The sequence below is a fragment of the Bombus pascuorum genome, chromosome 10, assembly GCF_905332965.1.
Source record: "Bombus pascuorum chromosome 10, iyBomPasc1.1, whole genome shotgun sequence".
Taxonomy (NCBI): Eukaryota; Metazoa; Arthropoda; class Insecta; order Hymenoptera; family Apidae; genus Bombus; species Bombus pascuorum.
The window spans coordinates 214,094-286,182 of record NC_083497.1 but is presented as its reverse complement, the minus strand read 5'-3'; the positions used below and the strand labels follow the sequence as shown (position 1 = coordinate 286,182).

Below are 72,089 nucleotides of genomic sequence, written 5' to 3'. Positions count from 1 at the left end.
TCCGGTGTTAAAGTCTCTCGGCGATTATATAAGCTGACACTTCACGCATAGAAAGGTCGATTTCTTTCTTGCCACACGTATTCGCGCCATAAATTAAGAATTCCGAGGGATCTCGACTGGTGTCAAGTACCAGGGGCAATTATCGAGACTCGGAGGAATCATTTCACAGTAACCGGAGAGGCCGCCACGTTCGACCACTCCTCGAATCACTTCGCTCGCGTTCCAGAAAGGAGGGATTCCTGATTCATCCTCGTTTTTTAGGCGAGCAAGCCAATTAGTGATATCGAGCACTCCCGGTCTTCCTCACGGTCTTTTTTTTTTCTTTTTCTATTTTTTTTCTTTTTTTTTTTAATAGTTTATTTTGCTTTTTACAATTTGTCCGGAAGGACATTTGGTAAAGTGTTATATCTCATTGGTAATAAAAAAATAAAATAAAAATAAATAAGTTATATCTTTTATGAGGTCTATTGGGTGTTTCCTTTTTAGTCTTCTTGCGATGTTCGTTGTGTTGCACGTTTCAGCTGCCACCTGAAATCTCCTCCTTGACCGTTGGTATTTCCAAGGTCTTTCCGTATGTTCTCGTTTCTAACGTACCACGGGGCGTTTACTATTGTTCTAAGGATTTTGGCTTGAATTGTTTCGATTTTGTTTAGATTTTGTCCAGATTGGTTTTATGATTATTTTGTATATTTTTAGTTTGCTTTCTGTGCTCAATTTGGATTTTCGGCTTGTTAACATTTGCCCATTTGTCTTCTTGCTGCCTGCATTTCGTCTACTATTGATTTGATATGCTGACTTGTCTTGTTCGCGTTATTTGCGTGCCGTTCGGGAAGCTGTTATCTATTTTCTCAGCGTGATATGAATGTGACGTGATTGCGTTCGTTAGGGTTAGCTTTAATTCGTTTGTCTTGTATCTAATTTTCTGTTTTTGTAGCAATTTGGCTGCTGTTACAGGGTTAATATGCCTGATTAGTACGGCTGTGTCGTCCGCGAATTTCAATATTTTGCTATTGGTAGTTGTTGGTATGTTGGCCGTGTATGTAGCGTGTACGATCCCTAGGACGCTTCATTGCGGAACCCCTGCTTTGATGTCTGACATCGGAATGTGCGTTCTTTACTTCTATTGTAAAGGTTCTGTAAGCTTATGTATGATTTTATTATTTGGTATACTTGTTCCGGGAATTATTCTTTGAGTGTTTGTAATTGGCTTTCGTGGTTTATTTTGTCGAATGCTTTCTCTATGTCCAGGAATACGGCTGTACAGTATTGTTTATTTTCCATCGTGTGTATTATTTCGTTGACGTGATCTCGGGTGAGAGCAGAAGAACAGTTTTAGCTTTTTCGAGTTAAGGTCGGAAGTCAATCATTAGTTTCTTCTTTTTATTATTTAATTTGTATTTTACAATTTGTCGAGCTGGACATTTGGTAAATTTTCTTAATTTAACTGCTAAATAACATGTGGGTGGCTACCTCCAGCGGAATACCATATTCGAGTTTGATTATTTTATTTCTTCAGCGAGGTCAGTTCTTTTTAGTCTTCTTTCTGTGAGAATTTTGCTCGCTTCAGCAGCTCGCTGGTTTCGAGGTGTTGTCGTTCATCTTTTGTATTTTTCTGCATACCTGCCAAAATGTTCTCCTTCACCGTTGGTATTTTTAATTCTGCGTATATCCTCGTTTCTGACATACCATGGGGCGTTGACTATTGTTCTCAGTATCTGGGATTGTAGAAATTCTGGTTTATCCATGTGGCTTATTGCTGCTGTCCCCCATAGTGGTATTCAGTACGTCCAAATTGATTTTACCATTGTATTGTAGACTTTTAATTTATTTTCTGTGGTGGGCGTAACGTCGAGTGGGATTTTGCCTCGCCACGCGTCATGCGCCCGGGCCAAGCGGGCATCCACGTGTCTGCACCTTCAATAATCTCTACGACCCACATTTATGGTTACTGCAGAAACGGTCATTTTGCCACGTAGGATGTTTTTGCGCCGCGAATTCATTACGAATCATATTTTTAACCATCGCCCGGGGTCTCCCGTATTACATTCCCGGCGGGTATACAATGAACATACAATGTATCGACGAGCGTCTGGTTGCCACTTGGCCGCGACTTCCAGAAAGATCGATTGCGATTTGTTCGTTTTTATAAAGAAATCGGCCTACGTGATCATTGGCGCGTGCGGTGTCGTAATCCTAGGGTGGTGGGGATTGTCTTCCCGAAAAACAAAGAATCGGTCTAAGATAGTCAGTCTAAAGCGAACTGTCATTCTGAAAAGTAACATTTTACAAGGTCTCACTCGAACATTCTATCGGTAACTTCCGATACGATTAAAACCAATACTTTCTGTATAAGCTGTAAGTATTAATCTGATATAAAAATATATATATATATATATATATATATATATATATATATATATATATATATATATATTTATATGAGATTAACACTTATATATATACATATATACTTATATATACTTATACTTATATATACTTATAAGTTATATATATATATATATATATATATATATGTATATATGAATGCAACTGTATTCTACAGTTGAGAGTAGAATATGTGTAGAAGCATGTGAATGTAGAACACAGCTGCATTCATTGAGCCACCCCGGTTCTACCGGAACCGCACGGGGAGCGACCATTTCGCAGCATCGATTAGTAGAATCGTAGTTACCCCTCTCGCTGACGCGTTCCCCCACGACCGGCTCTCGCCGGGAAAGGTCGTAACAATGTGTTTGATGCCTTGATGTTTTTTTAATTCAGAATATACATCTTTTATCTTTACTGTAAAGTTGCTTAGGTATGATTTGAGTGAGCGGTGGATTTGTTCCAGGAAGTGTTTCTTGATTGTTTGTAAGAGCCTTTCATGGAAATCACTAGTGAGATTAGAAGTTAAAGCGCATCACCGAGTTTGCTCAGTTGAGTAAACTTCGCCACGTAGTAAAGTTTAGTCAGTTCAATTTTGACTATATTTTATGTTCAATCAATTTCGTTCGGGAGATTCGATTAGAACGACGTTGCCAACAAGTCGAAATTGGCTGGTTGGCTTCCAGACCACCAAATGAATTTTATGAATAAAAACCTTATAAAGATAACAGTCTGCATTGATTAAATCATCAATACATCGCCATTATAGTTAATTATAAAACTAAGTATAAAATTTAATAAATCTTACTTACCTCAAACATATCATCAATCTCTCTTCGGAACCGATGCTTGTTCTCATAGTTGTGTTCTCTTCTGTTAAATCTTTTTCCACTCTTTTTAACAGATTATCAAAATATTGACATCCGGAAATAATTAAAAACTCTTATTTCATCTCTTCTTGGTTGAGACATGAGAATTCGATACAAACTCAGTTGATCTTTTACGATAAGAAATAACCAATTTCCTCTGTTGATTGTCTTTCTACGACGCCGATAATAATATTTAAATTCATTTTTCCTAACTACAAATATCGGAACGAACGAACAAATAAAGGAAGTAATCATACGCGTGACAGTTGAATTTTCAGAAGATACGGCACTGTGCGAAAGCTATTTTCGGTTATTATTAATTCGGCAAAGATTCTGAACCGATCGAAAAACCATATCTGATGTGAACTGACAACCCGATCTGAACTGTCTGTTATACGTACAAAAATTCATCGAATTTCCATTCCTTGCCTGAAGTTAAATAAGATATCGAAGGGTATTCATTTGAAGCCCGACGATGGGGAGAAGACAGCTGTGAAATCTTTCATCAAAAATAGGCCAGCAGAATTCCGCTGACGGAATAAAAAAAATTTGTTACGCGTCAAAAACGTATCAATGTTAACGACGATTATATTGAAAGTTTGTAGTCAATAAATTATGCTTTTATTCGTCTTCATGATACAGTGTTATTGCATTATTTATTATATTATACTTTATCTTTTGTTTTCATTTCATTTGAATAATTGTTTTCGTACTCGAGATACAAGCGATCGTGCATTAATTAACTCGCATAATATGTATTTTCATTAGTCGTTACAGGTATATTTAACGAACAGTCAATGAAATTTGAATAAAACGTATTAAAGGGTGTTAAATGAAAGGTATCAAACGGATCTTCACGCTGAAGTTATTATAGCAAGGATTCGCTAATGTTGTTAAGAAAAATTACATTTCTATTATTTAAAAGTATATGCCTGTATAAATTATAATAAAACAGTTATTGTATTATATTTTCATAATTATCTGGTAAAAAAAGAGTCTATTTTACGCTACTTTGTAAAATACCAAGGACATGAACTGTTTGAGAAAGCGAGGAAAATGTACGTCGTTATATGATTTAATGAATCGTGTAATTTAAATTGTAAGAATAAAGGTCGAGAGTACGATAGAACAAAGGAGATCACCTTCAATTATGCTCTTCGTTTTATTTTAAAAATCTGTATTGCAAGGTACAATTTGCACTTTCTATTATACTTCATTTTGTTATAGTTAAATAACAGAGAATAGCTTTGACATTATTTGAATATATTATACTACAAAGTTGCTTACACACACCTACATGCTTATCTACTTACGTAAATATATTCATTTACATTTCGAATTCTATTTCGTATTGTTCGAAACCATCGTAGCGTCTTTGTTGTGAACTTCCATTAAATAACGAAATGCTCGAACAAATGTTATTTCGAACTGAATACGAAAGAGAATCGAGGAGAAATATCCAAAATTCGCTAATAAAACTGGTTTCTTTCTTTTAGTGACAGACGATGTTAAAGAAATTCTTACTTCTTAGCTGTCCATCGTTGCTGTTTAGCTGTTTCATTCGTTGAATATAGTATAATCTCATTATTATTTATCGTATCATTTACGTAGCAAGCTTAGTCAAAAAACGACGGTGAGAAACGAGATACTTTAGAAGTCTATAAAAATTATTATTTATTCCCGAAAAAGGCGAACAATTTTTCAAGGAAGACTCATGAAATTATAAATATTAAAAGTCATCTATAATATATTACTCAATCGGTGCATATATTATTCGTTTAACTTCTTTTTTTACTTTTTTAACTTTCGCTGTAAATTTTCTGAACAACCCATAATTATAATTTTCATAACATTTTTGATCGGACGTAATGTCCATATATTTTGACTTTAAACAATTTATTCGCAGAATTTTAAGATCAAAGTAATCGATTTATCCGTTAGATTTACAGCAAAAGAAAAGAGCTAAAAATAAAATTCCACGGAGATATTAATAGAGAAGTTTCACTTTTAAGCACATTTGGATTAAATCCGGGGATTTAACCGTGTGATTAATAGCATAGATACACCGACAGCGGGACAAATTCCTTTCGTCTCTCGTGTTTGTAAATGAAATTACGGAAGCCAATTTCTTTTAGCCCTGAAATAACAGGAAGTACGAGATCATTTATCTAAATATCGCTAATGTGCCACTTGCTTTACTTAATAATACAATGCAAATTTAACGGATCGGAATTTAAATAAACCCTTGGGACATTTGTATATACTAAAAGATCAGAATGATCTCATAAACTCACAACGAGTATTCTGTTGCATCAAATATTGTTTTATTACCTTTTTAAATATTAGCCTGTTAACAAGAGTTGGTTGCGTTTTCGTGATAGAAAAATAATTGTCTTATTATGAATTTTTGTGAAATTACGAAATACTAAACTCAACGTTTCAAGGAAACAATTGTTCACCCTTTTAAAAGATAATATTAGATCTTATACATACACGAAAGGCAAGTATTGCATTTCAGTTGAAATACATCGAAGTGATTACACAATTTTTGTTATTCCAATTTTTGTATCGTGAAATTAAATTGATTTTAAAAATGAGTTTGATATTGAAAATTAAAATGGTACTTCACTTAATACATCATCAAATATATCAGAATATATGCATATAAATTACGGCCCAGAATTACGTACTGTTTGAAGTTATGATTTAATTAAACATCCGGTTTTACACATGGCATAATTCAAGCACAATTTCATAAAAGCAATTCTGTGAATGATCCTACGAAATGTTTATTGATTAGGGCTGCACAAAATTTTACGAGATCATACAAGCTACACAAGTGTATTATTTCAATGAGTTATCGAATATTTCGAAAAATTCAAAGAAATTTTATTATTATATATTAAGGTCTTTTTTTTTATCGTTATACTATTTTTATTCAAAAAAGCATCTACATCTGGTTTATTATTTAATTAATTGCGTTAAAATCGTAGTTTCTCTTTGATGGAACATCATATTTAAATTGGAATACTGTCAAAGGTTTGTGAAAAGGAAGTAAACAATTTCTATCATCAGTTACGTGATATTGCATAACGTTGCGTATATCAGTTGCGTAATTTTAATAGAAAGAAATCATAAAAATAACTGTCTATATTCATTTTTATGCCATTTAAGAGGAGTTCAGCCTTTTTATAAATACGTACCATCAAAAAGAAGTATAAAATATAATGTATACAATCTTCAACCTTACCACATTGCTCCTAGCATAATCGCTCAAAATTAAACTTATCACATACGTTAACATTCAAAATAAATTTTTCGATAATACAATTTTTATTCATAAATGACTTGTATAGTGTATCGCACAAATTATTCACCCCACTGTCTTTCATATATCAGAAATTTAGAACTGCTGATATATGTACGTATTATTTCTTCAATTATCATAAAGTTCCTTACGAAAATTTTCTTAAAGTGCATCCTTGCATGCTGCAACGAGGCTTAATGTCTTAATAATTGCTTGCGAAAGAAACTATACGTGTTAACCGCAGACTTCCAGCGCAAGAACTACCTAAAATTCGCGATCGATAACACGTCACGCAAGAAACGAATGCTGTCACCGGCAGTGACGAGTGAATGGCTCGTACAGTCGGCCGGCGAACATCTTGATTGAAATTTAAAAAGATCAGCCGACAGAATTCGCGCAATGGAAGTCCGTATCAGGGTGGAGGAACGATCATTAACTTCCCTCAATACAAATTCATGACACTTTTCTCGTTTGTCTTCATCAGGTGTGTATAGTGAAAGTATTTGAATGTTCATAGACACCTTTAATGTATGTATTAGGTACGTGTGTCATATGAAACATTTTGAAATTTCATGTACGCTGTAACGAGATAGGATCATTAGTAAAATTGGTGAGCAATAGCAGCTATTGTTAAATGGCAAATTGACAATATATCTGGCTTTGAGACCAGGGAGTAATTTCATAGGAATCGTCTTTTGTTTAGTTTGCAGTTCCTTCTTGCTTTCGGATGCAATTTATCAGTGGCCAACGCCCAAACCGCGATAAGTGCACTCTCGTTCCTGTCCGATCACGAAAGTTTTAAGCAACGCTGGGCAGCACGGATGGATAGTACTAAGATGCGTGACCGCTTGGGAACTCCGTGTGTGATGTTTGGTTTTTTTTTACATCAGCCCAGTATTTGAACTAGCTAAGAGGATGACGCGAGTAGCAACTGCCCGAAGAAGAAGATACAATGGGGCATGAAAGGAAGGACGACCCTGATGAATGCCGACAGGTATTACCGGGGTTTGTCCGCCCTTGAAGCAGTGGAAGTAGGAGGGAGGGAGAGGTTTTTAGTGGGGGTATGGCAACACATCCGCCCGAGTCCCCCACATAACCCAGCGGCGCGGGTCACACTGGGCATGCGTAACACAGCATGTTCCCCTCCTCACGCAAAAAGACGTAATATATCAGTATCTTGGCTTAGTCTTCTCCACTGAACCCAATTTCACTGATACAGATAAAGTCTGTTTAACTTCTTTATGAAAGACCTCGCGTAATTTGCTTCCAATTATTTAAGAAAATATTTCAACCTAACAGCGGCGAAGCCTACATTCATTTGAACCTAATTTGGCCTGTTACTTTGATGTATACTTGATATCGTGTCCTGTTATCGGATGACTGCTTCGTCCGGAAGGGCGGTCGTTCGATTAACAGTTCAAAGATTGTCTGGATATCGAAACTGAACTTGATTGAGTTTTATAATTGCTTTTTAGTGGAGTTGGCTACTGTGCCCATTACTTTAGCTCCCTCGATTCTTCCAATAAAAAATTTCTTCATTCAGTCTGATCATGCATAATCTTTGTAACGAGTTTCCCTGCATCGTGTAATTTTTCCATGAAGAGTGAACCTTATCGATACCGTCTGGTTCTTCGATCAATAATGCTGTCATAGGCGAACCAGCAGCTGCTAACGCTGCATTTGCTAATTGTTGGTCACGCGGCTATCTCTCGATTTTCCATCCTTTGACGATTTTAAACGAGTTGAAAATATTGACTGCTACGCAAAAAACACGCTTCATTTGCACCGTATTACGAAAGAATATGAAAAAGAATGAACGGAACGAATCGAGAAGCGAAAATATTCTTCCTGTTTGTATTCTGCTTTTCCTTTACTTTAGACGTAGTGACATGTAAAGGATATCAAAGGCAATACTACACGTGCAATCGAACGTAGGAAGCGAATGGAATACAGCCAAATTAAAAAATATTTGTACAGTAATTGATTTGAAAAGAAAATGTAGAATATCGCTTATTAAGGAAATTTTAATAACTAAAAAAATATGTATATAGTTTTAGGAGTCTGCACAATAATTTCCAGAAAACAGAACATAAGATATCTATGTTCCTTGTGAAAATATTAAAAAATATCTAAAAACTGGCATTGAATCTATCAAATTGACGAATAAATACGCGAAATATTTTTCCGTTCTTCGAAAAGAGCTCTCTCTCTAAATCATTTCTTTGTAAAATATGGGTTCCTGGAAATATAGGTATTTTTTCTTTCAAGCGGTCTCGTATATTTCCAATAATGTCTTTTGTTTAACTATTGCGTAGGTGGTTTTAAATGTTTCCTAACAAGTTGAACGCTTACGTATCAATAGTATTATTGCTTTGGTTTGTTATCTTGCATCCGATTCAGGTCAAGAAATAATTCAAAGAGCTTACATGAGAAGAACGAAAAGATATTTCAGATTATTATTATAAGTCCTTTTTAATTTGATAAATTCAATACTACGGCGGTTTTAAACCGTAACAAAATCGAAGGACAAACCGACTAAATAATAAAATAATTTTACCGGAATAAAGTTACAATCAATTAATTTTAGCGGAATAAAGCTAGCATTTAAAATTAATTAATTTTGGCTTTATTCCGGTAAAATTATTTTATTATTTGGTGGGTTTCTCTTTCGATTTTGTTATGGTTTAAAGCCGCCGTAGTAAAAAATTAATTAATTTTAGCGGAACGAAGCTAAAATTAATAAATTTCGTTTGCTCAAATACAAGGTAATATTTATTACGTACATGTTTGTAGAATTTTTTAAATATTTGTTAACATTTTCACAGAATACATAGATACATCGCTCTTTCTGTTATGATAATTATTTTAAAGGCTTGTAAGAATATGTTCAATATCGAATCCGTTATATTTCTTATTAATAAACGATGTTCTACGATAGTTTTGCTGAAATTAATTACTATACAAATACGTCTTGCGCTGATGTTTGTTATAAAATATTACAATACTATAACGAAACATTGAAACATAAATGATTACAGTCATGATACCATTGTTGGTAAAATTTGAAACATACCTACATAGAAGCTACAAGACAATTGCAAACGTGCACTTCGCAAATGGTACATTGATATGTTCGTGCGGTCAATTATTCATATTGTTAACAAGCTTCGCTGTTTGGCGCGGCGACACGTAAATATTACGTTTAAACAACTGCTCGTGCTGTGCTCAATTTTTTAACCTAAATATGTGTGTTAAAAATAAATTTCTTGTAACTCACATACCTATATATTTTTCATTTACAATTGTAGTATTATATTGCAACATTAATTTTCAAAACTTTTGTACAACAATATTTGTAGATACAACGTAGTCGAAATCGTCTGTGATAAATATTTCAGTACTTTCATAAATCACTGTACGAGTACATAGACTTTCATCTCACTGCACCTTAAATAGATAGATTGTTAAGAAGAAACGTAGAGACCGTGACGTGCCTATCAATTATCCTCGATCGATCTATTCTTCGAGGCAGAATTGGTTGAATTATCCTAGCTTGTCTCTCGTATCTTTATAATTCTGTATTTATTTTTCTGCATTTTTCTGTATTTTTTTTTTTTTTTTTTTTTTTTTTTTTTTTTCGTTAAATTGTAATAGAATTTTCTATTTAATTGCTTAATTATACCGAATATAGGTAGCTCTTTGATATCAAACATTCTTCTATCGAAAGGATCGATGGGTAAGATATAAGCAGGAAGTAATTGCTCGGACATGATGAATAGTATGTGATGCATGAACTTTGCAGAATGCAGGGACTATTAAGACGTACAGACGTGCATTTATATGATGCATCGACTTTTATTACTCTGTTAAGTGAAATATAGAACGCTTTTTATTACTCTATTTAGTATATTTCAATGTAAAATTATGAAGCTGAAATGTTGAAAATGTTACGTTTAACGTATAATGAGATATTGAAATATCTCGAATAACGAAGTACGAGTTATACTTTGAACAGGATCAAAAATGAGAATGTATTTCGATGTTGAGCAACTCGGCATTGAAAGTCATAATTTTATTAAAATAGTAATAAATATATATTAAATATTACTTATAATTAAATAATTTAATTTATAATTCAGGAAAGTCTATCACGTTATTACTGAAAAAAAGTATATTTATATTATCATAAAGGTTGCGCTGGTTTCTACGTTAATTTAAAAATGTTCATATGTATAAATAAGTAAAATACGAATACGATCAACGCAATTAGTTGCACGTAAAGCTCCACGACTTTATTTACATCATACTATATCTCGAGATAACATGGAAGAAGAAATGTGAGATTTTAAAGCTTTGAGATATTTTCAGTTCGTAGGAAAGAGTATAAATATAATTTATGAAAGTCTGAAATGAAAGTATGAAATGAAAGTATGAAATGAAGGAAATATCCTCTTCTCTTAAAATCGGATAATTTAGAAAAGATTTATCTTCTTTCAGGGCTGACTAAATTTCAAAAAATTTCGTATAACACGTAATGTATTCATAAATCCATTTTTGTAAGCCACTGTATGTTCCATAAACTTTATAACCTGGCAAACACGGAGATGGCACCCCGCTAAGGGTAGCTACCCACACGCTATATTTCCTTTTTTTTTCCCTAATCATTAAAACATCATAAATAATACTTTACCAAATATGCTTCGGGACAAATTGAAAAAACCAAAATAAAATAAAATAAAATAGAAAAAAAAAGAAGAAGACTATGTTCGAAAGCTTAGTTCCATGCTACGCCTTTAGTCTCTCGAGAGCATTCGTCTACAATTTACAATTACGTTACGTATTTTATCACACTCGGTACGAAAATAATTGCAAGCTGAACGACACGATGAGTGCATGCTAAATTAAAATCAAATAAAGTCTGGCGACTGACAGAATTTCAAAGTAATGATTTCCTTTCTCGCGGGGGCACATTTTCAAAAGGAGGATCAAACGATCCAAACCGATTACAGCTTAATCTTTCACGTTCGATACTGCGTTTCGATTTTATAATCAAAAATTCAAATAATAAAATATTCAAATAATCAAATTCAAATTATAGTATCGGATAAGGTTACCCTGGCTTCCCCTTTCCTGGCTTTCCCTTTCCTGGCTTTACTGGATGTTGCGTTTCATAACACATTATCGTGATTCGCAGAGAAGAAAGGGAGGGAAACATCGCAGAAACTTGATTTTCCCGTCGACGGTGTTTTTTTTCTTTCGGCTCGCGCGTTTCAAACAGAATGAAATAACAGAATAATTCACCAGGCAGGTAATCGTACGAGTGGACTTTAAAGTTCTGCTTTGTAAATTGCATACAATTAGCGCGTTCGTTCATTTCGAAACCGTATCGGAAATGTCGATTAAGAGAATTTAATAAAACCTGTAAAAGTACTGTAAGAGGATATACTTCCATATCATCACGTAATTGCATGAATTATTTATTTCATCAAATTATATATAGTTCAAGATATATAAAATGATACAGACCAAATGAAATCATACATTTTTTGCGATTTGTAGTGTTTGGTTAGAAATAACGTGCCATGGGTTTGTTTCGAATCAGGACAGTTCTATTTGATCAAATTCATAGCATCATAATCTGCAACGTAAATTGTATGGCAAACAAGAAACATGTTTTTTTTTTTCTATTTTATCTTATTTTATTTTGGTTTTTTCAATTTGTCCAGAAGGATATTTGGTAAAATATTACATCTTGTTGGTAAAAAAAAAAAAAAAAGGATAAAAATAAAATATAGCTTGAGGGTAACTACCCTCGCAGGGTGCCAACGTCGTGTTTGCTAGATTATATTTTTTATGAGGCCTATTGGGCGTTCCCTTTTTAGTGAAGAAACATGTACGGGAAATTCTTTCTATAAACGAATATTTTAAAAGATAGGTAGACGTTGGATATATCTTAATAGATGTAAACGTCGTCAATTGATAACTGCAAATCTGAACAAAATATTCTAGATAATATTCGATAACATAAACATATATCAAATATCTTTCCGACGTACTTTGCATATTTCATTTGCATAAATATCATACCTATATCTATATTTCTTGTTTATTAGGATATAAAATTAAATTTATACATTATTTTTTATTTATCTTATGAATTTAAAGAGTGGTTATGATAGCATCGAATGTCTAACTGAATTCTTTTAGATTTCAATACTCGGGAATAGCTGTTAACTGAACTTGTTTTTCCGTACACAGCTAAGGGATCACGCAAGATCCTGTACGTTTCCTGCACGATCACTTCGTGTAACATGGATTACATTCTTTGGCTTTTCCCGCGACGTTCACCATTGCTGTTCGCCTTTAAATTTTATTCGAAGGAAAAAATGCCAGGTACGCGCGTCGAGGCAATTACGGGACTACGGGATAGCAAATTAGATACCAACGACGGAGGAAATACTTCGTATTTTAATGTATATTCGACTCCTTCTTATTGAACTATTCTATGAAATCTTTAGATAAATTTTTAAAGATTTTATTTATTACGAATATTTTTCTGCAAATAGCTTTTACCTTTGCAAAATCGTGTACTAAGAATGCACTAGTGTGCGTGTGTATACATGTATTCTACGAAATCCGTGGATGAATTTTTAATAATTTTATTTATTACGAATATCTTTCTGCAAATAGCTTTTACCTTTGAAAAATCGTGTACTAAGAATGCACTAGTGCGCGTGTGTATACATGTGTTCTATGAAATCTTTAGATAAATTTTTGAAGATTTTATTTATTACGAATATTTTTCTGCAAATAGCTTTTACCTTTGCAAAACCGTGTACTAAGAATGCACTAGTGCGCGTGTGTATACATGTGTTCTATGAAATCCGTAGATGAATTTTTGAAGAATTTATTTATTACAAATATTTTTCTGCAAATAGCTTTTACCTTTGCAAAATCGTGTACTAAGAATGCACCAGTGTGCGTGTGTATACATGTATTCTACGAAATCCGTAGATGAATTTTTGATAATTTTATTTTCTACGAATATCGTTTTGTAAATAGCGTTTTGCCTTTGCAGAACCGTGTACTAAGAATGCAATGATGGGCGTGTGTATACATGTATTCCATGAAATCTCTAGGTAAATTTTCGAAGATTTTATTTATTACGAGTATTTTTTTGTAAATAGCTTTTTCATTCGCAAAATGGTATATTAAAAATGTAATAATGTGTACATATACGTGTGTGTGTGTGTGTGTGTGTGTGTGTGTGTGTGTGTGTGTGTGTGTGTGTGTGTGTACTAGTATTACTATAATTACTAATAATATATTTGTTTAATAATAATAACTAGTGTTTTTAATGTTACTGTATTTATCAATATCTACATTTTAAGAACTATTTCCAACAGAATAATAATGTCAGTATAATATCGTGTTATCAATAAATTCGGTGTTAAACTAAACTAAACTAAACTAAACTAAACTAAACTAAACTAAACTAAACTAAAGTAAAGTAAAATAAAGTAAAGTAAAGTAAAGTAAACTAAACTAAAACTAAACTAAAACTAAACTAGAACTAAACTAAATCGCAATCTGAACTTTAAAATAAGCAGTGAGAGCTTTATCAAAATCCGCTTTTCACGAGAAAGAAAGCTAACAGCTTGAGACGTAGACAAGCTTTTCCAATACAGATTGCAATGTCGATTCGCGGAAGCATCCAAAGAGGAAGTGGACGATTTCGATTCTAAGAAAGTCGAAATGCAGCGATTCGATTCGAGGCAGAACGAAAGTAAGAGCAAACCGAGGCCAATTTATTTTTAACGCGTACCAGTATAGGATCATTGCACTTGCCAGCGGATATTATCTGCTTATAATGGAGGATTGATTACATTCCATTCGATCAGTTTCCATATCCCGCGATTTACCTTCCATTTTTAAGCTGTTTCAGCGAATGCAAATGTAGAATGCGTTCGTTCATTTGCATTGAAAATAATACGCGCTGATATTGGAATCTTTATTATTGTTATTTTATCATTGTCAAACCCATACATGTATATAAAACCTTATGTTTAAAATTTTAAATCCACAATTCTTTGATTTACCAAACAAATTACGGGACGAAAATTGCTAGGCAATGGAACTCGGCGTACGATATTGCGCATGCTGATGTAACCTCGTGCAAAATTCTGCCCGACAACGTGATGTACGAATACGATCTCTTGCTTTACAATAAAACGAATAGAAACTGTAAATGTATTACTTCGTGAAACTTACCTACTAATTACCAACACAGCGCTCAAAAACACAGGGGACCTATTAAGTACAATACGTATCAAGCAGTTAGCTAACTGTTGCAACCTCCTTGAAAACTTTGAAAAGTATGTACGTAAAATGTAAATACGGAAGTATGTGTGGCTGTTATAATATGGTACTAAATTGCAATAAAATTTATTTATTATGTTTTATTTTGTAATTTTATTACCGATAAGGCTCGTTATAACATAAAATATTGGTATTACCTCATGACGAATACACTCACACAAGCAACTAACCGATCAATAAATTAGTTCCGAAGATAAATTCGATGCAACTTTTATGGTTCTTGCTGTACGGTTTTTTACAAGGTTTCCCTGCGGGCGTATTTGGTCGTGATGTTTTCATTGGTATTAATATCGATTCTGTACGTTCGCCCTTTGTTTGAATAAGATTTATTAATTAATTAAATAGGATCAAAAAGCATAAAGAGTCAGTTATCCACTGTATTAAAACCTGTCGAAACCTCCGATATTTCCTATATTTTTAACAAAGTTAAAACGCACGAGAGAATTTTAATAATAAACGTTTTTAACTTCTCTGATGTCATACACAATTTTGTTAATAATTTATTTTTCCACCATTCGCTCTTTACAGCTCATATTCTTTTTATCATATTCCATATATGGTGCTTTGCGTCGGCGTTTTAATCAATATTCTGAATGTTTGCCCTCAGAGAGCGTAATGTAATAATGAAAAATCAGTACGCAGGCGATTCGGTAGAATGTAAAGATATTTTTCGATAAAATATAGTAATAAAATAAATAATATATATATGAATATATATGTATATATATATAATGTATATATGATTATAGAGAGTATTTTCGCGGTATTGTATTTGTTATAGCATTTACATTTAATATACTTGTATTTTTATGCAAATTCACTTTCTTATGAACGAAACTAAAAATACTTTCAGCCACTAAATATTATAAAGAGCATTATACTTCGGATATTCTGTACATTTTTTACATTATATATACTACATGAATGTTTGGATTTTTATGATTTAGGAGACAGTTGTACAATACATTTCGTCTTACGATTTTCTCTTTCTATTCCTATATCGCTTTCTTATCTCGCTCGCGTACACTCCATCTTCATATCTCTATGTACGTTACACAGAATTGTTATATTTGTTTGTTTATTCAAATAAAAGTGCTAATATTTGATGAAACAGCCAGAACTAATTTTAGTTCGTTGTCTGTAACAGTCGATACTGCGCGACTCTCCTCTGCACGATATATTGTAATTAGAGAAATGAAACTTCTGTATGCGATCTTAATTCGATAGCCAGAAACTACAGTATGATATTAATGTTTCGCACGTTAGAATATTCTCTCATAATGTTGCTAATTAGAAAATAAACAGAAATATTCTCACGAAGTTTGTCCAAAGTCGGTCCAATTCGCGAACTAAGGACAGTGATGAAACACACTGCCAACGTCACGGAGATCCTCCTTTGTCTCGAGTAAAGTAATTACTTCATCGCCTCCCCCATTTCGTATGCCAGCCGTTATGTAAATTAGAATTTTGCAAGCGTGCACATTTGTCGGGTTGCGGCTTACATTACGCGCTTTACGGTTTATACGACTTTCCACTGAAGAAAAAATGAGAAATTTTTGCCGATTCTTCCTTTTTATCGCTTTCGTATTGAATTGCATTGACCCGCGCTTCTTCTTGCACAGGCGCATGGCACCGGACCGAACGTATCCGCTTGCATCGATTTCCATAGATGCCTTTTTTTTTTAAATGGTGGTTACTTCACGGTCGGCCAGGATTGATTAAATTAAATGAAACTCTCATTCACGCGAAATTTGCTAGCATTTCATGAGAATAAAAATTTGTTTCACCTACAAAGTATCATAATAAGTACTCTGCTTTCGATATTATATATATTTTTTCATATTATCTGCATTCTGTAGAATCTTAAAATTGAATAAAAAAAATGTCTGAACATATACAATATATACTGTAGATGAATCGTTTCTTAAAATTTACTTCTTATATTTATGTTTATAAAAATATGAATTTGTAAATGATGAACCTAATTAGTTTTCCTAATACAATTACGAATGCTATGATACGAATATTACGAGTGGCTGGCTCTGACGCGATTTCACAATCGGCCGGCAAAAAAGTAAAATTTTTATGTTAACTGATGGGATAATTGGACGAAGGGCCTACAGCAAAAGACGGAGAATGTAAATTTTAACGAGTTTTGAATTTAACATTTTTTCATGTGCTGCCGTCTGTGCTCTTTATCTTTGGCTACGTTGTATTAATTTAAATAGAAATTTCTTCAGTCATATTCACTAGTCGTATGTCTAAGAAAGAAATGTCTAAGAAAGACAGATATCTCGCTCCTACATGTCTGCTTCAACTGTAGAGCAATAAGACAATGTCTGTGCGCTGAAAGGATGAGATACGGAAGTATCTGTTCAGTCCACTTTAGCGTCCGGATTTTTATCCAGTCTAGCTTACGTCCATATCTCCACCAATTCTTGGAAATAAAGTCTTTTCTTGAGCTTCAAGCGTGTCGTATTAAGTTACATCGTCTTACTGTAGTCCACATGCTACTATGTCGAGTATCGTTATTTCGTTCATACACGTTCTTTTCCCTGAAACGTGCAATACAACGAACATTGCAAGAAGACTAAAAAAGAAACACCCAATAGACCTCATAAAAGATATAACTTAGAAAACACGAAACTGGCACATGCTATATTTTTTTTATTTTATTTTATTTTTTTTTATTTACCAACGAGATATAATATTTTATCAAATGTCCTTCAGAACAAATTGTAAAAACCAAAATAAAATAAAATAAAATAGAAAAAAAAAAGAAAAAAAAGAAAAAAAATCGAATTCTTCGAAAATCGAAAAGTCGAATTCTCAGACTTTACCAATACAGATAATCGTTCTGATTAGCCCTGGATCGTGAACGATCTGTAGATACGTAGATGGACGTTTCTTTTTTTTTTTTTTTTTATATTTTCGAGGAAATCCGCACGGTCACCCGCCGCTTCTAGGGGGGAGGGCGGCGTGGTAGTGTCGGATTCCAACTGACTAAAATCTCCACGAAGACTGTTTCTACTGTGTCGAGGGGAGCCCGGGAACCGTTGCGGCGACACGAGTCCGAATCCCCAACCGAGCTGTTTGGTGCCTCCCGGGCGCTGGAAAGTTCAGAGCCTAGCTTCACCTTCACCTTCCGCGTCCTCGTCGACCAATTCTCGATGGCTGGAAGGCTCGCTCTCTCTCCCGCTCCGCCGCCTCCTTCCGCAGCATTGCTAGCTCGCAGAGGGAGGTTACGGCCATCCTGCCCCTCTCGCTCGTCAACAGCGCTTCAAAGGTCAACCCCTATTTCCCCGATGAGAGAATGTGGCAGCGCTGCCCACGCCGGGCAATGTTAGCCGGATCAAACACGCGGTCGCCTTCTTTCCGATTCGGCGCATATACTCGCCGAAACATCCATGCCCCGGGAGAACTTGCGTCACTCTATTGATCAGGGGAGCGCGCCCGAGGGCTCTCAACCCCTTTCAACCCCTCTCAACCCCTCTCAACCCCTGGCGCGCCAGCTCTGCCCGGGAGAACCCGGCAGCTCGAACAGGGGAAGATCAACGAGCAAGGTCACTGTCGCAGCTGCCGCCGCTGAAACGGTGCAAGCACCACCCACCTATGCAGCCTCCCGATCCCCGGCCAGATCGGAGCTCCGTAGAGGAGCTTTGCTCGCACCACGCCGGTGTACAGCCTACGCACTTCGACACCGGACCGGCCCAGCCGAGATAGCAGACGTCCCAGGGCGTTCGCCGTCGCCTCGATATAAGACGGTATAAGACGCTCGAAGTGGGCGCCGAACGTCCAGTGACTGTCGAGAGTCAGGCCCAAGTATCTCATACTGGTCCCGACCCGGATCTCTGCCCCCGCCAACCTCAGGCGATAGTCCGCCGGAGGCGTCCCGTAATCGGCCCTCCGGCAAAACCACATCTCCTCGAACTTCTCGGGGGATACATCCAGCCCCAGCCCTTTGATCGCGGCCACCGCGCCGGCCACCGCCAGTTCCGCCAGACGGACGATCCTGCCCCATATCGATTCCCATACTAGCACCAACGTGTTGTCGGCGTAGCACGTCAGCGCCGAGTTCGGGGACATCGGCGCCCGAAGTACCGTGTCGTACGCGATGTTCCACAGCAACGGGCCCAGTACCTGCGGGACGCCACGGTGCACCGCCCTCCCAATCATCCTTCCGCGGTCTGCTTGCCCAATAGTTCTCCTATTTGCACGCCTACCAGGCGCGCTCTTGATCGTCGAAGAGGAGGTGCACGACGCCATACCGTCGTCGGACCTCTCTCCTCGGTCGCCGCTTGCCGGGCCCCGGGACCTCACTGGTCGCCGCTTGCCAGGCCCCGGGACCTCACTGGTCGCTGCTTCCTCGGCCCCGGGACCTCACTGGTCGCTTGACTTCTTCACCAGACGCTTGAGCGCGTCCGGGGGCCTGGTGGTCCACCCCCGGATTGCCACGGTTGCTCAATGACCACGCAATGGGGCCCGCTTTACAACCCGTGGCTGCGCCGGTACTGGGGTATCCCTCCGCTGCACCGTAAACGTTATAAGTTTTATCAGTCATTTCCATAGTTTCTATTCTGTAGTCGCCGTGCGAAGGTTAATCTTCAAATTAAGTATCTAGAAAACCGAAAAGTCAAATTGAAAAAAGCCAATGAGAATAAAAAGTATTTAATTCTTTTATTTGATTTTTGAGACAAGATTGATATCGAACGTGTCCCTCAGAACTCTACAGCTTTTCTTTAAAACATTGTTTTCGTTAAAATTCAGTTTTCGAGATATTTCGCTGTCAAAGTTAAATCGGGGCACTCTGTATATTGAAAAATAAATTTCTATTTCCTGAGAAATCCTAAAACTTGACATTTCCCCATTTTTCCTGTGAGCTCTTCGCACGTATATGCATATAAAATGCACATCGTTATGTTTGTAATAGAAAAGATAATCTGCTCTTTTATATGCATAGTCGCTGTAGTGTTCTATTGCGATTTCTATACGTTAAACGTCCTCGTGATTTTCCACGAACGGCGTTTTTTAACTTTCATCGGTATTCAGCTAAGATGAATTTTCAAGAAATGGACGCGACAGAAAAGGAAAAAAGTCAGACGCGTAGAATTTTCGCCCATGCCCTCGTAATCTGTGCATAAATCATCCTTTAATGAATAACTTATGCCGACATAGATTCAGAATCTGAAGTATAATTTTAAACTTTCCTGGTAGTGCTCGTTAAGGAAAGAGGTATCGATTTAATATCGGTCGGATAATAGGACGCAACGTCGTAAACGATATTGTGAAAATGACGTCTGAGGGAATTCGTTAAATTTATCTTTGGAGATATTATTTAATTGAAATATTATGAAATAATATTAAATGAAAAATACAATATATTATGTATACAGCGAATTACGAAAGTATTTCGATACTTGCCATAGAGGAGTAGACACACCATATATGAGAATATAAAAAATATTTATATAACATTATATAAATATGAAAGGAGAATATCAATTATAATAATACGTATTTAGTATTTATACGAAGCAAATTTCTACTCAAGTTTCATTTCCTCAATTTTGTTCCTAATGAATTTTTATACTTGTGAAACTTTCGCGAATATAATTTTATCTTTTGATACAATCGGCTGCAGAAGGTGGAAAAAGCCGCGTCAAAAGTGAATCTCCGAAGATGCAGCAGACAAACAGACAGGAATAATGAATTAGATTGCTTGGTGATTTGAACGACTACTTTCTTTGACCTTCGTCAAATAAAGGATTAAACAGAGACACGACATGGAACTTTCGCCAGTGTAGCATCTTTCAATTTCTTCCTCGGTAAACAGAATGTCGAGCAACTTGCGAACCGCGAATAAAAGGACAATTCCTTGTAAAGAGCAAGAAAAAGCTGCAATTAATTTTTCTTGCTCTTAATTTCTCTTCTCCCAAATTAATTGTGGAGGTGCGAAATAATTAAAACGTTTAAACTGTTAGATGTACATTTTAGTCTTGTTTATTCTACTTCGGGGTAAAGTATTTAAGTGAATTATATAGCGAAGAAAAGTATTTATTATTGAAAATTAAGTATACCAATTGAATTAGGTATACTGATCATTGTCCGAAGTATTTGAGATTTGTTTAAAAAATTTGACATTCTTCGGGTCCTGATGTGTGACGTGTCTATATAACGGTTGTCTATAATATAAGATAATATTATTTGATTTTCACCTTTCTATTAAATATTTAAAACTTCGCCTAATTCTGATCGTTATACGTATATGTTATTTTGCTCACGTATAAAACGTTGCTCAAAACATGCCTTCTCTACGTTCATTTATTTTAGAAGCGTACTCCTAGAATGATAACCATATAAGTAGAAGACAATAAAATTCAAACGAAGCGATGAAACATTATATTATGTTTTTAATTTGAATATTTTTTTAAATTACTCTGGCTGCGTAAAATATTCATATTTATTTCGAATTTCTCCGAAAGAAGTTTTAATTACGTTAATTTTATGTTTCCACTTTCCTCTTGCATTTCAGAGAGTTTAACTGTCATAATTAGCGATGACGTCCTTTTATCATGTTTTACAAATTCATCGCTCGTTTCTGCAGCTTTATTTTTGTCATTTATTGCGTGGAAATTTCCATACGTACGATACATTTATATGAAAATGTTCCCTCTGAATTGGTGACACGAGAGAAAAATCGCTAAACTGCTTAACAAAATAACCGAATTGTTGGATTCTAGTGAAAATCTGCCGAGTCTTCTTTAATTTCTGAGATCTACAAAATTGTGTCTGAAATTATGCGACTGTCAATTGTCCTGCGTTGCTAACGATCAGCATTATCAAAGTAATGTTAAATATATATATAAAAAAAAAAGTAATATCAAAATCATGCATTATTATGTATTAATAAATTATGCTCGTCTACAAAAGACTTTAAGAAAGATGTTTCTTTTTCTTCTCTCGATCTTTATCTTCACTAACTTACTATAATTTAATGATTGGTATTACTTTATTCTACGTTTTTATACCATTTTTTTTTCATGCAAATTTATTGTGTTTTATATTATATTTTCTTAAATGTTATAAATTTCCTATATTATATTTAATAACTAATATTTTAGTAATATTCATATAGCAGTATTTTACTTTGATAAATAGTATTTCAATAACGCTGTAAGACCTGCACAATTTCATTTTATTTCAATTTTATTTTAAAAAAGCACAAAAGCTTCGCGAGTCTCTTTGGAAATACGCAATAAATTGCGCCGCACGTGCCGACCTCGCTCTCGATTCTTCGCTACGTTTTATTTGTTCATCAAAGCGACGCAGCGCGCGCATGTACGTCACAGAATATTATGCATTGTAACAGAAATATCGTATGACATTATATTTTATATCGAGATCTTTCTTTTACGTCATGCATTATGAAACATGTATGACTGAATTGGAGATGGAAAAGCAAACAAATTTCGAAACTTTATTCTCATTCGTCGTAGTCACATTTTGTTTTTCATTACGTATCATATGTATTAAATATCAACGAAGATTATCACAGTTCTCCAAAAATGAATAGGGTCTGTTGTTACAAATCGCCACTGCAATTTAATCTATTCATGCATAATTGAAACGGTGTCGATAAAACAAAAAAATTCAAAAAATACTTATCTCGTACGTATATTTGAATATTTATCTTTCGCAAAACTTCACCAACTTATAAATTATTTTTCAGATTTACTTCTCTGGCAAGTTTGTTCGTATTGAAATCCTTTTTATTTAATCACGAACATCCTATTCTATCATAAAATCGGAAACATCAACAAACGTGTATTTGTCATGTTTTTCTCCTGTAATCTCCTCTGGAAAGAGTTTGTTACGGCGCGCTAGACGGTCAGTGCGACGTACCTTTCTGTCTGACCGCCGACGCCTATCTCTCATCAAACTGACCTGCAGTAACCTAAGGAACCACCATAAACCGAATCTTTTCAACTTACTTTCGATTCATACAAATATTATTCGGTTTATGGATGGTCATTTGAACAGTCATTAGGTTTATTGCACTCTCTTGTTAATTACGGGGAAAGCAGATGTGTCCCGTTAAATGGCGGGTTTTTTCCCAAGAACAAGGACACCCATGAGCCAAATATGCAGGAGACTTTCTCCTCGCATTATGTGTATTAATATTGGCCAAAAACCAATGGGCATCGCGGATCGTTACCCTCACTATTCTACCTAAAGGTGTGAACAACGAATCCGCGTCCTTAGTTCAGCAAGGGTACACCCACACCGAGCTTTCCTCCTAAACAAGACGAGATGGGTCAATCACTGTTCTACTGCTCTACAATCAGTCAAGTCGACTGTTCAACTGTTCTTCAATCAGTCAAGTCCACTGTTTAAACTGTTCAGCAGTCAGTCAAGTCACTGTTCTACTGTTCCTCAGACAGTCAAGTAAACTGTTCTACTGCTCCTCAAACAGTCAAGTAAACTGTTCTACTGTTCATCAGACAGTCAAGTCTCTGCTCTTCTACTAAGCAGACAGTCAAGTCTCTGCTCTTCTACTAAGCAGACAGTCAAGTCTCTGCTCATCATTCGGCAAGCCATTCAAATACAATTCTAGCCACCGAGGCACTAACTTCAATTGACGCCAACGAGACAGTCAATTCTTGGCGTCAACATACTTCGGACGGTTCTTGCACTCATTCGGCAAGCTAGTCTAATAGTTTCACACGATATCGGGATTCATCGCGTTAACCGGTATCCATTACAACATATTTCTATATACGTTCCAAGTGTTGTGAAAAGTGGCGAAATAAATAAAAATATATAACTGAAGAATACAGTTATTTCAATATAACCACCCCTATTATCGTAACTGAAATCAGGGGATCGCCCTGCTCGCGGTGTCGATCCGTAGATCGTAACGGGAATTTACGACTCCCGTTGACGCGCCTAACGGAGACGCGTCTCCCCGCGACTGGACGAACAAACAGAGTTCATATTAAAAGCTCACGTATTATAGATCAACTAACAATGGTTTAAAACGTCGAGGGAAGAAATCGTGAAAATATTAAAAGATCTTGGTCGGATTAAAAGGAGGATTCCGGCTTCTCGTCGGTGGTGCATTTCTCTCGAGGTCGCTTGAGGAAGGTCGGAGGGAAAAACGTCTGGAAGGCCGTGTACGAACACTCGTTCGTTGAAGATTTTCCAGAGCTACCGGTGCACGTCGATTTCGTTCGCGTAATTTTTCAGTATTTCACCTCGAATATTTTCTGGCGAATATTTCCAGCCGAATGTTCGCGATATTAACTCGTTAAGGACTAAAGTTACGTTAACGCGTCATTTAAAGAATTAGGACATTGGCACTTTGAATTAGAAATGTAATAGGTTCTACAATTGCAAGAGTAAATCGTCCAGACTTTGGACTTCAGAGTTAATTTGGAGTTATTGGACTTTCCAGACCTTTCTACGATTCCTATATTTTCGGACTTTCAATCGAAACTTTCGCGCAAAATTTTCCAACTATTTGTTCAACGTATTTGCTGAACGTATTTGCTGAATATTCGACTGTAGAAACTGCACGGATCTAATATTGATTTAATAACAACATATAACTCGTAATTTCTTTTTAGTCGATTAATATTATTCCATTTTATTAAATTTACAGCGCGTTTATGAAATTGAATTCCAATTTTTTCAATATCTTTTTCGTTACGTACAATAAGTTTATTAGAATCCGTAAAATTATATCCGTAATTATTTCTTAATTTGACCATAACAAGAAACTTTCCAAAAGAGAAATGTCTTTAAAAGAAATAAGATGCAATGAAAAAAGTAAACATGGCGAACGATGCTAACGAATTTTCTTTTTGAGTTTGTAATATTAAATAACTTTAAATTTGACGCGTCTTGTTCGTTGACGGTGTTTGAAAATCTTCGGCGGAGACGGCTTCTTGATCGGATGATCAGCTGCCAATCAAAATCCTAACCAGCACATCTCCGATATTAATTATCGTTGATGATAAAATATATAATACTATCGCTTCATTTTACTAGAAAATGTTCCAATTTTACAACAATTTTACAAAAGTAAAAATAATGGACATGGATCTAAGTAATCTCTGGTGCTGGCCATAAAATAAATACGTAGAAATTTGCAAAACGGACATTGGCCACTGGCAAATTATATCGATAGATTTGTATCAATCACGTAGAAAATTCCATTGAAATACAGAACGTTTTATTTCCTATCAGTCAGTTAGCGAAAGAAGCGGTTGAAGCCGTAGAGTAAGCGTTTTTGATCGCGCTGGCAAAATTATTGCACGAACTTTTCCACAGAAACATGTGACCTGGACGTCATTGACGGATAATTTTTTACATCAGATCCACTTTTGATTGGCGTGATACAGATACCGACGAAAGAAAGTAAACCGTTTTTAAAAGAAATCATAGAAATACCTGTGCCATCAGAAACTCATTACGATGGAACCGTAAGCCACGATGAAGATAAGAAATCATCTGATTCAGAACAGTTTTCGCATTCTATTTCGGATTCTGGTTTCTAAACGTTAAAAACCTTCTAAAGTACTTTTTTTGTTAAATTCAACGATTTATTGAGTTTTGTTTAGATAAGCATTAAAAGGTATTAACAAAATATTATGAAACATTAAGGAAATATTTTTCTTAAAAGAAACTGTCTTGAATGTCAATTAGAAAAATATCGTAAATAAGTTTGGCCAGCCAGCGTCAGGATTGTCGAACTTTTCGTGCGAAACGCGACGTTATCTGTGATTCGTCTCATCTCATTTCCTACTGGCACTCCGAGTGAATCGAATAATTTTTGATAAGACCGCAAATGACGATCGAATAACTAATTACGTGATTTTACGTGTTCCCAAATCAATTATTCTTATGTATTATGTATCGTATTATTACACAGAATGTTAAAACTGTTTCAAACATTTTTGCCAAAAATGTTGCAGGCCAAATAAGTTCAGAGTTTTAAAAGTTCTATCGAACGATCGTATCCGTTTGATTTTGAGTGCAGGAATCACAACGTTATGTCAGTACGTATATTTTTTTACTTTTCATGCTGTATTAAAGCTGTCGGCGAGATTTTTCTGAAATATTGATTGATCGTCTATATGTATTCTATCTATATGAATTTCGGTGGTAGGAAATAATTATTAAAAAGATCCTAACAGATCGATTTTGTTTTTACGATTCGTATTTCGCTTATCAAGTGTTGTAATTATGCAGTGTTTAGAAGTAAATTAAATTAAAGTCTTGTAGTAAAATATCGTATACAACGAGGTTTTACTTAAATACCGCATTTATACACCCGGAAGTTAGATTTCTTAATTACGAGTGATATGCGCTTGTGATTTTCCCAGGCCGCGGAAACATCTTGCTGTTTTATACCGTTTCATTGAAGATACATACACATACCTACACACGTATGTATATCGTTCAACTAGATTCTTCCTGTAAGAGCGAACACTTAATTACCATTTTTCATTGCAACGGACCTCACTGTTATTTCAGCCGATATTAATCAATCGATGATTAATCCTGTGGAATGTTCCGTAATCCAACCCTCGAACCCTGAATAAGGGGAAAGAAACAAACAATCGCATCAACGTAATTTAATTAAAGTTCATCAGACTGTAATCTGATCGTAATTTTATATCCGTTTTAAAGTGTTTTCGTCTGTTTTCCAGCTCAACGTTTACATTTCATTGGATTTCACTTATTATGAAAATGTTAGCAAATGTGTTCTTGTACCATAAACGCAGCATTTTCCAATAGGAGAATACTCGTTTTTTAATATAACTGGCATAATGTAAAAATATCAAAAATCTCTGAAATTTTATTCGTTAGACTACCGATATCTATGCAAATTCATATTTTTATATCTATAAATTAAAAAATATGAAATACCTAATATATATAGCAGCACATGAGTCAGAGGACAATTCAAGTCATATTGTTTTGCCTCGAAGTATTAATATCGTTAGGAAACACGCAGCATAATAATAAATAAACTCCGGGCAAAACAACGTCGCCGTTACGTGCAATCGTCTTTCCCCCGACTGATGCGATTACGAGCGAGTTAATTATCTAGAGCTATCGAGCAGTATCTATCGAGCATTTATCGAGTATTTATCAGCGATCTTATTTTGCGACTTATACGCTGTACGAGCGTCTCGACGACACCATTTATATTTATTTATTTAATTATTTTAAATATATTTGACGGGTTGCAACAGCAAGCTCTCGCTATTCTATCGATCGCTTCCAATCCTACACTGGTAACCCAGTGGTGAGTTGAACAGGACCAACGATTCTCCACAATTAGTGACACCGTCGTGATTTGAACACACATCTACATATATTTTAAAACGTTATTTGCTTCAAATTTCTTATAATGATGCATAAAAATCTGTAGTTTGGTGGTGGCCTAAAAGTTTATAAATTTATAACGATGAAAGAATAAAACTATCACTATGTAAAAGAATAAATCGAAGAAATTAACAATTAAATTCACCAAAGGAATAGAAATTTCCAATTCTTTCAGTTTTGAGGAAACTTTGCTAATAAATATCGATTATTTAGAAAGACGCGATAAGAGAAGCATTATAACTGTTACCCCAGGAATGCAACATCGTTTCTTCGAAAGCATAATTTTGTTTATTTATTTTGTTTATTTTCGTAAATTTATTTCGATTCCTGGAGGATTCCTGGAGCACTATTGACACAGCTCAACGTCTTCTCAAATGATTCGTATATTCTTGTAAACTAAGTGATTCTTGTAAATATACTAAAAGGACTTGGATAATAAATTGTAATCGGATACCAAGTAATAAAAATGTATGTAAAATATTCACTGATCGTAAAGACGCCGTTTTTTTTGCTGATGAGATTGCAAGAGAGAGATCGTGTTCCGTCGCGGTGATATTGCAAAGGAAAATTATAATGGGGTGTGTTTAAGAGCGCGAGATTATCAGATTCGTCGAGGAAAACCTTCGCTCGGAAAGTCAGGGAAATGGACGTTCCTATATTAATTGGTTAATTTCTAGTTGGTGGTTAGAGAAAGATGCTAGTCACCCTCGAGAGAAAATTACTGGCGGGAAGCTTCATTAATAAGACAAGCAGATTTCCCGTACCTTCTTGTAGTGGGTGGTGGATTTAAGGACTGTTAGAATAAAGACTGTTTGCCCGTTTAAAGGACCTTAGTTAACTAAGTCCCTAAGATTTATAGCGAGTCCTCCGCGGCTACATTGGACGACTAGTTGTCGCCTCGAGCCCCCAACCTCATTAGCACAGATCTCAGATAATTATAATCGGGTTAACTTATAGAGATTAAAGTATTGAGGATTTTCTAAAGAGTTCCAAAGGAGAAGCCCGGGTGCTCTTTCATTTCCGACATGATATATTCCATGATATTACGGAAATGAGATTGAAACGCATATAGATGTGGTGCCTCTTAAAATGTTAGTACATAACTATAGAAGTATATTCTTTTCTATGTAGAAGAAAAATGAAATTTATAAACAGTAAATGAATTAATTCATTTTATTTTATTTTAAATCCCCAATTACAATTAATTTAATTTTAACGGAACATAATATTTAACATTCCTCCGTTAATTAATTTCTAACGATGCTTGTATTCAATACTTATATTTATATTATATTATTATATTATATTTAAATACCATTATGTGAACGTTCATATTTTTAATATAAACATCAACATACAATATTCACTATAAACCGGTATTGCCAGTATTTCTCCAATATTAATTCATATAAACTTCTATCGCCATCGTTAATTTTTAAAACAGAAATAAAATTTCGTTTGAACTGCTACGATAATGTTCTCAGTTTGCCCAATATTTTCCCCACTTACAGTTCCCAGAATCAAACAAAACAATATCATATTATCGTATTATCATTCATTGATATCATCATCGTAAACACCTACACCGTGGATATTTATACAAAATTTATAGGCATTCGCTAAATGTATCAGTATCCAGTAACTCAACAAAGGGGAAGTCTGTCAAACAATATAAGCTGCCTATTGAATTCAAAGGAAAGCTTAATAAATCCCCCACGCAATTCCTACGCATATTAAAGCTGTACCGAAGATTGCGAATTATCTGATATCTTTTTTTTTTTTTTTTTTTTTTTTAGTTTATTTTGGTTTTTACAATTTGTCCCGAAGGACATTTGGTAATTTGGTGTTATATCTCATTGGTGATAAACAATATAAAATAAAACTAAATATAAAAAAAATGTCTTCGACGATCGCGTAAAACACGAAAAATTAGATTTATTGCAAATCGTTCGGGCATGTTTCTCGAGCAAAATTGATTTTTGATTGGCCCATCGCGTTTACGAAGCGATTTTGGCCAATGTTCACGCCCTCGAGATTGTCTCGGAAGAAGGTTTCGCAAGAGAACGGCTAACTCCAAGCAATGTATACACATAGAATGAATTATACATTCGTGCGTAAACTGCCTACGGATCACTTTGATACATAAACATGAAGGGAGGCATAAGCGAGCCGAGTTTAATACCATAAGATGAGCGTGCAACACGTAACGTAACGATCTCCTGTCAGGAGGAAGGGCTTTATTGAGAATGAGCGATCTCGATTGTCTGATTCCAAAAATGTTTCGTGCGCGTAAAATATTGAAGTGAAATTTTTTGTTGCTAGACGTATCGTAAGCGAGAACTGCGTAGCATTGTTCTATTCCGCGAATAAAACAATAACGTTGGTTGGTTTTTATACGTTTATGAAAAAGCTAAACATACAAAAATGTAAAGAATACACCTTTAGCAACGTATGCAAAAATAGTATAAAAGATACGAGGTATAATATTTTTTTTTTTTTTTTTTTTTTTTTTGTATTTGGTTCTTTTATCGTGTTAATTGAAATACAGATTTACTTAAATATATGAAATGAAACAGGAACAGCTGATTGAATGCTGTTTTGAAGATATTAGCAAGTATACTACAGCTTTTATAGATATTATTCCACGATGTATGTTATTTTAATTTAATTAAATAACACAGAGTTGAGCTGCACAAAGAACTTTCCTTTGATTTCATGATGAAATTATTTCGCACATTACTTTGAACGCTCTTCGTTACAATTACGGATACATTGTTCTCTCAACTTGTAAAGTTATTGTTTTTCAAACATAAATAGATGAAATTACAAATCGCTACTGTAGAAATTTGAAATGACACAACAGGTACATTAGGTATAATACGATATTAAGGAAAGTTTACGTTATGAGGTCTGCATATATTATAGATCAGATTGATGTTTTAAAAAGCAGTAGAGAAATATATTTCATATTGATATTATAATCCTAGTATTTGTATTACCTTTTTCAGTTTTTTATTACGTAGTCAGAGTTTTTTGCTGTTCAGTAAAATAGTAAAATATAAGAGCAGAGAGAGTAAAGTTGCAAAATAAATTTACGAAGACCGGTAAGGTGAAAGGTTAACAATAATCTGACCTGTTAGAATTATGAGGTTTTAGTTTCACCCAGTGTGGCAGATTGACGTTCGTAAAACAGATCCATCAATTGTAAGAGTTCGCTCAGGCAAATGCGGAAGATGCGCATGATATCGTGATACACACGAGAGATAGCGTGTTCCACGCAAAAAGAGCGCACATTCTAGAGGAAGAGGGAATGTTTGGAATTTAGGAATAATCCTTATTGAAACGCTCCTAATGGATCGTGCGAATGAAGGACGCATGACGCAAGTTAAACGACATTTCTAAGAAAATATATTTTCTTAGAAAGCGTAAATGATAATGAACCGATAACAGAAAAATATTTGCTGTAGCGATCGAGATATAAACGTGTAGACTTCTTGAAGTCTTTAAACTTTTTTCAAAATTAAGGAATATGTATAATGCGTGGCTGGTAAATTATAATACGACTCCTCACTAATAACGCGATCATGAAGATAAGCACGTGTATTTGCCTGAAATATCACATGCGCACGAAGGGCAAGCCCTAGAAATCAATACGTGCTTATGGATGGATACTGCTTTAGGGCAATCAGAACAAAATTACAACGATGGCCAGCTCGTCGATTCACGGAATGTATAATCTTCGACAGAAGAGGATCGGCTCTGTTATGGTCGGTAAAGCGAAAGAATGTCGTCTCTAGTCCTTAAGGTATTGCATAAACGTTCTTTCGCAACTATTCTAAACATCAGTAGCTTGGACGTTTCTTTTGAAGCGTGCCTCCTCGACCGTGTTTGCGGCGGACGATCGATAACTTCCCCCTTCCGTCATCCATACCGCGTTTGCGCATCCTCCAGCTTCTATCCGCGCGTAGGAAGCAACACAGTGAGGGTTGAATTACGATAGAATTTTACAAGTGAGTGTTGAATTACGGAAGAATTTTACAGGAATTATCAGAGGGTTCGGTACTTCCTGAAAAAATTTCTTTTTTTCTTTTTTTCTTCTTTTTTCTTTTCTTTTGCGTTCACTTATTCGCGTGGTTCGAAATTTCTGTAGTACATTTATCGATAATTATAAAAATATAAGTAAATATTACTAGCATTGATATCGCGAAGTCTTTGTAACAGTTGAGAGCAATATATATATAGTGTATATATTATCTATATATCTATATATAACTTGTTCCTATTTATTATAGTATTTTCATCTTTTTTTCTACACATCTACTTACGCATCTGGTCGTCATATTGTAAGAATCATATGACATTGCTGAAAAACTGCAACAGTCAGTTTTTATATACTACTTTCGAATCCGGTCAATCATTGACTACAGATACGAAAAATCTGCAATTTGTGCACTAAGATTTGAAATTGGAAAGAATAAACAGGCAAAATGTACGTATATGTCTAACTTATAACCAATGGATCTGTCTATTGTAATACGATAATAGGGAGACTATAACGAAAATAATGTACACATAGAAATGTATTCAGATCCATAAGAATGATGACTCTAAAATTAACAATTTCCATAATAGGATATAATAGGAAATAATGTCATAATCAATAATGTTCAATTTTAAAGACGTAAAAATTGAAGAGACGATATACAAATATTTGAAACATTCAAAGTGTAGTATTTTTTATAGTATTTAGCAGGTGTATACGTATAAAAGGGATAACGTAAAAATATTTATTAATATAATATAATATAATATAGAAAAATAATACGCAAATATTAGATACGTATAAATATTATAATACTATGCACATATGGAAATTAGACTTGTGAAAATTTATGAAAATTTATGAAAAATCTTATGAAATTTAGCGGAAAGATAAAAACTAAATTAAAAGTAGCGAGGAGCAAAAATAAATTACATTGGCGGTTTAATATCTGAGGGGATTACGTGTATTGGTTTTGCAGCGGTATTAATTTTCTCTGGTTTTACGTTGGACTAAATTTTCTGATGTATATGCTCCCATATTTGATCGAAAAACACATTCCTCTCTTTCTGCAAATAATATATAATAAATAATAATATTTGCTGTAGCGATCGAGATATAAACGTGTAGACTTCTTGAAGTCTTTAAACTTTTTTCAAAATTAAGGAATATGTATAATGCGTGGCTGGTAAATTATAATACGACTGCTCACTAATAACGCGATCATGAAGATAAGCACGTGTATTTGCCTGAAATATCACATGCGCACGAAGGGCAAGCCCTAGAAATCAATACGTGCTTATGGATGGATACTGCTTTAGGGCAATCAGAACAAAATTACAAATTGTGTGCTAAACAATGGGAATTTGATAACTACACTGTAGACGCTTATATTCATTTATATAAGAAATTTAAAGATACAAAAATTTTCTTTATAAGAAAATTAATACTATTAACAACTTTAATCTGAATTGGAAAGCACAGGTCGTATCTATTATCAGTTATGCTTTAAAAACTTTCTCATTCAACCACAAAAGAAAGGTAAAAACAATTGCATTGGTCAAAGAAGTCTTGTGAAAGAATTAGGTATCGTAAATAATTAGACGATTAGATAGGAGTTTAAATAATTGGATAGAAACAGTTTAAAAAGATAGAAAACGGTCTGAATAAAACAGTTTTAGAAAACTGATTCTCAATTGAAAAGATTTCATATATCGCAGTTTAAAAACGCACATTTAAAGTTTAAAAAATATATTCTACCAAACATGAAACATGCAGGTATGCAAACATGAAACCGGAATTTTTATATAGAAAATACACGTTTATTGTATGAAAATGATTAAAAATATTTTATTCGAAGTATTGTGTTGCCTTTTTTCATATTCTGCTCGTTTTTCGCGCAAAGCTTGATTCAAATCGATCGTTTGTTGCCGGCAGCGCTCGGTATTAACGGTTTCGTCAGGTTTTAACAGCTAGTAATATATCACACCCTTCTTATCCCACCAAACGAATTTGGTCTTGTAGTCGATGTTGATGGTTCTGGTGTTCTGCAGCTGCTCGTCATCTTTCACGCTTAGGATTCTCAAAATATATCGACTTTTCATCGCCAGTCACAATTCGGTGGAGAAATGATTTTCTTCTGTATCCAGCGAGTAGCATTTCGCAAGTGGTTCTTCCGTTTTCCTGCTGGCTTTCAAACGTATGCTTCTCGTGTCACGTTCAATCGATCAGCGAGTCGTTGTCGCGTTTGAGCGTTATCCTCGTCCGACGATGCTTGAAATTCGCTGCTTTAAAACTTTTTCCGTGATTTTCCACGTCATTCGTTCCTAGCGTCAAAATTGTCACTTTTGAATTTTTTGAAGCACTCACAGCAATGTGATTTACCAAGATAATTTACCTGACCGGTAAGCTTCGACAAGCATTCGATGCGATTCTGCAGCAGTTTTCTTCAAATGTGAACAGAAAATCAATGCTGTTCGCAAATCGTAGTTTCCAGGCATAAAATTCGACATATTCAACGCTATTACGAACTACGCTGTTCTATGAAACTTGAATTGGTGTAAGCGGAAAATGTTCGTGAGACGAACAGCTAGGGCCATCTATTGGCCAATTTCGGTTTCATACTTGCAGATAGAGATAAAGGTAAAATCAGAGGTAAAAAGTTATCACATTTAAGAAAAAGCTTAGAAAAAAGTTCAGAAACTTTCGATTATCAAAGGAATAAACTTATTGTTAATATCGAGCGGTATATAAAATTGTTTTAATATTTATATCATTCAATTCCGTTTCGCAACATTGTGATTACGAAAGGAAATTTGAAGGATTTGCATAGTATTTTTTCCGTCGCTATTTCCCCTTTCGCTCAAATTGTACAATTTTATAAAGTTTCAAGAAATTGTGCTGTTAGTGGTACTGCGATCAATTTGTTTATTTTGATATTTGAAATTGCGTTTTCATTACTTATTACTATCATTATTTATTTGAATTTGATACTTGATCCTTAGGAAAAAGGGATTCTCCTTCTAAATAAATGTTTATACATACATTTATACAAGAAAAGATTGAGAAGCAAGTTTCGATTAATTTATATAGGTAATAATAATTTTATTTGACAATATATTACATCTATATTCTTTCATGAGAAAATATATCTCTCATGCATATCACATCGTCTAAACCACCATTTCTTATCTTATTTTATTAACGTTTCTATTTTTATTTTATACTTTTAGTTTTTTATTTTATTCCCTTAAGGTAAATAATAAATAAACAATCAAAATTAGCTCAGGGTATTCAGCCAGGTTAATTATATTTTGATTAGTCAGTTAATTTTAATTAGGAAATTGATAATTAATATAATTATTAATATACTAAAAGATATTATTTATTAATTACTAGATTATGGATGTTTATGCATTTATGGGAAATTTCGTTTAGAAAAACATGGAAAATACAAATCGTATGCAAGAATATATGAAATACTTATTTAAAAATTGAAAAAATTTATCGGTCATCGGACTTAAATTCCAAAAATAAATTGTACAGACAATACAGTTTATTAAGGAAACTGATTCTCCATATTAATTAAAAGCAATTGAATAAATATGGATTGTTAGATTCGTAAAATTTATAATAATATAGAAACGTATATAGAATTTAGAAAATTTAGAAAAATCCGTGAACGAAAAAGCTTTCAGAAAAATAATATATATTAATTCGAAAGAACACGATGACAAATAATGCATGGCATTGAACAACTGCATCTAGCATCTAGGACCATAATACATCAGAACATAGAGTTAAGACCTTAATCTTTTCCTTACTATGAGTTACACCCTTCGCATTCAGCTAGCGTTGAATAATGACAGACTATAGTCACCTTTAACGAAAGTAAATGTTAAAATCAGTACCAATAAAAATGAAGTTTCTTAGCTATAACTATAGATCAACATTGAATTCTAGTTTACTTTTCTCGTAGCAGTTCAGATTTCTACATAACTCGATAAAGTTTTCGACAAAGTTGGTCGATCTAAAACATAAATTAAAGATTGAAAATTGAAAATATTGAAATCTTTAAATACGATAATCGCAATAGCTTCGATGAAGACGGGATATAATTTTTTGTACAACTAAGATAAATACAAAATTTGATTAAAACGACTGTGTTTGGAAGATCTTATTATAGATTTCCAATTCTTTATAAATATGTATAATAACGTGTTTTATCTGTTTTACCTACTACTTTTTTAAATCATTAGCAATTCTGTCGCATTTTCCCATCATTTAATCATTATCAGTTTGTAAGACTGAAGATAAAATAAAAGAATCATTGTTGATATGTTTAATATCAGATTAATTAAATTGAGTGCGTTGAAGTTTTTATGCATTTAAACAAAAGATGCAAAAATTCAAAGAGCGCAGCAAGTTTAATATTTTAGAACGTACAAATATTTTTATCACATTATAGAATTTCCTCAAATTGTAGAATTTATAATATTATTTGTACGCGTTCTCCTCTGACCTGAGCAAGCAACTTTTAAGAAACTTTAAAAAAGAAACTAAAAAAAGCAATTTCTCTATTTTTACTTATAGATCGCTAAAAACCAAGGAATTGCCGCGAATTTTCAGCACAGAATCAAATCAATCAGTTTCGCATCGAACGAGCCGAATAATGTCCGTTTAATCTCAAACTACACGCTTTGATATATAATAATTAGGATAAACGGATTTTTGTGCAATTTCCTATCTTTGTGTACTCGATTAAAAAAATGAAACGAAAATAGCGATTTATTTCGTTTAAATATCTCAAGTACTCTACGAAAAATATTTTACATATTTATATATGTTATGCGTAGGGCGTTCCGTTTTTAAGTTACATAAAGAACTCACAGACATGCTTAGCCTAATTTGCAAGCGTAATTAAAATGGAAAGCAAGCAGGCGCAAACCTTTAGTTCCCGCCCTCGACACGCGCGCACGCTGCCAGCGAACCACGTATCGCGCAAGGATTTCTGATCGGTCGTTGAGCAATTTTAGGGGTGTTCCATGGTGGAAAGAACGACGGCTATTGCACGGAGAGGGGGTCGGAATAGTGGGGGGCAATCACCAGGGGTTATACCTTGATGGAAAAGTATAAAAGGGCGCAGAAAGGTGCGTGGAGTGTTGTAGTCACGAGCTATCCCGAGCGAGAAGACAGCAGTTGCGAGTTGTCCTCTTCGAGCCAACAACGCTCCGACTTCAGTCAGCGATTGGGTGTTGAAGAAGGCGGTCATAGAAGAACATCACCACCAGTCGAGCTCTCACTTTGCACAAGCATCCCTTGGCTTCACGGTCTCAGCATCTGACTGCGATCTGGACCAGGCGCATCCGCAACATCTATACGCATCTATACGCATTTATTTGCATTTATATGCAATTATATGCGTGACTTTCGACCAGTGAGGCGTGCTACGATTCCTTGCGGCCCTATCAACCAGCAACTTCGAACAGCTACATCTATCTGGTACGTATATTCACGAGCCTTTCGCAACTTTATCTGCAACCTACAAGCGCGCGATGTTTTAAAATGCGATATTTCGTTGCTAAAATTCAATTTTCCAATTTTCCAACATTCGAAAAAGAAAGATTTTTTTCTATCAGTTGACAATCCGAAACTTCCAAGCGCCGCGACAGTTTCAATGTTTCTGACGCTGCCATCTTTTGATGAATCGTTCGACGAGTCGTTCAGATAGTGAGAGATTTTTCTGACAAAGAAATGATTCGTTTGTGAAGATCGGGCGATTTTATTCGAGGCTGAGTTCGAAGGTGACGGAATCGTGCGATAGTTAATTTGCCGACGAATGATATTTGATTGGCGGATGATCGTTCTGACAGAGAAAATCAAGTAGAATGGTCGCTCGTTTTGAAAGAGAAAATTTTTTTAGCAGAAGAGATTTCTGATCGTTGGGAACGTTTTAAGCCAAAAAATTAAATCACGTCAAATTTTGCTTCTAACTTGTAGGTTGTTTAACGATAAGAGATTTTCTTTTATAATTTTGATTTTAACAACTATGTACACTGTTGAATAAGAAAGAAAAAGATGTTGGCTTATTATAATCTAGTGAATTATATTGAAAAAAAGGTTTATCGGTAGAAAGATTTTGTTAAATCAGATAATCGTCGTCCTGTGAAATGTTAATTTCAACAGGCACGAAGTTTTTTCGGTTATAAATATCATATTTATTTTTTTAGTGAATTTTGAAACTAGAAATTTATCGGTAGAAATGTTTTGTTAAATCAGATAATCATCATCGTGTGAAATGTTAATTTCAACAGGCACGAAGTTTTTTCGGTTATAAATATGATATTTATTTTTTTAGTGAATTGTGAAACTAGAAATTTACAGGTTTGAGAAGTTAATGAAGTTGTTGTTAATAATTGACAAATTCTTGTTTAAGTGAACTACTATAAGAAGGTTTAGTTTAGCTGTTATTATATGAAATATAAAAATTACTGACGGAAATCGTTGCAAGGAAATTTTAATTGGTCACTAATAATTAGTTTAGATTGGGTTTTGTAAAATAATTTTAATTTTTTGTTAAGTAATAATAATAGCCTGTAGAGTATATTAATTTTGACAGCGGGATAAATTCACAGTAGAAAACGTTTGTAAGCCGACATAGAAAGTATTGCATGTTTGAAGTGATCTGAACAAGTTGTTATTCTGTACTGCAAGATTTGATTTTGCGATATAATAAATTAGATAGGAAAAGAATATTTTTCGAATTAGAAATCCATATTCATAAAATGTTTCTTGCGATCTAATATTAGAAATTTTCAATGAACCGTACGAAGAAGGAGAATGTACAATTGAATCTTTAGAAAATTAAACAGGGATATCGTTGCGATCAAAAGATGTTATTTGATCGAGAAATCCTATAAGATTTCAATTTTCAGATACGTTTAACTTTGAAGAATAAGAGGCATTTATTATATTATTTGGAACAAGTTTGTCGTGAATTTTTATGAAAATAATTTACCTTCAAAATTTTCAAGGGTAGAGATAACACAACCGTAGATAATTAATAAATGTTTAAGCCAAGTAACAAGATCGCGTGAGTTATTCGAGATATAGCAGGTTTGCTAATCGGGGAAATTTTCTTAAAACGAGGAAAGATCTTTATCGAGTTTAAAAGACAAGATTTATTGTTGGTGGATCCTCGGTAATGAAAAACGTAATTTAAGAATAGTGGATTTGGTTCTGGTACAATTTTCCTTATAATTTGGTAAAAGGTCTGTATAAATTATTCTGCGAAAGATATGTATCTATGTATGAATAATTTATCATAGTTCGACAATAAACTACGCGAAATGACTTGAAACATAATTGCTTCGACAAGATTGGACAATCTTCTTTCTTTTTTTTTCTTTTTTTTTTTTTTTGCGATAACGATTTTGCGGTAACGATTTTGAAATTTTGAAATTTTGAAATTTTGAAATTTAATGCAAAAATACTAATCAGCGTTATGAAATAATTCATATCAATCTAATGTTATACTAAAAAAAAAAAAAAAAAAAAAAACTGCCACACATATATTATATATAATCCCAATCCTTTGTGCAGAAAGCATTCGAAACTTGTGGACACCTGTTGTGAACATAGTATGTATATTGCGCGAAGCATTATGAAATTTCATTGGTATTGTTACGAAACTCGACTATCACGACTATATTGGTAGAGTTTGAAACAATTCTGGGAATAGTACGTATACTATTGACAAGATATTTAGTAGAAGTACAATATTATATCTCGCAGAGAGCACAAAACTATTTATTCTATTATAACACTTAATTACTTTTGCTGTATACTGATTGTTATACTGAATATTATATGTGTAAATCCAATATGTGTAAATATCTTGTAACTTGCTTATACGCGTTTTCAGACTGCTTTCTTTTGGTCGTATCTTATTACAGTATCTTAATAAAATTTCAAAGTATCTTATATACACTGACACAAAATATAGACATAAAAGTTCTCTACGGTGAGTGTTCAAATACTTTTTCGCGTACCACTGTATATTATTACTACAGATCGGTCAAAGTGTCCCAACACTTGTAAGCTTATGAGCTAGTTTTAATATACAATGCTGGTCAATAACGATTATTTTATTTTTTCTTTAATCTTGTTAAATATCTAACGAAATACGATTGGTTTAAAAATGATTCGATTACATTATAATTTGTATTGATAGCAGAATAACGATAACAGTGACTACATTGACATTACATCGACTGCAAGATTATTAGCGACTAATTTAGCTTGAACAATGTACATTTATTAAATGGTAATATTATCATATTAATTGTTAATATCATTTATTTTTATTACAATAAGACTTACTACCTTATACGATTTTCGATCATTAATTCTACACTCTGTTTTAAATTTAAACGTTATATGCTATGGCATTACATATGTACATTACTTGCATGTGAACACAATATATCAATTTTAAAGAATACTCTTAACTTAATTTATATTATATTCTTATGTATATATCTTATCTTGGTTCTTAAAACTCTTACACTTCACTCTTCAAATATATGTAATATGTTTCTTATATTATTTTCTATATCTTATAATGTCTTATCCCTAAATATCTTTCATTTGTCTTACTCTTGTAATTCTTTAAGTATTCCTTGAGCAGGATAATTATGATTCTAAAAATATTTTTACTTTTTTGAGCAAAAGGCGTTGAACTTAACAGGTACTTGGCTTTATAATGATAGTACAAATAACAAAATATGAAAGTAAAAATAATGGAAATAATACATCATAAAAAGTAAATATATCCTTTATTAGAAATGAGATTAGGAGATGGTTTAAAAATAATTTTTCTGAATACATAATAAAATAAAATGATTCGCAATTGTTAATTCATTCGTAATAATAAGTTATTTTAATAGACTTAAATGTTAAGAATGTTTGCATGTAAGTTAAAAATGAAATAGAAATATTTGAATAACTTTTTTTACAACTGAACACGAAAATAGCTCTAATTATTATCAGCAAACACAATGACTAAGATAATCTATCTAATGTATCAAAAATAAAATTGGAATATTGGAGAAAAAGAATTTTTCCTCCACTATATATGATTCTAGAATCATCCAGTTTGCAGCAATTATTTCGTTGAAACGTGAATTATTAATTTTATAAACAGCGAGTTAATATTGCAAGAGAAATATCTGAAAGATCTTTGAAGTTCTAACCAAGTTGTATTAAAGTTCTAATAAAGAAGACGCAGAAAAGTTTATACTTTAAAAGCTAAATTTTAAAAAAGAGGTAAAACAATTAGATATTTCAAATTAGATTAAAAAAATTAGTATTAGTAACTTAATTTATATTATTAATCTATTAATCGAACGATTATCTAATTCGGTATGATAAAGCTGTCTTCCTGTTTAGATTTTCTTTGTGTGTGCGTGCGTGCGCGCGCGCGCGCGCGCGTGTGTGTACACATATATACATATATACATATACATACATATATATACATATAACTAGTTTCGTTATTCCAGATTTATGAGAATTAACAAATTCTTCGAATGAAATTATTTTAGCTGTTTAATAAATTGTGCATCAAAAAATTGCTTGTATAAATTAAAGAACGTTTCTAGCAGCCGCCACGATACTCTTGCTCATACAGGAAAATTAACCGAATATTCTGGTTATTTTAATAATGAGATTTTATTTCCATAAATGTTTTTAACATTGAATATACGTGGTATATAACAAATTTGCTCTTCCGTAATATATTGTTAACGGACAATAGGATAAAATTTAATGGGTAATATTAGTTCGTTAAATGAAAACTTCAAATAAAAGATATTTCATATGCAGCAACTTAATATTTTATATTGAAGTTCTTTTTAGATAGCAATTTAATGAAAATGCATTTACCATGTTTGTTTCTTTTTAATGTTCTTCATACAAACGTATTTATTTTATTCTTATAATTTTCTGTATACGAGATCATTTCTCCTTCCTGCTGATGGAAACTAAATTGATTTCACTATCTCGTTCTTTACTGTTTTATACTGAAAGTATATTTCAATAAAATACTACGCCATGACATAAGTGACCCTTGGTAGAAATCGAACGTTTCTCTTACCGCAACTTCGATACTGTTGAATAAATATCAACAAAGTTGTTGCTTGCTTAATTTACAGATCATTGGCATTCAACGGAGTGTGTTAACCGGATCAGCGACAGCATCTATTGATCTATCAATATGATGTTTGCTTTGCTCGAAAGCTTTATTGGTAAGTCTATTTTTGACACATTTATGGATAATCATTTGAAAAATTATTTCATATTTCATATATGATCAGGTTGAAGTACACAGGCTCAAAAAAATATTCGCACACCTATAGACACGTTTAAGAATATATGTGTGTTACTGTACTTATATGTACTATACGAAACATTTTGGATTTTTAATTAGTATTGGCTATAAATGGCAAACTCGCTTATCATGATTATATTTGTAAAATTTGAAACAAATCTAGGATATATATGTATGGCAATTAAATGATATTTTTTAACATTTTACACATTTAAAAAATTAAAGAAAATTTTCAAATCAGAGTATCTCATATACTTCGTGCTTTTTAATTGGTATTTTAAACTTATGTAATGGTAATCTTATTATACTTATATAACTCTATATACGATTTACATTTATATATTAAAACTTAATTGAATCATATTTTAATTGTTATCATGCTAAAACACATTATAATATAAATCGATTTTAATGTTTCTCAGGTTTGATTACCTTGGTCTTCACAGTTCTACTGACGCCCTATAAGTCTCTCGGCCAGAGTTTGCAGATGTGCGCAGACGGAGTTGCCATTTTGACAGGACTTGCTGGTATTGTTGATGCGTTGATGACGCCGCCCAACAAATTTTCCGGCTTTACCACGGCTTTCCTTGTATTCGACCTCGCTGCCTTTGGCCTTTCGTTTACATCTCTATCTGTGATCGTCGTTCGTATTTCCACAAACGTAGGGATGCCACTGGATGGTGACAAGTCTAATTCGGTACGTATTGTCTGTACTTTCACCGGTACTGTCCTTTCCTATTTCTTTTTCTCTGCTGAACACTATGTTGCACTACTGAAACGTTAATTACTATTTTTCTACGTTACTTTTGTTTTCTTTTCCTTCAGTTAAATTCTTCATTATTTAATAATCTATACAATTATTTATATAGTAAATAACAAGTATTGAAGTAACGATCAAATAAATGTTGGAGAGGACATACATATTTTTATTGAAAACTTTCAATAATTGTGCTGAACTATAGATGATACAATTATAATAATATTTTGTATTACGATTTGAATTATAAGATAACATTCATGTAAGCCAAATCTCACATTGTTGCCAGGACAATGCTAAATTAAATTTCATCCGGATAAAAATTGTATATATTTAAAAATGCTTTTTCATTAAACTAAAATTTATCTATCAAAATAGCTTCGCCTTAGATAAAGTATTCAATGCTTTATTACATTAATTAAATGTTTTTTTTAAAAAGTATTACGAATATTAAAAAAGTAGCTAAAATTGTTATCGAAAATGTACTAATATTTATTACTTACTAATAACAAGTTATTATTGCCTCTACCAGAAGAATTTTAACTAGCTAATGCATATGCACTATTTCATTTGCGAGAAGAGCATAATTCCAGAAAAAATGTCATTTCAGAGCTGTACTGAAAAATTGTTGATCGATCGTATAGAAAAATTCTTAAAGTGAAAACAGAAAGCGATTAACATAGCAAACGTTATATTATATTTCATGCTTAAGCTTGTAGTGCAACGATCGATTCATACGCTAATTAGTAAGCCATAAAAGATATAACTTGGAAGAAACGAAGCTGGCACCCCGCTGAGGGTAGCCACCCACACGCTATATTTATTTTTATTTTAATTTTTTTTTCACCAATAAGATATAACACTTTACCAAATGTCCTTCAGGACAAATTGTAAAAAAACCAAAATAAAAGAAAAATTAGTAAGCAACGTCGGTGGCGCAAATTCGTTTCCGATCGTTTTCTCATTCATCGGTCAGATCGATGAGTTTCGGCGTCGCAAATCAACCAGAACAGGGCTTAAAACCGCTGGAACCGTTCGATCGCCGGAGAAAGTTTCCAATGCCAAGGCTAAAACGCGGTCAGGGCACACACCATCGTGAAATTTCACAAAATTACTTCGCCTCTAGACCCCGATGGAACGCGTCGCGCCTCTTCCGCTCAATGATCTATTTTTCGAGATACATTTTTCGAGATGCAGTAACCTGAATTTTAAAGGAGGGAATCGATGGATCGGAACTGCACTGTTTTAAAGATTAAGAAATCGTTATAGCGTAATTGGAATGTAAAGAAGCTTGGTGAAATTTTCGTATTTTAAATATTTTCTTATTTAATAGATTTTTATTTTCCAATGTGTATATCAGTATATCTTTTCCTGTTTCTTTTAAGAATTTGATGCAGTTTATATGTAAAAAAGCACGATATCTTATTGAAATAGAAACTCAACGATTCAAAATATTTCAATTTCATAAAATTTTAGAAGATCGTACGATGGGAAGAAATGGTAATGAGAAAAATATCGAGGAAATTCCAACTAAATTGGCTGAAATGATATATGAAGGTCTGAGATGAAAACCATGATAATCCATATTATCTATCATTTATGGAAGAGTAATTTAAAAATACGCTGTCAAGCAATTCTATATGAAAATTATACTGTCATTTTATTTTCGAGTTAAATGAGCTTCTAAATCTTGGCTTCTTGGGTAGTTAAAACTTCTTGGACAGTTAAAACTTCTTGGATAATTAAAGCTTCTTGGATAGTTAAAAAATATTAACAAGATCATTTTACAAATAATGTTAATCGTTCCTTACAAATTACTGTGTTTTTGTCATCTATTTTTGAAAGATTCATATCTTTGAATCTGTCAGGTTATTCCCTTTTAACTGTTTCATACTAAACTGTTTCATACTAAAATATTTCTTAAAAAAAAAAAAAAAAAAAAGAGAAGAACAAAAATTAGAGAATCTTTTCATGTTTTATATGAACTATATAGTTTTATATTATTCTCCAATTCGACATTTATACCTTGAATGTAATATTTTGAAAACGACCACTGTTACTAAATTTGTTAATTTTACCGAAAATTTATACATATCAGCAATTATTCACCTATTCAATTACTATACTTGTATAAATGTCTGTTATTATTTGTGAAACTCAGTTTTCTATTGTAAAAACTTGTTCGTAAAAAGTTAAACTTTAATAATATGTACGTGTGTATTCGTAGAGATCAAAGATGTACTATCTTAAGAATTCATAAATTCTTGTTATGTAATAAGAATCTAAATGTAAAGTTTCGCGAAAGAGCGGATTACGGAATTAATGATGGATCGGAGGTGTACGATCTGAAAGATTCATAAGTTCTTTTAATATAATTTGAGTCTGAGAAACTTTTTAAAAAGCTAGAGCATTGCAAAAGTAATAATTCATCGAAGGATTTATAAATCTTTGGATTTAACTTGAGTTTAAACAGCACTGGAAGAGAGGATTGTCGAAGTAACGATGACTTCAAAGTACACCGTTTTAAAGATGCATAAATCCTTATAAGAGGACTCGAAGCTAGGAAATTTTTCACGAAAGCAGGATTATAAAAATAACAATGGATTAAAAGATTTATAAATCTTCTAAATTTAATTCCAATCTATACAAATGTATACAGGTGAAACGTGAAAAGGTGAAAAGGTGAAAAGGTTAAAAGGAATTAGAGAATTAATGATGGATCGAAAGTATGTTATGTTAAGAAAGTTAAGAAAATTTTTGTTGATTTCAAAAATGGTAATTTGAAAGATAAATGCACTTATCCTTTCTAGTGAAATGATCAAAATATGGTAATAAATGAACAATATTAATATTAAACGATAAGAGTTTTGTGATAATACTAGTATAACAGCACTAATATGAATTTTCAGTAAAACTAATAAATTTAGGGGCAATGTAAATTCTGTAAATGTTATTCAAAGTGTAAATATTAAATAAGAAGGTGGTACAAACATATTTCAACTCGTTTATAAAATAAACACTTTTGACAATAGAAAATACTCAAAGATCCACATTGTCTTAAATTGAAGAAATTCTTTGAATAGAAAATCGTTGATTCTAAAAAATAATGATGCAAAAAACATTCTAAAAAGGATAATAAAATAAATGGAAAAGTTTCTTTAGTTTAGACACGTTTTAACATCGCATCAACTCCATCACGTGGTTATTAGCGATAGCTAATAATAACAATATTAGCAGAAAGGAATTTATTATTATTAGGATATTCTAGTTAAATATCGCTAAATAAGGACATGCCTTTCAGGAAGGATAAGACGCGTGAAACTTGAGTTTTACCATTGAGATTTCCACCTAAAGCTCCTTTGATCTGGTATTTGTTACGAGAGTAATTGTATTTAAGACAATTTACAGAACATGTGTTTGATGGTAATTTGACAATTACAGATATCGTACGTTGGTTAGTGTTAGGTTTTGACGAATTAGATTTTGAGAATTAGATTTGTATGTGCAAGTTTAGTCTGACCAATTCTAAGTTTGTTTAATACAACTTCGTGTCGATGATCGAGATTCCTGAGACCTACGTTCTTGTTAAAAAATTCTTTATTTATTAATTCGACTGCATTCGAGGCTGCTGAGTTTGTCCATTTCATTCGTTTGGCGATTCAAATTAAACATAGCTGTTCCAGTTGAATCGGAGATTTTTCAAACTTTTTTGTTAAAAATAAGGTAGGAACGTCCTTTGCTATCTTCTCCGCCAATTCATTGGAATATTCATCTATGCAAAAATAACTGTTTCACCTTCATTAATTACGGAGTGATTTGTTTCCAATATATCAAATGCGATATCATCAGATCTCTATACTTGATAAATGTGATAGCATCCCTGTTATCGGTGAGAATAGTGTGGTTTTTGATTGGTCAATTATAAGAAGTTGAATTGCTATTAATTCTGCTGATTTAATGCCAATATTGTTAGGTAATATAAATTTTAATATGTCATCTCCATAGACGATAGCACATTCCGATCGTGTTTTAGAAACCGAGCCATTAATATACTTTTATGGATTCTAGATATTTATTTAGTAAGGGTTAATTCCTTTAATGATTCAGGATTTGTGTCCGATTTAGAATAATTTTCCAGATCGGAATTTATCGAAACATGTTTGAATGACCAAAAAAGAATTTTGGAGAATCTATGCCAATAAATTTAAGTAAATTTAACGTCCAATAATCGAACTCTATTCCCCTTTCAATTCTCGAAGATGCTCCAGGCGTAATTCGTGGTTGCGGTCTGAATGCCTACGAGATTCTTGCGATGAATAATTGCAATAAGTGCCTTGTGTATATAAGGGTTATAAGGTGGTTTATTTTGTGATTAAATATGACAACTCTACTGTATTAATTTATTGATGTGTTTAATATAGATTCCATAAAGCTTAATAGTATAATTCTATTTTAATATAAAGGTAAAGAATAATAAATTCTATGCCTTTTTCTATGCTACAGAAATGATTGACCTACTCGTCAATCGCACAGTCCAAACCAGTGTGCCTAGAAACCAGTGTGCCTAAAATTTGCACAGTATACTTCTTTTATGACGTAGACATGAAATAAAGAATAATTTATGGAAACTACAGATCCCAAAGGGGCAAAAAGAGGTCTAATTTTTACAGGGTAACCGTATCTCTATGTCCACTAAGTTTAGAAACCTGAAATTCGACGTACAAACTTTCCACTAGAAATAAACGAACACGTGTTTGGGCGTTTTTCGAAATTGAACCCCTAGAAACTGTTTAAAAAGAGTTTAAAAAAATAAATATAAATTCAAATACTGTTATATTATAAAGTAAATTTAATAAGATCCAAACTCATGTTCGTGAATCACTGTACATGTCAACTATTGTCAAAGCTAACCCTGACAAATGCAACCACATCACATTCACATTGAGAAAACAGATAACACCAAACATCTTCCTGAACGGCACGCAAATAACACAAACAAGGCAAGTCAAACACCTTGGACTTCACATAGATACACACTTCACATGGGGAGCACGAGGCGGGTATGGGTTCTCAGTGCGTAGCATCATGCCCTGAGAAACCCCGATGTATCTGATGTTCACCTATAGTCGGGTGGCGGCTGGTCGGCGCTGTGGCGCCCGTCAGATCGCTGATCCGGTGCGGAGAACTTCGGAGAAGTTGGTGGGCTCATATCTGTCAAGACCACTCACCTCACCTTCACGTGGGGCTCCCCGTCACCCTGCATCGGTCCCGACCGGGGTAGGGTGCGAAAGAGTGAGTGGCACCAAGACGTTTCTATTAATAATATAAGAAATAATATATGAGAATTTCTAAAATGTTTCCAATTTTCCAAATTGTGTAGGAGTCATAGATCACAAGCACGTGAGAATAATAAAAGCAGAAACGTCCACTACGTTGCATTACAATTATAAATAATATTTTTCTGTAGTACCGCTCGGAATAATGGATTATTATATTTCAAATTATATATAATATAATTTTATGTAATTATTCTATAAATTAAAATTAATATTACAATAATATTACATAGATGTAAGAGCTGCCAGAAAATAATCTAACAGTTACATTTTTGAAGGAATTGAATTTTGTAAAAAAAATTACAAGTGTTCCGAATATTCCCAAAAATTAGCCACGTAATGAAACGGAATACAGCGAGAATACGTTAACATAAAGAAAGTATTTTTAATTACCGACTAACTCGAGCCTTTTATTTTGTTGGAACATGCATTTTATCGAATAAATGGAAAGTTTTCCGAAAGCCGCTGAATATAAAATTATCTTTTACTGTAGATGTTATAAAGCGTTGTTGCATTCTACATAATGCGAAGTACGAAGTAGAGATGAGTATCACTAAGAAGATTTAATTATAAAGGGATTGCATAATAAAACTTGTACTGAGAATCAAGACAAACAGGTTTAACCATAAAACAAATAAGAAACAACCTCGCGGACTATTTTGTTAGTGATAATGGAAAAGTGTGCTGACAGAACGAACACATTCAGCGTAATGTTGACGAAGAATTACATCAACATAACGATACTTATTTTGTATAAAACAAAAAAATATACATATGCTTGGATTCGTATCTATCGTAGAGAATTATATTTTTTATAAAAATGTTAAAATATTGAAAAATGCTGAATAATATTAAAACGATCGTCAATTTTAGCATTTGCTTGCAAAATATACTTTTTAAGAAGAAAAAGGCTTACTAGCGCAAATTTTCTCCGCTTCAAATTCGAATGTAAGTTTCTTCGTACTTGTAACCGAGTCAAATTTTCTTTACTTTTGTCATGGCATGGAATGTTGGGTTGTCATGGTATAACGTTTTCACGGTGAATTTTCGGATAATTTCCAACTTCTTCGATAAACAATTCCGTGTTGAAAGAATCCGCTCCATTCCGCTTCTTTTTTGGCCATTACACGCCAGTACGATCGTTTTACAATTTGGCAAAGGGCACACGATCATTGCGACATCGCTTGTTCAATTGCAGTGTCACGGTCGTCGCATGCTCGTGTTTATTGCACGATTAAAAACATACGCATACGTATACCTGTCGAATCGTACACCGTCACCCCGTGGACGATGTCGCGACGCCCTTTGCATCGACCGTAAATAGACCGTGGAACAGCGAGCGAAGCGAGTATCGCGGCTGCAGTGATTGTGTACACATTTCCACGTATACTCGTATGTATAAGTAGAGTGAAACGTAATAGCAGTAATATATTTTTCTTAATAACTCGAAAATTATGAGTTTGCTGCATTTCGTACCACCACTGTTATATTTCTTGAGCAGAAACTTTCGAACAAGGTATCATACGCTTTAATATTCGTCAAGGCAGCAAATTTTTAAGTAGTGTCAAATTTTATTCGCTCCCCTAAGGAATATAAAGGACTTTTACTCTCACATGTATAACTCGGGCAGCTCGAAAATTTCAAAGATTGTGAAATTTTACGTACAAGTAAGCCATCCGTAATATTTTTCGTTGCTGCCATAATTCGATCTTAAGGGGTGAAATCGCTCCTTGAAAAAAAATTCAGAATTTTCTATCTGAAGCGAAATATTTAAAAAACGGTGAAAGATATGTAGGAAAAAATGTGAACGAAAATTGCATCGTTTTATCGTATTCACTTAACTATGTAAACAAATTTTCGAAAAATTCATGATTTTCAAGTTACCACTCTCCGTTCCCCAAACCACCCCATAAAAAAATGCTTGTATATAATTTGTTGAAGTGATCGTCACTTCTGAGAAAACTCAACATCTGGTCTTCGGTTTTTCAACCGCCTAAGGTCTTCGAAGGCGCATAGACAAAAGAATGAGTTTAGGAAAGGCCATAAGCGGTACACGTCCGACCTTGATTGAGGCAGTTGCCTTTAGTCTAAGGGTAACGTTGCTAGAGAGAGGATCTGGATAGGCTTACATAGTACTACATATTTTGTAATTTACTAGTCACAATATATACACTTTCAATACCTTGCAGTTTGCTCACGCACTTATTTAATTCCATCCACTGAATAATCTTAACAGGTTATGGGCCCAGGGCTGTAAATTGTAAGGTAGCAACGCGAAGTGAATAAAGTGTTAAAGAATTGTGCTTAGTAAAGTAAGTGATAGTGCTAAAATGGAATCAGCAAGTGCGAAGATCGAGATGTTACGTGGCGAAGAAAATTGGCTCCAGTGGCGTTTTATTATGCGTACACTTTTGGAGGAAGATGACGACCTGATCAACGTGTGTGAAGGGAATCTGTGTCATCCAGGTAACAGTACAGAAAAGGAAATCGCCCGTGAAAGATTTTTGAAGGCAGATCGGTTAGCGAGGAAATTAATTGTGACCTCGGTAGGAAGAAAACCGTTGGATCTTCTTTTATGCTGCACAACAGCACATGAAATGTGGAAAAAATTAAACGCAGTATATGATATGAAGTCGAATGAGAATCTAAATATGGTCCAGAAGCAGTTCTTCAATTTTAAATGGGAGGAATCTGAAAATGTGTCCCACAACTTGTCGAAGTTGGAACTAATAGCAGCGAAGATGAAAGCCCTTGGAAGTGAAATTGCCGAGAAAATGCTGATAACACGCATTTTATCGGCGTTACCGAGTAAATTTGATCACTTTCACAGTGCATGGGATTCATTGGAAGAAGAAAAGATGACCCTAGACAGGCTTAGTACCAGACTGATGACAGAAGAAAGCAGATGGAAGAAAGACGACCAGGAAACATCGGTGGCGCTGGTAACAAAAAGTAATAATTGTAAAAGGGAACAGCAGAAGCGATCAAATAAAATTGAATACGAGAAACAAGGACGAAGCTGTTTCAACTGTGGAAAAGTTGGACATCTAAAAAGAGATTGTTTTAGATGCTATATATGTAAAAGGAAAGGCCACATCAGCAAAAATTGCTTCAAGAATAAAGGAAACAACAGTAGAGACAACCAGGAACCCAGAAATCAAAATCGTGATGACAACGGAATTAGCCTATTAGGGAGCACCTCAACGATACATGCGGCAAACCACGATGTTTGGATAATCGACTCAGGAGCTACGGATCACATGACAGGACGAAAAGAATGGTTCAGCGTTTTCGAAAAATTCGATAACACGGTGAAGATAGAGATCGGCGATGGTACATTCATGGAAGCATGCGGCAGAGGAAAAATCAAAGTAGAGACTTTTGTGGATGGCAAAGGGGTAGCATGTACAATGAACGATGTATTATATGTACCAGGTATGAAAAGAAATCTGTTTTCCATTAGATCTGTCGCAAGGAGGGGTATAGACTTCTGTATTTTAAAGGATGGGGAAAATTGTATATTTCTACAAAACAAGAAGGTAATAGCAAGAGGTTCGGTTATCGGAAATTTATATAAGGTCGATATGCGAGTTATCGTACCGTCAGTTTGCAATCTTAGCAATAGAGCGGAATCAAACGCGGATACGTTGCAATTCAATAGTAAGATCAAAGAAATTCATAGTGATGGAGGGAAAGAATTCAAAAATAAAGAGGTTAAAGAATTTTTAAGAAGTCAGGGAATTAGGCACACGGTTAACGTCCCATACACTCCTGAACAGAATGGCGTTGCAGAAAGAGAAAATAGAACAATAGTAGAGGCAGGCCGGTCAATGCTACATTCGAAACCAATTCTACCGTTGTTTTTATGGGCCGAAGCCATGAACACAGCAGTGCATGTCATAAATAAGACAGGGCCAACAGGACAAGACAATAAAACACCATATGAACTATGGTACGGGAAATCCCCAGATGTAGAAAAGTTTAGAGTTTTCGGTACTGAATGCTTTGCACACATACCTGCGGAAAAGAGAAGTAAACTTGACAAAAAGGCTAACAAAGGATATTTGGTAGGCTATTTAGATGACGGACGAGGGTATCGAATATACGTGCCGACCGTAAGAAATGTAATATTAAGCCGTGACGTAATATTTAAGCCCGAACTAGAAACAGCAAAATTCGTTAGTATAAATTTACCGAAAATTGTCGAGCGCGAAGATGTGTGTACGCAGAACGATAGAGCATGTACGTATGAAAGCGCAGTGAGTGAACATGAAAAACAACCTCATGTAACCAACGAGAATGTGAGACAATTGAGAGATAGAGACAAAATAAAACGAACCGATTTTTATGGTAGTCCAGTAACGTACGTAGCGGAAAAATTACCGGTGGATTTTAACGAAGCGATGAGATCCGAAAAGAAAGAATTATGGAAAGCGGCTATGAATGATGAAATGAAATCGCACCATGAAAATAAGACGTGGATCCTTGTAGAAAAACCAAAAGATCAAAAGATACTTAGCAATAGGTGGGTTTTAACGATAAAGCAAAATCCGGACAATTCGGAACGATATAAAGCGCGACTTGTGATTAAAGGGTGTTCACAGAAAGAAGGCATAGACTATAAGGAAACCTATAGTCCTATTGCTCGGTTTGACACAATTAGATTAATGCTTAGTATGGCTGCCAAAAATAATTTACACCTTGGACAGTTTGACATTAAAACCGCATTTTTATATGGAAGTCTGAAAGAAGACATTTATATGAAACAACCTAAAGGTTTTGATGATGGTACAAATCGCGTTTGTAAATTGCTAAAATTAGAGAAATTTAATATGAATGAGGCAAACAGTGTTTCTACACCTATTGAGACTAATTGGAATGAAAGTAACATAGGCAATAATGATTGTAACGCACCATACAGAGAAGCTGTAGGAAACTTAATGTTTCTACAAACCGTAAGTAGGCCAGACATTAGCTTTGCAATAAATATAGCGTCGAGACATTTAGAAAATCCAAATAAGCATCAGTGGAAATTAGTCAAACGAATTTTACGCTACATAAAAGGGACCGCGGACATGGGACTCTTATATACAAAAGCAGGTAGTCTCGAAACCTTCAGCGATGCTGACTATGCAGGCGACAAAGACACAAGAAAGTCGACATCAGGCGTTGTATGTAAGTATGCGAATGCGGCCATTACATGGCAATGTAAGCGACAACAATGTATAGCTTTATCTACGACAGAAGCTGAGTATGTCAGTGCAGCCTCAGGAGCGAAAGAAATTATGTGGCTGAAGAAAATATTTCTTGAATGTAAAATAGATATCCTCAAGTATACGCTATATGTAGACAATACTAGTGCCGCGAAATTAATTAAGAATCCGGAATTCCATCAAAGAAGTAAGCATATTGATGTAAGATATCATTTCTTGCGAGATTTATACAATAGAGGCGAAATTGATGTAACGTATGTAATAAGCGAAGAACAACTGGCAGATATATGTACAAAGGCGTTGCCAAAACCAAGATTTGACTATTTGAGACAGAAATTAGGTTTGAAAAATAAAAGAGATATTAAGAGGTAATTTTTGTAAAGATGTAGAGTTTTTAGGGAGGGTATCGAAGTGGTTATTACATGTAAAAAAAAAAAAAAAAAAAAAAAAGGGAAAAACTCTACATGATCTGTTAAGTCCTCTTGTAGTATTTTTTTAGTAATAAATTAATGTGAATAATAAAGAGAAAGGTATTGACGAAATTAAGCTTCGAATATTTACAAAGAGATAATTGTATAGACCGATGTAGAGTTTTAGGGAGGGTGTTGAAGTGATCGTCACTTCTGAGAAAACTCAACATCTGGTCTTCGGTTTTTCAACCGCCTAAGGTCTTCGAAGGCGCATAGACAAAAGAATGAGTTTAGGAAAGGCCATAAGCGGTACACGTCCGACCTTGGTTGAGGCAGTTGCCTTTAGTCTAAGGGTAACGTTGCTAGAGAGAGGATCTGGATAGGCTTACATAGTACTACATATTTTGTAATTTACTAGTCACAATATATACACTTTCAATACCTTGCAGTTTGCTCACGCACTTATTTAATTCCATCCACTGAATAATCTTAACATAATTCAATATAATTAGTTGTATATACCATAACGAGTTTTACTTCTGTTCCTTTCTACAATATAGGATTTAAAAATGTATTTCCTGTACCTTGAAGATTTTATAGATTGTTATAGAACAGCTTTCAGATTATTGTTTCGAGTAATAATCATACCATTGAACAAATTTTTCTATAGCGCGTTTCAATCTATTTTGTTATCACAGAGTTCAATAATTCCAGAAGTTACTTTCTGATATCAATCACTTCTGCAAATTTATCATACTCTTCAAATAAACATTGATATACCGATAAATCTCTAAAAGTAAAACTACGTTTATAATAGTACATTAGTACTTTATCCAGAATAATTATACGCTTTCACGAAAGTATTTCAACACTTATTGCAAAGAACTTTTATGTTCATATTGTATGTTGAAAGTCATTAACATTACAAGATGCCACTATCAGTATTATATCGAATAAATTTGGAACCAATCTAGAAATGTACATAGGAGTTACAAGATATTTATCGTGAACATGCATTTAGTAAAAACTTAGTATACAACATGAAACTATCTTAAGCATATAATAAGTAAGCATTAAATATGGTGCCGCTGAATATTGACGCTTATTAATATAATGGATAATGTTATTGAACGCTTAAATACTTTTCTGGTCTTTGTGAAATATAACTTGGGTATTCAGAAACAGGAAGCGACTTGCGATGTACATATGTAGTTGACAGGCTTTTAAGTTTTATTTTCTCAAAACCGAAACCTCCACGTAATATTGTTATTCTTGATTTCCATATTATCTTGGGTCACAGAATTTCGCTGACTTCACACGGATTTAGAACCATGACGTATATTACACATATATAATATAGATAATATAAGGATAAAGGGAAAATCGAAAGAAAATCGACATACCGTAGGATTTTCTTTTATTTAGCATACAACCATTTTTAAGCGGACACGGGATCCCACGGATACAAGACAGACACAATAGTTTATGGAATGATTGAAAGACGCACGAGAAAAATGAACTGCCTGACCCATTTTCATGAAAATTAAACTATGATTCACGTATATATACAATACTAACTCTTCATTCGTCATTTTCAAAATCAGAAAAACCACACAAATTTAAATAATTCATTTTAACGTTAACGTAATGATTAACATTGTTCAATCTTTACGTATAATTCATATCGATCAACAAATTCCGAATAAGGAAGAAAAGCTTAATAGGTAAAGGCGAAACACGTAGAAGACCGCGATTACGTGAAAGCCGAGTCTCTCGCGAGTCACGCGTTCGAAAATTTCATGAAACAGCCGATAATCGTTCTTTAGAAGTTCTCGTCGATTTCTTAATCCCTGGCACGGTTGAAAATTTCGAAATCGTCTTCTGGTGCGTCCGATATATCTGATGCAAGTGGTATCTTGGGGAGAAGGGGCACGCAGTCCTCTGGCGAACACTCAGCGTGGCCCTCGGATCCATAGCTATACTCATTGCAGTTTCCGGTCGAATGCGGAAGTGGCTCGCTCACACGGTATTCCCTTCCTGTAATCAGTGTTAAGGTTATTCGGTGTATGTGGAATTAAAGAAATGCGTGGGTAAATTGTAAGGTATTGAAAGTATATATATTGTGAATAATAAAGTACAAAATGTGAAATACAATGTAAGCCGATCCAGATCCTCTCGCTAGTGTCACGAATCAATTTTCCTTTTGCCATGTGGTACGCCAGATGTGACGATCCTTGCGAGATTCCCCGTAGTCCGGACGCCAAGACCTATCTATTGTTCTATTAACTCGCAACAGGCCTAAGAAGACGACATAAACCCAATCTGTTCAGTTTCAGTTTCCTTCACGTAAACATTTTCGGTTTATGTTTGTTGCACGCTCTTACCTAATACGGAGAAAGCGGGTGTCTGGCAAGATAAGAGTTTTCCCATGAACAAGGATGCCCACGAGCCATATCTAGCTCTCCTTGTCTTTACTACCTAATTCATTTACCAATGGGCATCGCGGATCATTACCCTCACTTTTCCACCAAAAAGTGTGGACAACGAATCCGCGTTCTGAGTTCAAAAGGGAACACCCACACCGAGTTTTCCTCAGTAAGAGCAGTAGAGCAGTCAGATAGTCTTGAACGGTCACGTCTAGAGCTCGGAAGTGTATTGTAAACAAAAGAGAAAAATAAAAGTTTCTTTTCTCCTTAAATTCATTATTATTTTACGTGACACTAGCAACGTTACCCTGAGACTAAAAGAACCGCCGAAACCAACGTCGCACGTGTACCGCTTATGGTCTGTCATCGACGCATTCTTTTGTGCGCTATCTACGCGCTATCGATGACCTTAGCGCTTGAGAAACCGAAGAAAGACCAGATGTAGAGTTTTCTCAGAAGTGGCGATCACTTCAACAATAATAATAAACGAGAAGCATTCGAAACAGGTGATCCATCTATCTCCCAATATTACATTTATATTAGCAGAATGCGGAATTATTTTTTTTCTCGAAATAACTCTATTGTAATTTGATTGTAACTAGACTACTGAAACACCGGAATTACACAGAAGAAAACGTAGAGACGAATTAACATCTACAAAAGGGGCTACTCCTATATATGTATAATACGTATCGTAAGTGATTAATGTGCACGTGAGATTAGGAATGTCAGCTATCCTCGAGAACTCACTCCCATTCTATGCTTCTGTTATTTAGACATTCGTTAGTTAATTCTTTCATTAAATCGTTTATCATAAAAGATATAACTTAGAAAAAACGAGGCTGGCACCCCGCTGGGGGTAGCCACCCACTATATTGCTATATTTATTTTTATTTTATTTTTTTTTCACCAATAAGATATAACACTTTGCCAAATGTCCATAAGGACAAATTGTAAAAAACCAAAATAAAATAAAATAAAAAAAAAAAATTTAATCGTTTACTATCCTAATCGATTCATCTTAAAACTCTGGTATTTTCTCGCTGATAGTTTATTCATTCATGATATGATGCAAATGTACGAGATGTTCGATCTGATTGACACGAACTTTGCATTTTTGCCCGGTGAATTAAAATTTAATATTAATTGAGCATATGTTTCGAATACGTATAAAATTAAATGATATTAATAAAATAATTTTACTATAAATTTTAGTTTCGACTGTTACGATTATTTAGATATATTTATGCCCGTAGATTGATAAAAAATTATTTCTTAATTAAATTAAAAATCGTTACTCATTTTGCAATAGAACTGTGTGAAATGTATAATATTCCTTTGCAACGGTATTAACATTTACATACTTTCCCACTAATGTTCGCAGCCAAACAAAAAATATTCACTTGTTTATTAGAATAAATATTCTTATAGGTTGTAAACATAAATGAGTAATGAATTTAAATTCAGAATTTCAAGAAATTTCTAAAATTATCCAAATTTATTCAATAAAAAAGAATGTCTTTTTCATTAATTCAGATCTACAATAAAACAAGCAAACAACAAAATTTTACAATCAAGTATTATTGAGATCTTTAATAAATTCTTCGATTTTAGATTTTTATTAGCGATTTGAAATTTTTACCTTGCTAAACAAACACGGAACATGATTTCTCGCCGATATACAATTTCCAATATCAGCGAAACAGAAGCAAAAAGCACAGCTGGAACAATATTTTATACACAGTAGAAGCTAGATGGATCAGCTCTTGCAAAGATCGTTTCACAAGATTGCCAACTTGCGAGCCACAAGCCAATTGAGTTTGTTCAATAAGCTTTCTGAACGTCTCGTACAGGTCGTGATTTCTTCGTAGACTCAAGCTACAAGGCCGAACGTATCGACTGTGAACAGAATATGGTTACGTCTCAATTAGGATATGACGAAAGATATGAATGACACGAGTATCATCTATGATCTTATAACGAAGATCCAGAAATATTTAAGCTCTGTTATGCTTCTTCCCTTAAGACGGGTACTCGATCCCGAGACCGAACAGGCCGGGTTTCTCATACCCGACTTGTTAATTCGGACGTTGTAGGCTGACGTCTACAGAATTATATAGTTTTGTTCATCGTTTGTGTATCGCTAACATAGTGGGAAGTAACCGATTCCATTCTTCCATTCTTCTCGTAACGCGTACAACATACCGTACAACAGACAAGAGAACTACAACGATTCCTCATTAAGAGAATTAAAGCACGCGGGACCTATCGTTCAAACTTGCGTTTTAACATCTACGGGTGTCTACATCGAAAGCGTGTGGCCAAATTAGCCGAGAGTTCTCACTTAATCACGATACTTAGTGACGATCGTGGCGACGATTCGTCAGTATGAGGATAGATCGTCGGTAGAGAAAAATTGTACCGCTCAAACAAGCTTTTTCGTACATCATTGTGAGAAATAAGAATACCCTGACCCACTTTCATGAAAATTAAACTATGATTCACGTATATATACAATACTAACTCTTCATTCGTCATTTTCAAAATCAGAAAAACCACACAAATTTAAACACTAACAACAAAAAGGAAAATTTCATGTTAAATAGAAAGGGTATAGTATTACGAACATTAATACTAACGTGACTTCTTCGACGCTTTTAGAATTTCGAGATCACACATCAGACTATATTGGCATTTCTATGTATTGTATGATTTTGTTGGGAAAATCATAAACATACAAAATTTTTCTGTATATTCTGTAAATCTAAGAGACTCTTTTTGTTAAAATGTTCTTCCATTGAAAAAGATTTTTATTTTATAGAATTTAGAAAAGTTTATGTAATTTCAGAAAACGAATAAAAATAAGTTTACATAAATCAATAATTTGAATATTGTTTACTTCCTCTTTTTACATAGAATTAATAGTAAAATTATTGTTAATATTCTCCTGTGTGAATTTTTTTCAATTTAAATTGTCGTTTAAATAGAATATTTTTTTGCATTTATGCAACAGTTAAAAAAGATTATGAACTTAAAGACACCTTTTAAAAACTTCAAATTAATTTTCAAACTAAAGGTTTAATATATCTCCATTTACGATTTGAAATTTAAGATAATACCACAACTATCTTTGTTAAAAGCACCACATGAAGCCTTTTATAGAAAGAAACTGAAAGTAACAGATATAGAAGAATTGATAGCATAGAATAGAATAGCATAGATAGTATAGAATTGCATAGCTCTCCTTAAACAGAAACAGTTGTACTGACATCCAACAGTAAACATTCCAACTGTCCTTGCCCCCTGGCTCGCCACACACAGACCCAATTATTCCCGCAACATGATTGCCAGATGTCGATGCATCATTCACAGTATATGTTCAGCTAGCCTGAGGACCCGCTATAAATTTTAGGATTTAATTGACTAAGGTCCTTCAAATTGACAAACAGTCTTTATCCTAACAGTCCGGAAGATACGGGAGATCTGCTTTCCTCACGAACGACGTTTCCCGCTAGCAACTTTCTTTCAATGGCGGCTAGCATCTTTCTCTAACCACCAACATAGAAATTTCTGTTTTAATTAACAGATTATTTGCGACCAACTCTTATATAGAATTTTAAGTAAATACATAGAAATTAACCAATTAACGGCAACGTCCATTTCCCTCACTTTCTGAACGAGGGTTGTCCTCGACGAATCCGATCATCTCGTGCCCTGAGACACACTCCATCATAGTTTTTCTCTGTAGCATCACTGTGATGGAGAGGAACATTCTCGTGCGATCTCATCAGCGAGTAAAACAACGTCCATACGATCAGTGGATATTTCACGTTTTTAGCAAACAGTCCGACTTAGACTTTGGAAGAAAGTATATTCGTTATCCCGTTAACCACGGATTCGTTATTGAACCTAAGAACATTGTTGATAGTATCTCGAATATCTAACTATCACGGTTACTTGTTAAATTCTGTGATCTTGTTTTTTATGTTACAAATATTTCAATTTATATTTTGTAGACTTACCATCTTTTCCAGTTGTCAACCAAATCCATTGATTTATAATGAACGATGGATTTTAAGCAGGTATTATTGCCGAGAACTAGTATTGATTCGTGTTGACTTCCGTTTGCTGTAAATAAGGAAACAACTGTGCCCAAAATAGATCTTCTACTTCTTAGAATGTCTTAGATCCGAAAAATTCGTGAGTCCAACCTGGACCAAAAAGTGCAACAGAAAGTCCTTCGTGTCGTATTTTTTGTAAAGCCTGTAGATTATAATGGTTTAATGAAATATTAAACGATATTATATTATATGCTACAATAAAATAAGTAATATTGTAATTACATATGATGAATTAAATCCACCACCGCCAGGACAACCTCTTCCCCAAATATCAAGTCCTACATAAATATCATAAATATCTCTGCTGTGATTTTTTGCAAGTGCCAAACTGTTTTTCAATTTTGACTTCATCCAGTTATAATTCAAGTAAATGGCATCGCAGTTTAAAAAGAAATCTCTGAAATATTATACTTAGAACATTCAATAAAATTTACAAACAGAAACAATTGTAAAAGTATAAGAGTGTAATAAGCTTACATGTTTTTACTGTTAAGCTCATTTTGCCAATTTAATTTTCCTTCATTGGTTACGCTATCGTACCATATAATTTCAGAATTTCTAATTGCTTCATGAATATTTTCTGTTAGATATTTTACAAAATAAATTAAATTATTAACTTGCTCACTTTTAATGGTATTTTCAATATTTAATAACCAGCCATCAAACTTATAAAATTTTGCAACAAGTATTAGTGCATCTGCAAATCTTCTTACTTCTTCCTGAGATTCAAGTATAACATCCCAGATACCTTCTCTTTCCGTAATTACAGTACCAAGAACTTTTACACCATGATTATGTGCTGCATTAATCCATCCAAAAGGGGGCACAGTTATGAAATGATGACTAAAATACACAAAAGTGTCAATAACACTCCAATGATAAAATAGGTAAGAATCATAAGATTCTGATCCACATATAAATCTGAAAAATCACGGGTATATTATGTATAATATATGAATTAATAAATATAGTGATTTCTATTACCTGTCTTCTAGGTAGCCACCTTTCATATCATGACAGAGCAACGTTTTCGGATGTACTTCTCTATCCAATTTTTCTAACCGCGTTCTTCCTGCGCTTATTTCTAAACCACTGTACACATAATCAGTTGAATCTCGTAGTTCTCCAATTTCTGGCCATGGTTTCAAGTTACCCACGTTATCGAATAATTCTTTTAAGTTTTTGAAAGGTTGTGACTCTGTAACTTCCGTCCTCATCTCTCTGAATTATACTGTTCCACAGATCACTTTCAAATAGTTTTTAATTCATTAACTCAAACAAAGGTTTCTCTTCTTATTTTGGTTCACCGGAAACTTGTATATACATGCGAAGCAGATAGTGTTCCCATCTAACAGAACTGGCATATCAAATTACGTCTCATGATATAATACCATTATCTACCAACTGCTAATGGGCAAAAAGATGTTCATTTCTCTATCAAACAAAGTATACAAAATAAAATTATAAATTTATAATGCTCCTACATCAATGTTTATATGATTGTTTCGACTTTGAAAGTAATATTCTTATTTACGCAAGTATATATTCTTTAATATTTTGCAAAAATTATACCGAAACAAACAATTTGGAATAAACATAACTAAGTAAATACTTTAACTTTTTTTTATATTTAATTAAATATTTTATTTGATTTGAGTAGAATTTAACACCTAACCTTTACGTTTAAAATATTAATCTTTCTCATTCTCTCTTTCAATGTTATTTCTTCTGCTTCCGTTTTATGATATTTATGACATTTCTTAGTTCAGATATAAGTAACTTTTTCGTAATTTATAAAAAATGACACTCTTTTTAATTATCCTACACTATTAATCCATTACATGTAATTTAACTTTGTAATTTAACTTTTAGCAACTTAAGATATGTGCATGTACAGAGTAATTTTCTTCCTAAGAATAATCATTTGATATTACGATAATTCCAAAAACTTAAATTAATTTGCAAATAACGTAATGCACAGCCATACACAAGCCATACAAGTTATACTTATGTCCTTTAAGTCACCAGAAATAAATTTTAAATTTTATATTATATATTAATATATATTATAGGGAGAAGCACTATACAAAATAATAATGTTAAAGACATACATGCAATTTATTAGTATAGATACTTACTATATGCAAAGCGTTCTCTTCAAAGATAATATGTCGGCTACCAAACGATCGACGGCAACCGAACGCATTTCCGGTACTGATAATAATAGTATAGTTACAAGACAGTTGTGTATCTATGTCCAACTATAAAATTTGAAAATCTATGCTTGGTCTCGCGGCATGTCGCATGTCTCATGAGACATAAAATGTATCGTCTACGGTCTACTATGTGAATATATTAATAAACTTAACAAATTTGTTATTATTTTCTCTAGGTAATTTTTCTCCCTCAAGATTCCGAGGAAAGTACTGAACTGTTGACTCGTTACCAGTGTTGACAAAATTTCATCATTTATCACCTTTCCCACTTCGTAGACAGGTTTTTCAAACTAAGAGCCACATATGGTACATTTGTATTGTACGTGCGAGAGTGAAGGAACGTATAGCACAACCACACACAAGTATGTATCCCCTCCATAGTATGTATGCTAGCGTTGTATGATGGCTTTGGACTCCGTTGAGAAAAAAGAGAGAAGCGCAGTGTGAAAATCTTATGCCCTAGATCTCTGGCGAGTATCACACGTGTAGAGCAATTACGTGAATATTAGAATAAAGTTCCTTATAATACCTCTCCAAGTCCTCTCCATATTTTAATAGCCGTAAATTGGCGCAGCAGCGCCAAAATTTGAAAGAATAAGGAAACACATATGTACGTATCTTTCTTTTGTGAGACAGAAGAGCTTTATTTTTCTGGTCTTCCAACGTTGCCGTCTGAAGCGTGCTTTCCATTTGCGACTAGCCACGCGATTATAAAATCCATTGCCGAATATGGCACAATTTTTATTCGTACTACCGCGATTAAGGATCGCGCGCGACTCTAAAGTTGCGACTTACCTCGACAAGTCAGTCGCCTGCAACTACAAAGTATACGGAACATGTACGTGCTATTATATCCATCGTCAGAAGAATCGCGCGGGACCGAACGTCATTTTGCTGCTAGAAGTGTGGGCACTCCTCACTAAGGACGTCTTAATATATAACACTATTAACTTAAAGCACTATATAATATTATGTAGTTATAAATTATAATATTATATACTATTATAGTATATACTATTATAATTTATAATACCGTCAATATAAATAATTAATATTATAGTGATAAAAATGACAAAAACCTAAAATTCAATTATTTTATTTATATTATTCAGCTTTTCCAAAGGTTTTTCGTTCAGTACTAATGGTTTCTCGACATAAAAGTTTACTATTCTTTTATGAGAAATGCGGATTGATTAACAGATTGATTAACGTGTTAAGAAATGGATGGTTCTATTAAAAAGAATATAGCTGATCTTCATTCGGTGTCGCGCGTGATACTAGCCAGAAATGAAAAGAAGCTGAAAGACGTCCTTATTCCTTATTATTGTACATGCGTCGTGCAGTATCATCAAGTCGAGTTATCGTCACACGTGCGTGTTTCCTAAGAATCAATAAGAAGAATATCGGGATCCTTATCGCGAACCGAAACTAAAACATACAGCCAAATTTACACCTTTTCACTTTGGATAATCTGTAAGTAATATACGTTTTACAACGGTTTGTAATATTTCTCAATTATACAATTTGAATTGCATTTGTTCCTAAGATGCTCAGCTGGTCTCTGACTCGATACAAAACGAGAGGAACGACCCTCCTACGAATATTCTGTTTGAAATAAACTGGTATGTGTCGGAGATGAAAGGACACCGCCCCCCCCGTTGGAATTATTTAAAAAAGCCTCAATACTGTAGCATTTACGAAATAACCCAGGCACAGTCATTCGAAACTTGAGACAATGAGTTTAGGCTCGAGGCGACAACCGGTCGCCGAGCGTAGCCACGGTCACGGGATGAACGTTCCACCTAACAGAGATATAAAGTAACATAGCTTTCCTTTAAAGAATTGGCAGTACAGACACTTGACAATAAGACATTCCAACAGCCCCGCAGCTCGCCACACACAGACCCCATTCTTTGGATGATCGCCAGATGCCGATGCATCGTTTACAGTTTATGTTCAGATAGCCTGAGGAACCGTTACAAATCTTAGGACTTAGTTAACTAAAGTCCTTCAGATTGACAAACAGTCTTTATTCTATCAGCCTGTAAATCTGTCACCTATTGCGGGAAGTTATGGGAAAACCTGATTTGGTCACGTACGACGTTGCCTGCTAGGAACTCTCTCTCTAGGGCGGCTAGCATCCTTTTCTAACCGCCAACATAGAAATTGACCAATTAACAGCAGCGTCTATTTCCCTCACCCTCCGAGTGGAGGCTTTCTTTGACGAATCCGATGATCTCGTGCCCTTAGGCACACCCCAACATAGTTTTCCTCTGCAGCGTCGTCGCGACGGAAAGTCATTCCTTTCTGGCAATCTGATTAGCTAAGAGTCAATCAAGCGATCCTTGTATTACGAGTAGTAAGCCGATTCCGACTTAGACTTTGAAGCAAAGTATATTCGTTATCCCGTGGACCGTGGATTCGCTATATCGAACCTAGGGCCATTGTCATTAGCATCCAGTTACCGCGTCCGATCGTCAATCTTGTATCAGCCATACTTGTGTAATAAATATCTGTGCGACAACCATGAACAACACTGGTGAAGATTCATTAAACGCCCCTAACGCCAACCCGACATATGTATTCTGATTGTATAATATAATCGAATATAATCTGATTGTATTAGAAACAAATTCCTAATAGAAACGTTTTTGTATCATATGACTCGGAACGATTCAGATTAGATCATATTATTATATAATCTGTATAATCTAATCTACAAGACAAGCAACTTTATAACTTTATAAACGTCATATCGATTAAATAAAAAAAAACGGGATTTTTTCTTACATTTCCTCTGTATCTTAAAAATTATTTATCATACGTGAAAAAGTGTCAATAGAAGATTGTTGTTAATTCGTGCATTCGCGGGGATACGTGTCTCGGTTAGGCGCGTCAACGGGAGTCGTAAATTCCCGTTAGGATATAGGAATCGACACAGCGAGCAGGGCGATCCCCTGATTTCTGTTAGGATAATAGGAATGGTTGTGGTAAAATAACTGTCGTCTACAGTCATCTAATATAAGGAATTTATTGCCGTTTACAACACGTGGAACGTATACAGATAAGATTGGATTTCGTCGGACCTTACACTGTTTAACTCGAGAGTTGATGTTGTTAGCGCGTTGACTGTCGATACCGTGTTAGAATAGTAGACTTGACTACCCGATGAGTGTTGTAGCACTGACTTGATTCTCCGATGTGTAGAATAAACGTGATTTGACTCTACGTGGCGTCGTAGAGCAATGTTTGACCGAATGAGCGTAATGACTTGACTCTTCCGCGTTGTTGAAGAGTAGTGTACTTGACTGTCTGCGAAGTATAAGAGCAGAGACTGACCCATCTCGTACTATTTAGGAGGAAAGCTCGGTGTGGGTGTACCCTTGCTGAACTAAGTACGCGGATTCGTTGTTCACATTTTTCGGTAGAATAATGAGGGTAACGATCCGCGATGCCCATTGGTTATAGCCGAAGTTAATAAACAAATCCGCGGAGAGAGGCTCCTGCAGATATGACTCATGGGTGTCCTTGGTCTTGGGAAAAATCAGCTGTTTAGCAGGGCACACCTGCTTTCCCCGTAATTAGCAAGAGTGTGAAATAAACCTAATGACTGTTCAAATGACCATCCATAAACTGAAAATATTTGTATGAATCGAAGTTAAGCTGAAAAGATTCGGTTTATGCTGGTTCCTTGGGTTTCTTGCAGGTCAGTGTAACGAGGGGTAGGCCTTGGCGGCCAGACCGAAAGGGACGTCGCACGGATCGTCTCGCGCGACGTAACAATTGTAGATAATAAAATTATCTATAAAATGAGACTCGTTACGTAACGATAAGCTCAATTTTTATGCTATACATTAGTAAATGGTGCAAAGACTTTTTTCTTAAATCGTTTATGACGTTAGTTAAAATTGTCATACAATATTGAGGTTTTATGGTATCAGTCATATCAAAATAGGATACCAAATTTCAAATCGATTCGTTTGTTAGTTTTTGTAAAATTAATTAATTAATTTACGAAACGGGAAATTTTTAATTTGTAAGAAAATTATGTGAGTTTACCTTAGTTTATGCTCCGATCTTCTACGCTATGTAGAAGACTTACTCCTCTATTACTAACATTCAACAGATATAAGTATAGTTCAGTGATTCTTTCAGTCTATTAATGAATGTAACTATAATGAATGTAATCATAACATTGCGTACAAATTTTTCTGGAAACAGAATAAAATTAGTATTAACGTCGAATGTGTTATAAGATACTAAGAGGAATTTATACGACAAACAATTAATTTAATATATTTTTACAAATAATTAATTTATTTATATAGGTTATGTTGTTTTCAAACGTGCAACAAAAAGTGAATCAACTTCAAAACAATAGTTAAAATGTACTTCATACTGAAATAAGACACATTTGTATTAACGATATGCTGATGTTACATTTGTCACATAAAAAATATATTATTTATATTTTATAAATGTTAAAAAGTTGATTAATTTGAATATATATAATTTTGAAATTAAATGGAACCGCCTTTATTACAAACCGAAATAGTTCAGTTGGGAGAGCGTTAGACTGAAGATCTAGATGTCCCCGGTTCGACCCCGGGTTTCGGCAGTTTTCCTTTTCTTTCATCTATTTTTTTTGTAAATATTTACGTCTTATGTTCAAGTACATGCTATTCAACTAAGAGATATATTTTGTATGTCTTTGGACGAATCATTTTCACATATTTCCGACGATTAACAAAAATTGTTAATATTATTGATAAAAATTATTTAATTTTCGGTCTGATACACGTTTGAGTATTAAAAATATCCAAAAAATTATTTTTTAAATAAAAAGTCAAGGCGACCTTGAGTTTTTAAATGGCATTTTGGACTCCACAGAGTAGCGGCTAACGTCAAGACGAATTCAACGTCCTACAATACTATGACTTTTAGATGACCTTCAGATTTACAAATCCGATTTACAAATACGATATGGAAAATTATCCCATTTCTATTAAAACATATATTAGATATAAGACTAATACTGCCAAATGAATAAGTTTTTAAACTTATCCAACGATTATAATAATATTGTCTTGTACTACATCATTACACGTTAGAATGAACTAATACTGTTAACTTAAACTTGTTAAACTTAAATTTCTGAGTTCAAGATCATCTCAAAATGATCTCAGAATTATAATCAATCATGACGATCTCAACTTTTTATCGGAAAAAAATTTGTAATTTACAAACATGTAGTTGATCGAAAATTATCTAACTTTTGTGCAAAACATTTCTTCCAGAAGTTGTAGGAAATGCCGCTCAGAAATACTTGAGTATCAGAAATATTTGAAAATTGGCGGTTAAACTTACAGGATATACCCTATATATATTATTTGAAACATACGTTTGAGATTGAAATAATACTGCAGTAAGTAATACTAAATGAATATACATATATAAATAATAATAAAATTATTGAAAGAACTAAAAACATTTATTATATATATTTTATTATGTATTTACATATATATTAAGATCTATGTATTTTTGAATGAAATAAGTATGTATAGTAATAATTACATTAGAGATCCTGTTTACCATTTAATAAATAAGATTTCAATAACTTTCTAGCTATTTTAGGTAGTATAACAATTTTTCAGAAGATTATATGCATTCATCTATTACAGATTATCTATGCTAGCATGAACATGAAAACTTATAGCTTTTTGCAAAATATTTAATATTTGATTACATATTTTTTTTGTTTTTTTTTTTGTTTTTATGTGATTAGTTTTTTATTTTATTTTGGTTATTTTACAATTTGTCCTTGTGGACATTTGGTAAAGTGTTATATCTCGTTGGTGAAGAAAAAAAAATAAAATAAAATAAAAAATAAATATAGCATGTGGGTGGCTACCCCCAGCGGGGTGCCAGCTTCGTTTTTTCTAAGTTATACCTTTTATGTTTTGATTACATATGTAGATAAAAATATAAGCAACAATTTTTCAATAGTAACGGTAACAGGAAAAAAATGAAACTATAAACTTAGTATCGTAAAAACATCGTATCTATAATAATATTAATTAATATATATTAATTAATATAATTAAATTAATCATTGGTAGAAATTGGTATCAACAAAAATCTATTATATTTACATTTATTGTTTCTAGCCAATATACTAACAATATAACTTTTATATAATATAACTATAATAATTTATTATAATATAACTTTTGGAATATTTAGAATTGGATTTTATTCCAGTTGTTAGTGAGTAATATCCATTTTCCATGTCGTTATTTCGTATAATGTTCTTTTTTAAGTATTTATGACAGTGAAAAGATTTTTCTATGATAGTATTTACGTTAATACGTGATCATGTTTATGGTTGAAATAATAACGTTCTTTGAAACCGATGGGCTACATATCTGGCTAATGCGTCTGACAGCGACGAATACTCTCATGCGAGTAAACACTAAACGACCCGGTTTTCGGACGAAAAACAATACAGATTGGAATTGCTTTGCGTACATAATACACGAAAAAACTGAATCACGGTTGAACGAGAATTTTCAGATAATATATTATCGTTTTCGAATCGGTAAAAAAATTGATGGAAAGCCAATTTGTCTTTTAAACTTATATCGGTATATACACTTATATATGTGGAACGCATAATAATAATATTTTTTAGTGAGTGTTACTGGTGTGCACTTTTCACTCACGAATGAATCCGGCTCGAAGGACCAAATGTTACAACCGTTCGTGGAGAGACGCCGTCGCGAGGGAAACGCGTCCGACGGGAGGCGTAAATTCTCGCTACGATTCGGTTAATCGATGCCGCGAAATAGTCGTTCCCCTTGTTTCGGTTAACATAACAGGGGTGGTTTGATGAATTTAACACTGTTAACAGGTTCATAATCGTCTATATTCAACATACTTCCCCCGTTGAAAGGCTACCGATCAAAATTCTATAGAGATAAAAGATCGAACTCTTTTATCGTGTCATCGACGGAGTTTAACGTGTTGCTCTCTACATTATCAATTATCGTGATAGGACATGGGACATCCTGTAACGAATTCGAATAGGTCAATGGTTGCAACGAATTGTCGCCTGGTGAGGTCTTCTCTTCCTCCCGATTCAGATGATCGTGAATGATTGCCTGATTCAATTCAATGCAATTCAAAGTAATATTATTATTATTATTATTATTATTATTATTGTTATTATTATTATTATTATTATTATATTTATAACGATAAGAAATATTACATCCTTGATCATCATATAATTGTCAATCAATAGCACCAATTGCCATTTGTTGACGACTAAATACATTATCTTCAACAATAACGATTACCGCTGAAAATAAAAAAATTAGCAAACTGACAAAAAACATTATTTACAATGGACGCGACTGCCGATGAGAGTTTCAGGCCAGTAGACAAGGATGATTGTCAGGGTGGCCATTATGACGAACTTGATTCCGGCTTCGCGACCAAATAGATTGAAAATTATATGCGAGAAGCGCGGTCTCCAAAGGGGCCCGCTTCTCTGTCTACCGCGAAAGTAATCGCGATCAACCAAGGATTATCGCGTTTATACGCAACGTCGAAATTTTGAATTCGATAGATACGACTGATTTCTTATTGTCTCATAACAACCTAACATTTCCCTAATACAGGGAAATAAAATTTTATAAAGGCAGAGAGATTATCAGAATGTAAAGCGCTTTCGAAAGGAAAACGTAATATATTTCCTTGTAAACGAATTAAAGAAACTATGATGGAAATGACTAATGATGTAGGATCTATATGTTCAGATTTTATTTGCTACCGATTGTATGATATAAACATATTATATCATGGAGATAATATGTGGGAACAAAGTGTCTACACTTGTATCTCATTAAATTGATTTGTCCTATTTACTCTTACGTTTGCTTTTTCTACGTTCGTTAATTCTCAACAACTGGAACGAATTTACCGTATCAAATACCGTAAAATCGATTTAACCCTCATTCATCCCTCGTGTAAATTTGACACCTTGCCATAAACGTAAAGAAATATACGTACATGTTGCTTTATTACTGGTGGAGGATGCGTGTAATTTTATATTAGAATGTATACAATTTTTATTTATTTTATTTTTTACTTTCAACAAACACATTCACGAATTTATAACTGTTTATTTCATTAGACAAATTAGCTTAGGAAAATGCCAGTTAAAAATCCACTATTACATATTTCACTTAAAGTTCCATGTATCGGTATATATTTCAGAAATCAGTCGATACTTTTTGTGGTAAAGTGTACATAATTTTGTATTTCCTGATTGGGGGTCACTTTATATGTTTGATTTACTCATCCACAGTGAATAACGCGGTCAAATCAAAATAAGTGGAACATTTGAGACATTGAGAGAAGGTAGAAAATTGTTTGAAATTGTATAGATATTTAGTTTCATACACATAATTTATACAATGTGAAATGAAAGAAAAATACATCAAACATCTCTTATAAAAATGAAATAAAATAATTGACTATGATCTTTTTCTTAATATCAATAGTAAATTTTTTTTTTATAAATTTTTATAATTATATACTATAATTTCTGCTTTTACTCCCTTACTTATAACATTCTGTAAATCCACTGGCTGCCTAGATTTACAAATTCTACACGTGTCTCGATACCTCTGAATCTGCCAATTTAAATTGATATTTCATTTTAACGAATGCGTAACTTAAATTACAAACTTTGCTAAATGCAAATTTCCAAATTCTCCTATTAATATTTGTCTAACGCTAAGTAATTTCAATTCCAACATACACATCTGCATTTTCTATAAAAATTCTCAACAGTCCAATCACCATTCATCCTATGGTTCGTTCTGTAAACAATATACTTCCGTTGTTTCTGTCAAAATTTCCTGATTTAGGCTCGCGCAGGTTTAGTTCGTCGCGAATTGAAATTCTTCGTAGGCAGAAGGGTTGTATTACGCCGTTCGAATGGTCGATGACGGTTTATGGGAAACTAAAATCGCGCGTCTGCACGCTCCTGCAAGTTGTAACAGCTAACGAGTAGGGTGGAAACGTCCCATCCTCTGAAGTTTCCTCTCTGGCGGTCTTTAAGAAGCGCGTCGCCTCCTAGAACGCTGCACTCGTCCTCGGAAACGTTTGTTTCCATGCTCTCTAGCGGCGAGAGGGCAGGGAAAAGAGCCGAGTAATTTCCAGGGAAATTTTTGAAGTTGAAGTAATGCCGGCACAATTTCAACGATAACCTTTTTTCTCTACTCTCTTTCTCTCTCTCTCTCTGTTCTTTTTTCTTCAACCTTTCTTCCTTTTTTATATTTCCTTCTTTTTTTCCTATTTTCTCTGTTCGAGTTGGAGATTTTCAATTGTTAAGAGTAACAGGTTTCGAAAAAACGAAGAACATTCCATCGAAATCGGAATTGTGAAAATTTAACGTGTTAAAAGTTAGCTCGTTAATTTGAAAAAGGATTGCATCGTTAATTTGAGAAAAAACATCGACTTTGTATAAAAAGGCACAAATATTCGTCCAAGAACCTAAAGCATTCGGATCTTCCTTGGATCACTAGTATATGCGTTAAAATTAAAATTTCTTGTGCGACAACTTCGTCAAAGGAATTCTTCAAAGACCCGTCTAACGATCCTTCGTTAACAAAGCGTGTTCGAAAATCTATTATTAATCCATGAAACCCGTAACTCTATACTCTATACTCTTTGCTAGTGAACAGCAGTGAACAGTACTCGTAAAAAATACGACCACTTGACCCTTTTATAATTAGCGCTCGTTGCTCTTTCCTTCTCCTCTCATTTTCTCT

The 72,089-nt window shown here is 33.9% G+C and overlaps 1 protein-coding gene and 1 non-coding gene across 6 annotated transcripts; one reads left to right on the top strand and one right to left on the bottom strand.

The window, feature by feature from the left end:
- Nucleotides 1–54,881: 54,881 nt before the first annotated feature.
- LOC132911538 (cytosolic endo-beta-N-acetylglucosaminidase-like) lies at nt 54,882–62,258 on the bottom strand. 5 transcript variants are annotated; one of them, XM_060968242.1, is made up of 7 exons: nt 62,167–62,258; nt 61,013–61,462; nt 60,506–60,949; nt 60,251–60,425; nt 59,930–60,170; nt 59,577–59,816; nt 54,882–55,518 (listed from the first exon to the last, which is right to left on the bottom strand). In XM_060968242.1, the coding sequence occupies exons 2-5, from the start codon at nt 61,243–61,245 to the stop codon at nt 60,081–60,083; spliced, it is 942 nt and encodes a 313-aa protein (XP_060824225.1). In that variant the 5' UTR covers nt 61,246–61,462; nt 62,167–62,258; the 3' UTR covers nt 54,882–55,518; nt 59,577–59,816; nt 59,930–60,080. The 5 variants fall into 5 exon arrangements, with proteins under 5 accessions (XP_060824225.1, XP_060824224.1, XP_060824226.1 ...); XM_060968241.1 differs by having other exon boundaries at nt 54,882–59,816; XM_060968243.1 differs by lacking the exon at nt 59,577–59,816.
- A 4,531-nt stretch (nt 62,259–66,789) lies between these two features.
- Nucleotides 66,790–66,862, top strand: Trnaf-gaa (transfer RNA phenylalanine (anticodon GAA)). The gene has a single exon. It is a non-coding gene; the product is annotated as a tRNA-Phe (tRNA).
- Nucleotides 66,863–72,089: the final 5,227 nt, after the last annotated feature.

Bases quoted from the DNA above. Each gene is read 5' to 3' on its own strand.
- LOC132911538 (XM_060968241.1), bottom strand. From the start codon at position 61,245: ATGAGGACGGAAGTTACAGAGTCACAACCTTTCAAAAACTTAAAAGAA. The intron at 60,426-60,505 runs GTAAGCTTATTA...ATAATATTTCAG, and splicing joins GAGCTTAACAGTAAAAACAT to AGATTTCTTTTTAAACTGCG. The intron at 60,171-60,250 runs GTAATTACAATA...TATAATCTACAG, and splicing joins GTGGATTTAATTCATCATAT to GCTTTACAAAAAATACGACA.